Genomic DNA, 72,089 nt, shown 5'->3' with positions numbered 1-72,089 from the left:
CGTACACACCTTGTGGAACATCCTCCCCTCGGGTTTGGGCAGGAATGGTGAAGAGTATGGGATGTCCCTCCCACGATTAGGTTACCAGTCAGTTGAATTTGGCTTAATCCAAAGGGAAATTATCCTGGGTGGGTCTGACATGATCAGGTGAGCCTTTAAAAGAAGTTAAATTCAGAGGGACTTGCTCCTGCTGGCCTGGACGAAGCAAGCTGCCATGTGTGAGAGCATCTACGCTGAGTCCCTGTGACTCGAAACTGAGGGGGGCCCCCAGTTGCTGTGAGTGACCCCCAGCCAACAGCCAGCAAGAACAGAGGGACATGAGTCCTACAACTGCAAGGAAATGAATTCTGCCAACAGCCTGGCTGAGCTTCAAAGAAGACCAGAGCCTCAGATGAGATCACAGCCCACTGATGGACCTTAATTTAGCCTATAAGACCCTGTGCACAGGACCCAGATACCCAACACCAGGACCCCTGGTACATAGACACTGGGAGATATTGAATGGGTGTTGTCTTAAGCCACTAACTTATGGCTGTTAAATTTGTTAGGGAGCAATCAAAGACTAACACAGCATGCAATTAAGTAAAACAGTAGGACACCTATGCCCTTTATAGCTTACAGAGTGTTTCCAAAGCCACTTCTTCCTCATCTCTGCTTACCCAGTGACGGCCCTTCACACGGTGCCTAGAAACTGTTCACAGAATGGATCGTCTCGTGTTGATACTTAAGGCAATGCCGTGGAGCTGATTGGACAGTTTGGATTTTTTTTTTTAATTATTTGCTTTATTATTTTTTTTTAAACTTTATTTATTTATTTATTTATTTATTTATGGCTGTGTTGGGTCTTCGTTTCTGTGCGAGGGCTTTCTCTAGTTGCGGCAAGCGGGGGCCACTCTTCATCGCAGTGCGCGGGCCTCCCACTATCGCGGCCTCTCTTGTTGCGGAGCACAGGCTCCAGACGCGCAGGCTCAGTAGTTGTGGCTCACGGGCCCAGTTGCTCCGCGGCATGTGGGATCCTCCCAGACCAGGGCTCGAACCCATGTCCCCTGCATTGGCAGGCAGATTCTCAACCACTGCACCACCAGGGAAGCCCTGGATTTTTTTAAAATCTCTATTTCACAAGTGGAGACACTGAAGCTCCAATAAACCTCTCTGAGGTCATATAAAGAGTCTGTAGCAGAAGCAGGACTCAAGTTTAGGCCTTCTGAGTCCAAGGTCAGCAATCTGTGTTGTCTATTGCCATCCTGGGACTATCCTCTCCAAGAAAAGGAGGTTGTTTTAAACTTGAGTCCCAGGGGCTTGAGTGTCTACAGATCCCTAGGAAAGGAAAACCAGAGTGGCTGGGGGAAACTGAGTTCCACCGTCCTCGCACAATGTGAGGACAGGGGCGTGGCACTGCGAGGCCGACCCTGATGCAGGCTTGAGTCTGCAGCTGCCCCTCTGCCCGCCCACCCTTCCACGACCCTCGGCTGATCCTGCGTGTGCAGCCTGGCCTTCCTGCCCTCCTGCAGCCCAGGGGGGCTGAGGGCCCAGCCAACCTACTCATCAACAGGCTCACTGTCATTTGTCATTAATGGTGTCCTGTCAAATCTAAGCAACAATTGGGAAAACCAGATTGCAAGAGCGTGCCCTTAATTGCTGGTGTTTCTGCTGGAACATTAGCAGTAAGAAGCCTCTAGAGAGGAGCTGTGAAGGCAAAAGAGAAAAGGTGCAAAAAGGAAAGTGAGAAAGGTACCTTCCCTGGCTGCAGACTTCACAGTGCAGCCGCTTTGTACCAGGCACCATATGCAGCAACCACGCGCAAGGCCCAATAACCTCCTTCCAAATGGTAATAAATCCCCTCGGACCCCAACACACTTGTAATTTACAACTTGGCTAAAATGAACCTCATTTCAAGCTAAGGGTATTCTCAGAGGTGTGGGAGAATGTGGCAGCTTTCCTGCTGACAAAGGAGTTTCTTTTAAATGTCACGCATTCACTTTCATTACTTCCAAATAATTGCCCGAAAAGATCAGCTTCTGGGCAGGGCTGCCCAATTTACATCACTATGAGTCAATTTCATCATCATCAAAGGAGCCCCTGGGATCTGGTTCCAGCCTGGAGCAGGCTGGGCCCTCAGTGGCTGGTCTCCTGGCTGTGCAGGAAAAGGTGCCTCCATCGTTCTCCAGGGACAGCTCCAGGTAAGACGGAATGTTGTCTCCAGGTAGACAAGATGATCTGTCATCGCTGCCACCATCGATTATCATTCTCCTGCATCCCCTGGATCATGTCACTGGCTGCCCAGCCCTGTACGTGCTGCTTGTTATCTGGTCTAACTGAAGAGTGCTCCTGTCCCTCGTGGAAGCTGGTCCTTTGGCCAAGAGAATGGAGGAGCGAGATGATGTAACTCCCTGGAGCTAGACAGGATACTTTCCCTTCCTATTCCCACAGGAATCTATTTTGTGGAAAGCCTGCTTTTGAATCTAACAGTCTTTGCTTCTGGAGCTCGGATTTTGGTTATCGATTGCTGATTAATAAAACCACCCCAAAACTGGGCAGCTTAATTATTTTTTACGATTCTGAGGGTTGGCTGGGCTCAGCTGGGTGGTTCTTCTTCTCCGTGTGATGGTAGCTGGGGTTGCAGTCATCTGGGGCTTGGACCGGGCTGCGGGTACCGGTGGGCTCACTCACATGTCTGGTGCCTTGCCCTGGAAGGTGGGAAGACCGGGCTCCGTATGGCACGTGGACAGCTGGGCCTTTCTCTCTGCCCATCAGGTAGTCACAAGTCCTTTTGCTCTCCACGTGGACTTTCCACGTGGTCCCTCCGTGTGGCTTCTGCAGGGTATCTGGGCTTCCTACATGGCGGCTGAGGACTCATAAAACACAAAAGTGAAAGCTACCAGGACTAACACAAGGTCATTTTGCCACATTCTACTGGCTAAAGTGAGTCATAACGCCGGCTCAGATTAAACATGGGAGGGCAGTGTACACCGGGAGACATGATTCGTTGGGGGCCAACTTTGCAGACTAGCTCTGAACCAGGAAGATGGAAAGGAGAGAGCAGGAAGGTACCTCTCCTTTGTGAAATCCACCCAAATTGACTGCCATGCATTCTAATCTCCCTTAAGGAGTGAAGAGGATAAATATAACAAGTTCCTTAGGGAGTCCCAGCTCTTTGGGATATAAGCATGAAACTGTTTTATTTCTTCCAATCACTGCCTAAAACTGTGATAAGTTTAATCCCTTTCTCTTATTCCTTAATGACATCCTAAGCAGATTCCACAACTTTCTAGTCACGTCCACCAGGAACCAGAAAATAGTCTGGTTCAGCGTCTAAGATGGCATTAGGGAATTCTTTTCTTTAGGTATTGATCATGGTTTTGTGATTATAAAGAAGAATATCCTTAATTTTAAGAGATGTTTAGGGGCGAAGTGTCATGACATTTGCCATTTACTTTGAAATTGATGGGGGGAGATACATACGAAGGCCAACTACTTATTAATAATTAGTGAAACTAAAGGGTGATTAGATGGATGTTCTAATTGTTCAACATTTATGCATGTTTTAAAATTTACATAACAAAAATGTTAAAGAAGAAATCCAGTCCACTTGACAGCTTCAATTTTACATCCAGTTCACTCTTCTCCCCCATCATTGGCACAACTTGAGGCCTTAGGAACTCGAAACCCATCATGTTGGGGAAGGAAGCATCCCTGTGCCTCCCTGGATGTGACTGTAATTCTATCTGTACGCATTTTGTATTGTTCCTCTAGTCAACACTGCTAAGAGTTACTCTTCCCTGTGGGGCACCTGTTGGGATTTTTGGAGGATTCTGCGGGTCCTCCCCGCCACATGGTTCCCTGATGGGTGAGACCCATCTCTGCCTCTCCCTCCTCCACACTGTCCCCTCCACTCCAGACACCATAGTCCACTTCCAAATTTCTCGCTCCTAGGTCCCTTTTTTGAGGAATATCTCTTTCAAGCGAGATGCGGGCAAGATGGCCAGAGCTGGCTCTCCTCCACTGTGCCCCTTTTGTCAAAGAAGACCTTGCAAAGCCCGAGGGACGGGGGGGTCAGGCTGCTGCATGCTGCCCCTTCTCCAAGCCCTGCCGTCTCCAATTCTTTCCTTTGCTCTGAGGCAGGTCCATGAGTCCCCTTGGTAAGACATCCGACCAGGAAATGAGATGCTAATCTTCAGTGTTTATAAGTGGGTCCTCCTCACTCGGTTTGGTGGGGAAAGCGAGGGGGGCAGGGGTGGAAGCTCCCATTCCCTCCCTCTTTCACTGAACGCTGCACTCCCTACAAAGCAGACATCCCGGTGACTCTACCCTTCCCGGCCCCCAGCTCTCTCCTTCTGTGGACTGAGTTTCAGTGGCGGGGAGGGGGTTGATGACTATGTGGGGGTCAATACTGCCCCTTCCTAGGAAGCTCTGGGAGAAGGTTCTAGCTTTCTAGAAACTTCTAGAGCCAATTGTTAGTGGCTCTCTTTAAAATATGGCATTTATTGCCTCCTATCTTCAGCTGTGGACCTTAATCACTGATTCTAAGGCAATGGGAAAATATACTCCACATCCCTTTACAGAGGCATAAATATGGCTAATGTTACTGGGCTTAGAAAACCTGGCTTTTAGACCCAACTCAAGTACCAACTTGCTGTGTAACCTTGGTCAATCACTTAACCTCTCTGGTCCTTAGGGTTGGTTGGTAAGGGCTCACCAACTGTTCCAGTAGGTTTCCAAATGAGTATTACAGACTCCTGGGACTCCCAAGAGGTACTTGAGAATCACTGCAAATCTTTTTTTTTTTTTAACCTTGAGAAAAGAACGTTCCATTATGATCATTTTTTTGAATTTTATTTTATTTTATTTTTTATACAGCAGGTTCTTATTAGTTATCTATTTTATACATATTAGTGTATATATGTCAATCCCAGTCTCCCAATTCATCCCACCACCACCACCCCACCACTTTCCCCCCTTGGTGTCCATACATTTGTTCCCTACATCAGTGTCTCTCTTTCTGCCTTTCAAACTGGTTCATCTGTACCATTTTTCTAGATTCCACATATATGCGTTAATATACAATATTTGTTTCTCTCTTTCTGACTTACTTCACTTTGTATGACAGCCTCTAGGTTCATCCACGTCTCTACAAATGACCCAATTTTGTTCCTTTTTATGGCTTAGTAATATTCCATTGTATATGTGTACCACATCTTCTTTATCCATCCGTCTGTCGATGGATATTAGGTTGCTTCCATGACCTGGCTATTGTAAATAGTGCTGCAATGAACATTGGGGTGCATGTGTCTTTTAGCATCATGGTTTTCTCTGGGTATATGCCCAGTAGTGGGATGGCTGGGTCATATGGTAATTCTATTTTTAGTTTTTTAAGGAACCTCCATACTGTTCTCCATAGTGGCTGTATCCATTTACATTCCCACCAACAGTGCAAGAGGGTACCCTTTCCTCCACACCCTCTCCAGCATTGTTGTTTGCAGATTTTCTGATGATGTTCATTCTAACTGGTGTAAGATGATGTTTTGATTTGCATTTCTCTAATAATTAGTGATGTTGAGCAGCTTTTCATGTGCCTCTTGGCCATCTCTATGTCTTCTTTGGAGAAATGTCTATTTAGGTCTTCTGCCCATTTTTGGATTGGGTTGTTTGTTTTTTTAATACTGAGCTGCATGAGCTGTTTATATATTTTGGAGATTAATCCTTTGTCCATTGATTCATCTGCAAATATTTTCTCCCATTCTGAGGGTTGTCTTTTTGTCTTGTTTATAGTTTCCTTTGCTGTGCAAAAGCTTTGAAGTTTCATTAGGTCCCATTTGTTTATTTTTGTTTTTATTTCCATTACTCTAGGAGGTGGGTCAAAAAAGATTTTGTTGTGATTTATGTCAGAGAGTGTTCTTCCTATGTTTTCCTCTAAGAGTTTTACAGTGTCTGGTCTTACAGTTAGGTCTTTAATCCATTTTGAGTTTATTTTTGTGTATGGTGTTAGGGAGTGTTCTAATTTCATTCTTTTACATGTAGCCGCCCAGTTTTCCCAGCACCACTTATTGTGGAGACTGTCTTTTCTCCATTGTATATCCTTGCCTCCTTTATCACAGATTAGTTGACCATAGGTGCGTGGGTTTATCTCTGGGCTTTTTATCCTGTTCCATTGATCTATATTTCTGTTTTTGTGCCAGTACCATATTGTCTTGATTACTGTAGCTTTGTAGTATAGTTTGAAGTCAGGGAGTATGATTCCTCCAGCTCTGTTTTTTCTCCTCAAGTTTGCTTTGGCTATTCGGGGTCTTTTGTGTCTCCATACAAATTTTAAGATTTTTTTGTTCTAGTTCTATAAAAAATGTCATTGGTAATTTGATGGGGATTGCATTGAATCTGTAGATTGCGTTGAGTAGTATAGTCATTTTCACAATATTGATTCTTCCAATCCAAGAACATGGTATATCTCTCCATCCGTTTGTGTCATCTTTGATTTCTTTCATCAGGGTCTGTTTACTGAGTACAGGTCTTTTGTCTCCCTAGGTAGGTTTATTCCAAGGTATTTTATTCTTTTTGTTGCAATGGTGAATGGGATTGTTTCCTTAATTTCTCTTTCTGATCTTTCCTTATTAGTGTATAGGAATGCAAGAGATTGCTGTGCATTAATTTTGTATCCTGCAACTTTACCAAATTCATTGATTAGCTCTAGTAGCTTTCTGGTGGCATCTTTAGGATTATCTGCAAACAGAGAATCACTGCAAATCTTAACATGAACCTGACCAAACAGCAAAGTGTTGTTTGCTTGGCCAGGGAATTAGTTCTTCACTCTAATCTGTTTCTTACACTGGAGTTCCAGGTTAAGATTTTCATTTCATTTCGAAAAAGAGTTCTGCTCCAAAAAAAATGTTTGCAATGTATTCATCAGTCCAACGGCCTCGTGTGACTGCCATAGAGAGATCAGCTTCTGAGGAATGTTTGATGTGCTGTCAGGACCATTCAACAAACTGCTAGTTCTCTCCCACAGAACCGATGAGAAAACGGTTCCCAGGTTGCGAGCAGAGAGGAATCTTTGAAATGTCATGTCCAGGGGAGAATCACTCCCTGCTTTGGTCTGCTGTGTGTGTGTGTGTGTGTGTGTGTGGGCACGCACACGTACTTCCCCGTCAATCTGCCTATTGTTGTGAGCAGGATTAAATATAAAACCGCGCAGACGTCTCAGGCAGGGTAATCAATCACTTCATCACTGCCACTGCAGATAAAGAGAGCGGCGAGACAGGAGGAAGGATGCAGGAACACATCAGAAAGGGCGATAAACTCCCTGCCGCTGAGTCAGCCTCAGAGCAACAAGCCACACTCCTCGGGTGCTCGTGGGCCTCTGTGTGCAGGAATTGGAGAGGGAGGGAAGTCCCCAGCAAAAATCGAAACTTATACCCAAAGAAGCCCAGGGCTGTTGTCAGACATCTGCTGTGATGGGAAAGACTGGGGGGAGAGGGGCTCTGGAAGATGCTGGGCTGAAAGAAAACCTCATTCTGCACACGCAGGACCCCAAAGAGGTCACTTTACATCTATCTTCTCAACCAACCAATCAACCAACCAACTAACCGCCCGGGAAATTCTGGGATGTCCCCTTACCATTGGAGTAGCAGGGCCTCAGGAGCTGAGAGGGCCCCACTGTTATCGGGCCAGACCACACCTCTGTCCTCCTAGAGGCCGCCGGGGGCCATTTCCGGCAGGAGGGCTGCAATCTGTCAGCTCTGAGTGGCATCAGTGGAGTCCCACTTTTCCATGTCCCGTGTCCTCTGCATAAATGCAATTTCCCCAAATGTCAGGAAGAGAGCATTGCAGATAACACATTGTGTGTTGACCCAGTAAGTGCTGAAATCATAGATCTCATTATTCTGACATGATACAATTTTCTCTTTCTCTCTCCTGGTGCAGGCTGACTTCAATTGTTTTCTAGACTGCAGACCTCAATGCCAAAGGAGCAAAGCCACTGGAGGAAAACAGGCCTCACCTATTTCCTATCTTGAACTGAATGCCAGGTCTCCTTGCGTGAAAAAAAAAATGATCTTAAGGTCAGCTCATGAGAGGACATTAAGGGGTAGATATTTCTGGTGGCTGAAGAGCAAATAGTATTGACCTTGAAAGCAGGGTCGCCCTGTATGATTCCCAACATCCGACCCCCAATCTGGGAGTTGGGGTCAAGGCAACAGCCCTGAACTCCCAGGAACAAGCCTCGATTTGAATTCTAGGTTCCCTACCTTTTATCTGTGTGCCACGCTCAAGTTGTCTATCCTCTTCAGTTTTTGTCTTATCATCTATAAAAATAAAGGATGCCGTAGGATGGATACGAGGAATAAAGAGAGGTTGGTTGCCTCTAAGGTGCCTGGCAAATAATTGGTGCTGAAAACATTCCTCATAGTCAAATCTGAGGTTCTACTTCAAAGATAGAGTCAGTGTGTCATCCCTTCAATCAACAACAAAGAAGTATTTACTGAGCATCCTGACCTTGAAGCCAGAAGACACAGGCTCACTAAATACTTGTTAAATGAATGAATTGCTTCTCACCCATCACTAGGTGACTTTGGACCAGTCACCGAATCTCTCTCACAGTTTCACAGCCTGTAAAATGCAGAGCTGGGCGGAATCATGTTGAGACAGCCTTCCAGTTTTGACACTGCGTTAGTTGAGTGGGTTCATGTGGGGACATAAAGGGATTCAGGTAGAGTTTCAGCTCTCCCAATCCTGAACATCTAGTTAATGAGATTGTCAGATGGGCCTGCATGAAGGTAGCAGATAACTGAAGGCAGTGTGTGAGGAGTGGAGATGAGAGGTGTTACAGGCGCTCAGAAGAGAAAGGAGGGTTGGTAGTCAGAGGAGGTGAGGCCAGGCCTGCACCTTGGAGGAAAGATGGGATCTTTCTGAGCAAGGCGTGATAAAATGCACCGTGCAAGCTGGAATGAGTACGTTCCTTGGAATTTCAGTTAAATTCAAATCAAGGCAGGGGAAGTCAAACCCTAGGATGTGAGGGCCGGATATTGAAAAGAGAACCACGTGGCAAGCTTCCCCCACCTGGTCTGAGCGTGCTTAAGCCTTCAAGCCTTGCATCTCACCAGGATGGCACCTGCAATGCCAGCGAAAGCCTGTAACTGCTGACCTCCTTTCCTGCTTCTTCATCACCTCCCTACAGAGTCTTTCTGAAAGGTCCCTCCCCACATCCAGCTTCCCCTCCAGGCTTCAGGGCAGAGCACCACGAAGCCAGCAACACTGGACAGTCTTCCATCTTCAGTCTTACCCCCTGCTTGGATTGCAAATGCTCTAACCTTCCCATCCAGCTGGGTCCTGCCTTCTCCTTTCTACCATAGAGACAAACAAAGAAAAATATATAAATTGAGTTTTTCTGATGATAAAAAATCATGTTGTTTTGCATTCATCCTAAACTTTGGAAAATATAGACAAGTATAAAGAAGGTAATGATCACCAGTGTTAAATACAGATGATAGATATAGATAGAGAGATAGAGAGATAGACAGATGTTAGATAGATATTCAAAGCTAGATATACAGTTTTACATCTTGTTTGTTTGTTTTCACTTAAGATCTCATTGTGAGAATTTCCCCATGACCTTAGAGCATTATTTGGAAGAATGGTTGTTAGTTACTGCATAATATTTCATTGGATGAATTTAACCATAAATTAACTGTTCCCCTATTGTTGGACATTAAGGTTATTTCTGATTTTGGGCTATTATAAATAATGCTGCAGTGAACATCCTGCACATTAATCTTGGCCTAAAATTATTTTCTAAGGTTAAATTCCTAGATATGGAATTTCTTGGTCAAAGTGTATATGTGACTTAAGGATATTGATACACATTGCATTTCTATCTTTCTGAATGCTCTACAGTTTAATGATGAGCTAATATGATATTGCCAATCATTACAATGTTTCCGAGCTCCTCTAAGGCAAGAACCAATTATCCTCCAGCGCACCTTGCATAAAGGTCAACAGATGAGTGCTGAGTGAAAAAATTAGGACCACCAGAATCCCAGGGAGTCTTCTCCCCACCAGAGGAGTACTCCACGGGGCTCACTTTGATAGCCATCCCAGGAAGCTGAGTTGCCCAAGTACCAAAAAGACCTCATTATCACTTGGTCTTGCCTACAAAGCAATCCTGCACCATAACTTTTAGGTCCCGGTGATTTCATCCCAGCCTAAAGAAGAGCTTTCTAACCGCCTGAGTTGCCCCCAAATAAAACAGGCTTCCCTGAATGGTGACTAGTCGGAACCATGTGTCCAGGATGCTGCTAAAGCAATTCAACGTGAGATGAAATTTAAGGACCATCCAATCCTGAGATCCAGGGATTCCTTTCATTATTGTCAATTCTCGTACCCCGGAGGTGCAGTCACCCACAGCAGGGGATTTCTTGGTGGATGCTGTTACCCGATGGCCATGTAAATCTTTCAGGACGGCTCCAATATTTCATTTCAGTTGTGGCTCTGCTGCAGAAGCAAGTGGTGTGCCCCCCACGTGTTAAATTCCCCCCCAGGGAAGCCTCAGTCCACAGAGGACCAGAGGGCATTGCGTGGAGGGCAGAGAGCAGACCCTTCCCAGCTCGGGGGCCTCTCCCAGGTGGGGTCACAATATGGTCTCAGGATACACAGCATAATCTCATGAGCCCAGACTAAGTAAAGCGAAATGAGGGGATATTATCAATTCATCTAAAAAAACCATTGACTGATGTAAGAGAAATTCAGTATAACTGCTTGGAAGTATCAGTAACCACAGCCTAGTTAATGACCTGCTTGTCTCAAAATTCCTGGGAGCCTGCTTTGAGGCAGGAGTACATCGTACACAGTGTACGACTCTCAGGTAAGTGGGAGTTTGGGATGTGTATCGGGGTTCCTCTTACAAAAAGCTCGTTGTCTTATTTTTTCTAAAAAACAATCTCTTTCTGTTTATTTAAACTCAGGTTTATTTGCACCATCTGGAATCTATAAGCGAAGATCAGCTTTGAAGCTCTCCTCTCTGAATTGTCATAGCCCTAAGTGGAGGTCAGAGTTAATAAGATTTTTCTAAGCCTTTGAAGGAAATGAGCTGTAAGGTTTCCTCACGGTTTCTAGATGCGGCATGGAGGACGAGGACCATGTCCTCTGTCTCGCCAGCATTCCAGACCCTTTACCGAAAGAGAGAGGCAGAGAACGATGCTATTAAAGTGGTGCTTTTATCCCCAACAAGCAGAGAGATGATCAAAAGCAGCGATGCTGCAGCCATCCTTAATCCCGTGAGCAGAGGCATGAGCTGGCAGGGGAATGGTCGGGGTGGGGGTGGGGGGGCGGAATTTGCTGTGTCAATTAATAACAACCTCAGCTGTTCACCCACAGGAAAGGTGAGGACAAAGCACATCTCAAGCTTGGACCATTTCAGGTGACTCTTAGGACTCCTCTGTTTCAGCATCTCCTTGCCTTTGTCCCACCCCCACTCACACCGTATAGAAATGAGTGATGTGCTCTGGATTTTGCTGCAATTTCCTCGAAGTCTAAGCCCCCGGGGACTCCCGATCTTCCTGCCTAAGAGCTCAGCCATCTTCAGATCCACACTAGGAGAGCTACGGCATAAGATTCTTTTCCCCATTTTTCCCACCTTTCATTCCACCCCACCCTCACACACAGGCACCCACAACATGTTCATTAATGAGTGCATTTAATCAAGTTTATGAAGTCTCTTTATTATCAATAACCCTAATCACTCTTAATTGCAGCATCGTTAGTTCGGCCACGCTGAACTGTAGCAGTTAGGCGGAGCGGTAAATGACAACTCCAGAAAAATGACTCACTGCCTGGAAGGCGGGGAGGAAGGAAACTGACAGGAGGCAAGGCAAAGGGAGGAGAGAAAGAGTGAGCAAGCCAGGCTGCGAGGCGGCCTGCTGCTGGGCAGAGCAGCGGGGGTGGGGGGAGATGCCATTAAGAGGTTCCGCCAGGTGTAAAGATGCTGGTGAGCCAGTTTTGCGTATTTCTCAACTTTGGGGAGCTCGGTGTCCGCAGCGTGAGGGAACGTTCTGCTTGACAAAAGTTGCTGTTATGTTAATATCTAGCACCTGCCACCCTTGGGGATCTCCAAGCCCTCCACACGCTCCGTCATGTTCCAAGTCAAATGCTTGGAGGAGGCGACATGAAGCATGCACCTTGTCGTCAGGAAAGCAGCAAGGGGTGGCCCACTGCAATGTCTTTGTCGCGACATTAACTCTCCTGCCTTGACCTGTTTCTTGAAGGCTCTGTGCAGCCAAGGAAACCACGGAGATGCCTCAGGTCAGAAAGAGGTGGCCCGAGGTATGTTCCTTGTGTTGCATTAGCTCGGGACCCAGTCCTCAGAGCTGGTGGATAACCCAATACCCTAAACATTCACGCCCATGACTAACGCTGTTCAGGCCCCAGGGAATTTTTTCTTCATCTCTTGTCCTTCCAAATACAAGGAAGTTGTGTCCAGATGCCACTAAAGTTTGTGGGTTGTGCCACCACGGACATCAGGGACTGACACAGCCTTAGATCTTAGATCACAAAGATGATCTGAGAGTCAGAAGGGCTGGGTAAGGGAGTGAGGAAGGAGTAATTAACCAGCCCCATCCTTTCTCTCAAATGGCGCAAACGCTCCACATTCTTGCATAATGCACTATTGTTTCCCAGTAGAGGCCCAAGTGTACATTTTCTTGATTCTTTTCATTTTCTAACCCATCATTGTTCCAGAGATATTCATGAGGTATCATGGTATTTACAAGAGCTGCCTGTAGCAGTTGAGGAAAGTTTAACATTATTATTTATATTACTTTACATTTATATATCTATATCTAAATTTAAAAGGGTAAAGTGTGATACCAACCCTTCACGTTTCTGAATGGATCTAGTACTGCTCTAAAAATGGGGAAAACCAAGATGTAAGTGATAGCCATGTTTCTGATGAAAGTGATAGACTCTGTAATGTTTTCTGAACCAAGGATAATTTATCATATGTGACCCATTTCAATGTTTGAACAGGACAGGTAAAATTCATGTTCATTTCTGAATCTCTGTATTATTTTTTTAAACACGAAGTTTTTTTTAGAAGTTCTACTTTCAGAAAAAAAAAGAGATGAATATGTGAAGTGATGGACGTATTCATTAATTCAATAGAAGGAACCTTTCACAATGTATATCAAATCATCCCATTCTACACATTATCTTACAATTTTACTTGTTGATTATACTTCAGAGTTGGAAAAAAAGAAGCTGGTATGATAAAAATGGTGTAATTTTTTGCTAAAAGGTTGTCTTTTAGCTCTTGTATTAGGCATTAATCCTAATTACATTGTATATGTATACTTTTGTACTGTTTTGAGTAGCATTGTTAATAATTTACCATATATTAAATTGTGATATTAACAATTCCAGTTGCTACTGCCTCAGCCAAGAAAAATTTCCCCAAATTGAAATTAATAAAAGACTACATAAGAACTACAATGACTCAAGAAAGTGTGTCTGTTTTGGCATTGTCAATACAGCATAAATTGTGTGAAAAATCTCAATTATAACAATATGATTAGTGATTTCAGTGGAATAAGGACAAGAAAAATAAATTTTATGGAATAAACACATAGCTGTTATGATGAAGAATGTCTTTTTTTTAATCACTCACTTAGAAACCACTGGCCCATCAACAGAGCATGGAGAGATGTATGATAATTAAATTCGGTCGTCTTTGCTATTTGCCAAACTTCAGCCAAATAAAACTGCGGTTTTACCCATGTTTGAAGTTATGTTTATCAAGGTGGAAGGATAGAATATTTTTATTTTAACAGTTCACTTGGTTAATTTGTACCTTTTGTATATTGAATTATGTCACCCTCTATTTGTACTCCTGCCCTCAGCCCTGAAAATATTAAGTTCAGGTCACCTCATCCTTGATATTAATTCATCAAGATTTGAATCAGTCGTATGTATTAAAACAAATCCCTAACTGGTAGACCTTTAGGTCAGTTTAAATTCTTTGCTATTATAAATAATATATCAGTTAACATTGCATACAGATCTTTGCAAACTTGTGAGATGATTTCCATAGAATAAATATATAGATGTGTAATTGCTAGGTCAAAGGGAATGCTCATTTTAAATTTGATACACATGGATAAGCTGCCTTTCCAGATGGTTACACCAACCAATTTATACCCTTGCCAACAGCATATGTTTCTGTACATTCTCAAAACATAAATGTTACCATTGTTTCTAAGAGGTGAAAAGTAGGATCTCACAGATTTAATATGAATTTCTTTTCGTAAGTGGAAGAACTTTTCTTACATTTATTGGAAATTTGTATTTCTTTTTCTGTGAATCATCAATTAGCATCATTTTGCTGCTATTTACCTTTTTCATATTGATGTGTAGGAGTTCTTTATATATTGTGATTGCTAAATCTTTGCCTAACTCACATAATATATTTTTCCAGTTTGTTGATTGTCTATTAACTGTGTTAATGATGTCTTTTGATGTGGAAAAGTATACAATTATTGTGTGATCAAATCTGTCAGTGTTTTAAAGGTTTCCAGCCTTAGTGTAATTTTTGAGAAAATCTTTAGAAAGATCTGTGCCCTTACTGAGTTTAAAGAAGAGTTTCCTTGTTTCCTATAGTTTATAATAGTATTTAAATCAAAATTCTTCTAGAATTAAGGTTGATTAATTAATTTATCAATTTCTGTACCAATAAAATATCTTTTAATAGTATAATTTCATAGTATATTTGATAGACAGCAAAGCAAACCCTACCATCATTATTCTCCTCTTTTCCAAAATTTATGAACTATTTCTGTATACAGTCTTCAAGATGAACTTTAGAATCAATTTGTAAACTTCAAAAGTATCCCGCTGAGATTTTGAATGGCATTCTATAAATTAATAGGTAATCTGGGATAAAAGACATATTTATGAGAACGAATATTTCCAGCAGGAATATGGTATGTTTCCCATTTTTTCAGTTACTTTCTTAGCTCATTCAGTAGCATTTCATAATGTTTTTATATAGTTCTTCCATATTTCAAGCTTTTCTTAATTTCCAGCAACTAGTTACATTTGCAAATAGGATTTTTTCCCCATTCTTTGACTCCAGTTGGTTATTCTTAATGCATAAGAAAACTATTGATTTTTGTCTTACACAGCCAATTTACTGAGCTCTCATCTAGTACATTCTTTTTTGATTAACTTAGATTTTCTAGGTTTACAATAATACTGTAATCAATAATGAACTTTTTTGGCTCTTACTTTGCAATATTTATCTCTTATTTACTTTTTTGTAGTATTTCTTTAGCTAAACCTCAACAATAACAACTTAATGACAATAGTATTGGAGAGGCTTGATTTAGCCAGTGCAGCTCTCTTACTGTTTACTCTGATGATTAGTATAGGTTTCTGATACTTTTTTGTGTTAAGAAATTTTCTTCTATCTTTAATATACTAAAATTTTCTAAATAACTGCTTTCAGTTCTGGATATTCAATTATGTAAAATGTAGTTTTAGACCCTGACAAGAGTATCATATCTGTTTTTCTCTTTTAACCTATTTAGGTAGTAATATGTATCATATTAAAAAATTGATAAATTTCCTAATGTTGAAACAAACTTCCATAATTATTCTTAGAATAAAACCTCCTTGGATATGGCATATTCTTCCTTTAATATATTGCTATTTTTTTAGAGTTAAATGGAATTTATTAAGTAAAAATTACAGAAATGATTTAAGGAAGGTAAAAGTAAGTGTGTAATTAGGAATTTGATAAGTAAACAAAAACTAATATCCAAGCTCTTTCTCATTTCTATAAAAAAATTTAAAGTGAGGAAGTCTTTATTTACTATGACTAACAGTGAGAATCATGATTTCAAATCTCTTGTGAATTGCAACAGTATTGCTTTTTTTTGTTTTTTTTTAACATCTTTATTGGAGTATAATTGCTTTACAATGGTGTGTTTGTTTCTGCTGTATAACAAAGTGTATCAGCTATACATATACATATACCCCATATCTCCTCCCTCTTGAACCTCCCTCCCACCCTCCCTATCCCACCCCTCTAGGTGGTCACAAAGCACCGAGCTGATCTCCCTGTGCTATGTGGCTGCTTCCCACTAGCTATCTATTTGACATTTGGTAGTGTATATATGTCCATGCCACTCTCTCACTTCGTCCCAGCTTCCCCATCCCCCTCCCTGTGTCCTCAAGTCCATTCTCTATGTCTGCGTCTTTATTCCTGTCCTGCCCCTAGGTTCTTCACAACCATTTATTTATTTTTTTTTAGATTCCATATATATGTGTTAGCATATGGTATTTGATTCTTTTGTCTCTGTTTTTTCTTTTTTCTTTTGCCCTACCCAGGTACGTGGGGAGTTTCTTGCCTTTTGGGAAGTCTGAGGTCTTCTGCCAGTGTTCAGTAGGTGTTCTGTAGGAGCTGTTTCACATGTAGATGTATTTCTGATGTATTTGTGGGGAGGAAGGTGATCTCCACGTCATACTCCTCCACCATCTTGAAGGTCTCTCTATATTGCTATATTTGACTTAATATTTTTCTCAGGATTTTTATGTCTTTAATCAAGTTAAATTGATCTCTATTTTTCCTTTGAGATACTTTGTCAAGTTTCATTATGAAAATGAAAAATTGAGATTGAAGATATTCCATATTTGTTATGCTCTGGAGAAATGTATGTGATCTGAGTATTCTGTTGTTGTTATTATGGAATTGCCCACAAAACTATCCAGACCTGGTGCCTTTTTGGTGAGCCTCAAAGAGAAGGGGTGATTTGTTGTCTATTTTTTACATATTCTTGAGTCAATTTTGGACATTTTCAGTTTCCCAGGGTGAGGAAAACCATTCCATCTAGATTTTCAGATTTATTGGAATCATGCTGCATATAATATTTCCTTAACATTTTTAATATTTAATTTGAAAACATTTGTGGTTATGCACTGTGGTAGGCTGAATAAAATCTCCCCCAAAAGATATCCATGTCCTAATCCCCAGAAACTGTAAATTTCAACTTGTAAGTCAAAAAGGATTTATAAATGCGATTAAGGTAAGGATCTTGAAATGGGGAGATTAGTGTGGATTAACCGGGTGACTCCAATATGGAATCACGAAAGTCCTTATAAAAGGGGGAGAGGCAGGAAAGTCAAAGAAGGAAGTGGGAGATATGATGACAGAAGCAAGAAGTTAGAGTGATGTGAGGAAGAGGTCATGAGACAAGGAATGCAGATGCCTCCAGAATCTAGAAAAGGCAAGGAAATACTCTTCCTTAGAGCCTCCAAAATATGTCAGCCCTGCCCACACCGTGACAGTGACCGTAGCTCACTGAAACTGACTCAGAACTGTAAGAGAATAAATTTGTGTTCTTTTAAGCCACCAAATTTATGGTTATTTGTTACACTAGCCATAGAAAACTGATACATGAAATCTTTTTCTTGTCAAAGTATAATCTTTTTAATTGGGGGGGTGGTATTTTTAAAGAACCGCCTCTTTTTTTTTTTTTCTTTCTAATTCATTCATTTCTGGTTTTATTTTTGCTGATTCTTACCTCTTACCTTCCTTGGTTTTCTTTATTTTTATTTCTTTTGCTTCTTGAATTCAATTATTACTTTTCACTTTTTCTAATTAATAAAGTCCGTTGAGCATATGAAGCATGCTTTAAAAAGAGATTTTGTCACATTCCATAACTTTTGCTATGCAGGGTTTCAGGCTTATAATAATTTAAAATAACCTGTCATTTCTATTTTGATTCCCTTTCTGCCCATCACAGGTTTTTTTAAGTTGTTTTAGGTTTTGGAGTTTTTTTTTTTTTCCATCTCAAATTTTTAAAGTATTTGTCAAATATTACTCTATTTGTAAGCTCGAATTTTAATGCATCGATCCATCGCAGTCAGAGAATGTGGTTGATAAACCTTCTGCTTCAGCGAAGTTATTACTATAAAATTTCAGCGTGTATAGATGTCTCACTGGCCTTTTGAGAGAATGGGCATCTTGGTTTTGTGGGGAATATGATTCCATATATAACTGAGAAATCACACTTCATTATTATGTTATCTGTATCCTCTATGTTTTTATTTATATCCATGGCAAGGAGTTCTGTCTTTATCCCATACGCATGAGGGTTTCAGGTGGGAGTGACATGATAAAGTTTACATATTTAGAAAGACCACCCCGAGGGTAGGAAGACAGAATGTGGGTTAAGTGACAAGCAGGGGGCACTTAGGAGACAACCCCCCCTCCGAAACGTAGATGGACATGAGGAATACCTGAACTATGCAGTGGAGAGAGAAAGTAAAAACACGAGAGGTCCTTAGAAATCATTTAGCCCAACCCACTCATATTACAGATGAGAAACCCAAGGCCAGCCACAGGATGGAAATAACATACCCAAGGTCACATAGACAATTGGCAACAGAGGAGCTGGGTTCAAATCCAAGCCCCCTTGGGCTCCTTGCACCATGCCATCATTTTGGAGTCCCCAGGAACAACTTCACAATTCTGTACGTTTCCCTTGTCCGTTCTGCAAAGACACCTAACCCTCTTCATTCTCTATTTTGTCATTAACGACCAAACTATTCAAGAAAGTGATCATGCCCTCATCCCAAAGAGTCTATTGGACCCCACCTTGATGAAGCGCTGGTAAGCACTGTTCTGAGAGCCCCAGACACTGCCCCACCCAAGGCACACACACAAATAGCAGTGAACCCAACAGGCACCCACACAGGTCAATGTTACCTTCCAACATCACTGGCCCCACTGAAGTGAATTTGTATCACACCCATGTCAAGATTAAACGCATTTTGGTACACATTAAAAAACAATTGATTTTGAGCATTAGGGATATTAATAAATGTCACATTATTTTTTTTAATAAGATAGAAAAAAACCCTTTTTTTCTTCCTCTTACTATACTGTGCTGAGCACTCTTTCTGCCAGGTTTCATTTCCCTTGAATCTCCTTGTTGTCCTGACCAGTATATGTTTTATTTTTTTTGGAGGGGTAAGGCCTCCTGAACTTTTGTAAGTCTGGATGTACTTCAGAAATATCACCGTGTTCGTTACTGTGTCGGGATTTGGTACCACTGCCCCACCTTGGGAAAATGTGGCAACACTAAGATACCCCTACAGTGGCTGATGCTCCAGAAAGTGATAAAAGACATAAAAATGATTGATAGGCACCTCTCAGATCCACTGCTGCCAGCTCACAGTGGGTACCTAGCTATCTGTGCTGACCCACAGGTGCCTCTGGGTGGACCAGCTATTCACCAGCTCCACTCCTACAGGAGGAAGTGAAGATGTTTAGACCTATTTGCAGTGTCCAGGAGAATGAGGACAAGTGGGAGAGCATCACTGCCTGAGACAGACAGCATCTCTGTGGTGGGATGCAAAGAGGCATGGCCCGCGTCTAGAACATGGCAGGCACGGAGACTGATGCTCTGTCCTGGCTTCTCCTCCATTATTCCCAACTTCCTCCTCTCCCAAGGTCCCCGGGAGGAGAACTGACCCAGCTGAGAACAGGGCAGCAGTATCAGAAAACATAACCCAGGTGACCATTTCAAAGGAATTGGAAAAGGTGACATTTTCCATTATGGCCCAGTGTGCCAGTTAATATTCCCCTTTTCTTAACCACAGGCTCTCCCCTGCCACCTGCAGACTCTGGACTGCACTTCTAATAGGTACTGTGGAGGACTCTCAATGAGAGGGTTTGTCTTGCTGACACATCTTACTTCCACTCTTGTTGGCATGGAGAAGGCTACTTTGTTTACGTCTCATTCCAGCTGGGCCACAGTGGGACCCTATCTGATGAGCTGAAATGGCTAGAAGATTGCTCCCAACTTGGTCAACCACCAGGCAAAGACCTCACTATGCCAACCCTCTCCCATCTCCGCAAGCACACCCTCACCCGCCCCCCCACCCAGGATGCTTATGGTCACCAAGTACCTTGGAGAGGTCCCAGCTGAGTGTGTTCTGTACAAACAACTAAAACCTTGTACCTGGATAAGAGAAGAAAGTAATTACTGTTTGTAATGTTTTCTCCCACAGAAGCTCATTTCTAGGCCTAGGAGCTGGTGACACGGTGGATAGCACGTGTGTGTTGGAATTGAGAAGAGTCTGGGTGTTATTCACTCATCCAACAAGACGTTTATCCAGTGACCACCATGTACCAGGTACCCTTCCAGGTGCTGGCAATCTGTCAGTGAATAGCAGCCCAAATGATGCAAAGTCCCACTCATGTGGGAACCACATTCTACTGGGAACCAATGGTAAACCAATGGCCAATGACATCACCTCTCGGGCGGTGACATTTCTTAATTTATCAAACGGGACTAACAATGACAGCTGCCTGATGGGGTCATTGTGCCCTTTGGTAATGTGCTACACAGATGTTTGTTATCATCATTAATATTTTCACAGCCTAGACCCAAGGAGCGGTATTCTTAAGAGAAGAGGAAAGAAACTGGAATATGATTGTCCTGACTCTCTCTGGCCAAGGAAGTTCAGCACAGCCTCCAATTGGGGCCTTCCCAAGCTCACTTGGGGGCATGATTTCCCTACTGTCCCTATACTCTATCTCCCTTTGTTATTGTGTTTGACACACTGTGCAGGTGTGGACATCATGACAGTCCGTTATCTGAACAGCCTGGAGTGCCCACACCCTTTCTCATCCAACTACCGAGCCCCAGTACCTAGTATAGTGAAGCCATTTCCTAGGTAGTTATGAGCCATCAAATTTAGAGGAATAAATTATGAATAAGTGGGAATAAATGAATAAGGAGTCTCTGAGTACTATTGTTCTATGTGTTGCATACTTACTACACTGTACCCTAAAAGAGCAGTCCATAGATGACATTGTCCTCCAAGCTTGTCATTGCCCCTCAAACCTGCCCATCTCCTCCTACAAATACGATCCAAAAGATGGACGGCCTATCATCTCCTGATATGTTTCCATTGCTCATTGTAAAATGTTGCTACGCTGGGGCAGGTGGACCATCTCTCATGACCTGCACACCTGATGGCTTTGATCAGACCATCTTCCAGGCTGACCTTCTAGAACCAAAAGTCAACAGAGCCCTAGTTTTAGTCACACGGACGGTGCCATGCTAAGCAGGATGTACGTGCGGTCTCTCCCCGTCTCCCAGGTGTCTGCCCCAGGGCTTAGCTCACCTCTCAAGCAAGGACTTTGAAATCAGAGACACCCAGTTCTGAATTCAAGCTCTGCCATCCACCAAGTAAATTTTCCTCCCTGAGTCTCACTCAGTTTCTGCGTTTATAAAATAAAGTTGATGATATTTTGATGTTTATTAGGAATGTTATGAATATTTTTTAAGATTATTAACCGTTCAATTAATAAATTAAACAAGTGTGTCGTAATACGTCACACATTGATGGCTCAATTTTTAAAACCCAAGTCCTCCTTTTTCTCTAAAAAAAAAGAAATTTTTGGATCCTTAAAATAACACTGCCTTTTTAAAATTTCATCACGGGTTTTTGTTTGTTCATTTGTTTTGAAGTATAGTTGATTTACAATGTCATGTTAGTTTCAGGGGTACAGCAAAGTGATTCAGTTATGCATATATACATATATATATTCTTTTTCAGAATCCTTTTCCTTTTAAGTTATTACAAGATATTGAGTAGAGTTCCCTGCGCTATACAGTAGGTCCTCGTTGGTTATCTATTTTATATATAGTAGTGTGTATATGTTAATCCCAAACTCCTAAATTATCCCTCCCCCCCTTCCCCTTTGGTAACCATAAGTTTTTCTATGTCTGTGGGTCTATTTCTGTTTTATACATAAGTTCTTTTGTATCATTTTTTTAGATTCCACATATAAGCGATATCATATGACACTTGTTAGGAATATTGTGAATATTAAAGAGATAATTCATGTGAGGTAAGGAGTCTATTGAATAGCAGGTGCTCAATAAACGGCAATAACGACATTAGCTGAGGGTTACTCTGGGCCAGGTCCGGTTCTCAGGACTCCGCACCTATTCGCTCAGTTAACCCTCCTGACAACTCTATGGGTAGATAATTTAAATGAGTATAAATACAAAATAATAAATATACAAATACAGGCAGACCTGAGTTTTTGTGCTTCGTAGATATTTTGTTTTTTACAAATTGCAGATTTGTGGCAACCCTGCATCGAGCAAGCCTATCGGTACAATTTTCCCAACAGCATTTGCTCACTTTGTGTCTCTGTGTCACATTTGGATAATTCTCAAAATATTTCAAACTTCTACATTATTATTATATGTGTCATGACAGTCCGTGATCAGTGAACTTTGATGTTACCACTTCGACTCACTGAAGGCTCAGAGGATGGGTAGCATTTTTTAGCAATAAAGTAATTTTTAATTAAGGTATGTGCATTGTTTTTTTAAGACATAATGCTATTGCACACTTGAGAGACTATGGTACAGGGGAAATATAACTTTCATTGCACTGGGAAACTAAAAAATATGCATGTGACTTGGTTTATTGCTATATTAGCTTTATTGCCGTAGTCTAGAACTGAACCCGAAATGTCTCTGAGGTCTGCCTGCAATAAATATAATATAAATATAATATGATACCTATATTGATAGATCGAGAAAAAAGAGAAACTAAAGCACAAAGATGCTACATAACCTGCCCCGGGCCACTCAGCTGTAAGTCCTGAGTCAGGATTCATTCTCCATCCCCCTGACTCCAGACCCCCCCTCTCTGATTCCTGATGTTGGTCTACTGACTTATTACACGAGTTCCCTAAAAGTGTTTAATTCCACCTCCCACCCCGGATGCCGCGGGCTGCACGTCCGCATCCGTGTCTTCCCCGGATGAACGGCAGGGCACGTAAAGCCTGGGTCTGTGCTTGGTACAGGAGACCCTCAATGAAGAATCTACCTACCCTTTCTGAGAAGTTGCCAGGCTCTGTGCTGAGGACCAGAGCCTAGGCACTATGGTGAAAGGAACCAAACAGATGGCCTCCCTCTGGGAGGGAAGGCTGGAGAAGGAAATTCAGGCCTTCTGGGCCATGCAAGGCTTCCAGGACTGAGAGAGGCCAGCAAAGCCACTCCGGGACTCGGGAGGTCTGGGCTTCGATTGACATTCTCTTTTAGGGAGGCCAGTGATCCAGATGAGAATTGTTGCTTCCTTGGATGACAGATGGAGCTCAAGAAAATCTCAGCTCGACCCAGGCATAGAGAGGCAAAGAGAAGCAGTGAGAGAGCACCGACTTCACCTCTTCCCCTGCAGAAGCGCTTCCTGTGTGGCTTGGCCAGCTCTTAGTCCATTCTGCTCTGTATCTTTATCTTCTCCTGCATCTGTCCCACCTCCCTGCTAGACGGCAGCTCTGTAGAGGGAGAAGCTAGGTTCTTTTTCCCTTGGGCATCTCATGACACCTGCCTTTGGTGAATGCTGCACATGGACCGTTTGATTTGCCCCATCCATGGAGCAGAGGATTCCACACATGGGGCGCAGAATCTCCGTCAGCATCAAGAACAAAGAGTCAGGGCTTCCCTGGTGGTGCAGTGGTTGAGAGTCTGCCTGCCAATGCAGTGGACACGGGTTCGAGCCCTGGTCTGGGAGGATCCCACATGCCGCGGAGCAACTAGGCCCGTGAGCCACAACTACTGAGCCTGTGCGTCTGGAGCCTGTGCTCCGCAACAAGAGAGGCCGCGATAATGAGAGGCCCGCGCACCGCGATGAAGAGTGGCCCCCACTTGCTGCAACTAGAGAAAGCCCTCGCTCAGAAACGAAGACCCAACACAGCCATAAATGAATGAATGAATGAATAAATAAATAAATAAATATTAAAAAAAAAAAAAAAGTAAAAAAAAAGAACAAAGAGTCAAGGAGGGAATTCACACTTCCGGAAAGAGTGTCGCATACATGTCCTGGCGTGTGGGACACAGCGCCCTCCTTCTCTGCCGAGTCTTACGTCCTGGGCTCCCCCAAAATACGATACTCAGAGCAATGTCTAATGCCTCCCAGCCCACAATGAGGGGGGCTTCTCCCTGTTCTCTGCTCTGCCCTGGAGGAAACACCACCCAGCGTCCCCTGGGAGCTCAGACCTGGTCCTAAAGGGACCATCTCCCTCTGCCAGGGAAAGCGTAAGCCCGACTCGCCAGCTGAGTGCAGCTGTGACTGTTGGTTAAGGGCCTCCCTGCGTGCAATAACCTCTCATTATATTTTAATGTTGTTGTAACTTTATGGCTTAATCAGTATTTGCAATTTGTCAGTAGCCTGGGCTTCCATAAAATTGTTTTCCAGGTACTGAAGCATCCCATCAAGGTTTGTAAAGCAGTGGTTCTTAGTTTATCATGCCTATAAAGTGCCCTGGCAATGTGACAGATATAATAACTTTTTTTATCAAGTGTCTAATTTGAGAGGAAATTAAGCCATACGTTACCCGCAGCTCGCACTGGGGTTGGGAGCTCTTCAGCCTCCGAATCCCTCAGGGGCGCCCCTCTCCCTCATCCCATCTGTCCTCTTCAGCCAAGGACTAGAGTTCATGCTTGCCCCTTGCCCAGAGCCTACAGTCACCCCCACGGAGCTGGGGGCAGGTATCCAGGTGGCCGTGGTGTGACTGTTGTGGGTATCCTTGATGAGACAGTGCTTTCACACCGGGGTTCCAGCAATGGCTGAGAAATTAGTCATCAGAAAGAGAGGGAAAGCCCTGCTAATCTCTCCCCTCTGAGTCTCCCCCCAGGCTGATGCTTCCCAGGCCTAATCCCACCTTGGGGATTTTCAAGTGTTCCTTTCTCTTGGGATGATGTTGAACCGAAGAAGAATTTGGGTCAAGGATTACATTGTGTGCATATATATACCTCCTTGCCCCTCCAGGCCCAAATTATGACTTACCTAAAAACCCCCCAACATCAGCATTCATGTGGTCCAGTCATGTGGATCAAGCTCATTTCCCCTCCAGCCCTACCGTGCACTACCAGAGTGCATGCTGGCCGGACCCGTTCTCATCTGCCCTCCAACACTCAGCTACAAGTACCCTCACCATAACCCCCAGCCTTAGACAGGCATCCTAGGAAAAGAATCTGGACCACGTGACAGTATCATTCATCACCATTCAGCTGGCATTTACCAGGCAATCCCTTCATGGCCAGCAGCATCCTAGGCCCTGAGGGATTCAGAGATAACACAGTCCCTGCCCTCAAGGGTCCCACCTTCTAACATAGGAAATTAACCATCATAGCAAAAGTTAGAGCTGCAAGAGAGCTGTGTGGGGTCCTAGGGGAACACAGAAGGGACCAAAATTGCAGTAGAGCTGTGGACGGCTGTCCTCTGGGAACAGAGAAGGGGGCCACAACCCAGCCTGGCTTGCAGAGAGTAACTCCAGAGAAGGCTTCTCAGTGGTGTCTCTTGACACAGACCCATATACATGAATAAAAGCTAGTTTGGTACCCAAGGATGGAGAAGGGCCATTGATGCAGAAGGATGTACAGGTTTGCAAGCACAGAAACTCAGAGGAGATTGGGAGTCTGGCAAACATGAGAAAGAGCCAGAAAGCTGCTTGGTGGACCAAAGACTGTGGCTGTGGACTGCATCGAGAGGACACCTGGAAAGAGAGGCAAGAGCCAGGTGCATAGCATCTAGTACACCAGGCTAAAGAGTTTGGGGCCAATTCTGCAATTGCAGGGACCCATCAGAGGATTTGAGGCATGAGGGTCACATGACCACAATCAATTTTAGATCACAATTCCATCAAGGTCATGAAAACCTAGATGGAGGTAGAAAGATAAGTCTGCAGTTAGTCTGTAAAAGACGTTTGTCATTTTTTGGCTGCCTAGAATTCAGTACTTCCCTTCACATCCCCCTCACCACCTTCCTACCGGCACCCTGATGTCCCTTTGTGTAGTTCTGGAAGGAGACAGTTCTCTCTTCTGTCACCAAAGGGGCAAGATTTTCCATCTCACCACCACTCGGGAGCTGCCCGGAGCAGGCTTATGACACGCACAGCCAATCCGACACTCCCATCTAGGAACTTTGCGTGTTGAGAGGGTAACAAAACAGCAGACTTCTCACAGACCGTGGCAGATTTATTTTCCCAAAACGGCCACGGTCATATTTCTGATCCCACATGCTCTTCCAGAGCCAGGAGAAGTCTATTCTTTCTCCAGGACAGAAGCAGTGGAAGTAAGGCTGCAAGACTTCAGAGGCAGTGTTATCAGAATTGAAATGGTTTCCATCTGCCTGATTCTCTCACAAGAAGCTTGGCCTTGGAGCCCAGCCACCATGTTGCAAGGAAGCCCAGACCACCCAGAGGAGGCATGGAGAGGTGTTCCGGCCAACAGTCCAGCTAAGGCTCCAGCCAGCAGACAAGTACATGATGGAGCCTCCAGGTGATCCCAGGCCCCAGCCTTCAAGCTGTCCCAGCTGACGCCAAGTAGAAATAGAGACAAGCTGTCCCTCCAAGCTGTGCCCAAGTTGCAGATTCGTGAGCAAAATAAACGTTGCCATTTCAGCCATTAAGCTTTGGGTAGTTTTTTACATGGAACGATGGAACAGTGACCTTGACTGGAGATCGAATTGCCTGATCTCCAGAGATCTCTTAATTCCTGACTATTTCCTTGTCCTAATTTCCTACCTTCCTACCAATGCTGTGTCACCAGATTTCCTTCCAATAGACATTGTGACTGTGTGACACAGCAAGATGATTGGGTGTCTGTTGTTGCAATCACTGCCCCTGACTGATGAGAAGCCTATTGTCATGGTCCAGGAGAGGGATGATGAGGGTCTGAGAACAGATGTGATGGTGGGGAGGGGTTGGAGCCCAGGACACAGAATCCAACAGGACCGGAGGAAGATATGGGAAAGGACGCAGGCAAGGATGCTTCTCAGATTTCTAATTGGGCCACGGGGCAGATGCTCATGCCATTCGGTGAGGAATAGAATTCAAGAGAAAGCAGCTCTCAGGGAACTAAAACATGCAAACGAATTCCAAGTTCAGTTATCAACTTGGCGATTTAGAGACGCCTGCAAGGGACACACATGGAACCATCTACAATACACAGGAGCACAGCCATAGCTTCCTGGCTTTGCCACGTGACTTAAGAGAGACAGTGCTATGGACCAGGATAAAAGTCTCCTAGCGATGCAGGAATCTGAGGCAAGCTAAGCCTTAACACTGTTCAGACTGAATGTTTAACTCTAAAAAGTGCCCTCTGTTGGGTGTGTGCGTGAGTGTGCACATGTGTGTAGGCAGCCCTGTGAGTATTCGTATCTTTTCCAATCAAGACTGAAAGGGAGCAGCGTCTTCTGTTTTTTTCACATGATCCCACCGTGTCTGATGGACCAGCTCAAAAAGTTGATGACTGACTTAACAGAAGCACAAGAATAACCGTGCATTTATGTAAAGTCTTTCTCCAAGGAGCTCTCCGCACTCTGTAGATAATGGACTTATTTATCCTTGGAGCACCTCTGTGAGGCACTTACAGGACAGGGGTGACCAGGCTCATGGAATAAATAATGGCAAGAAGAGCATGAAATTAAGCTAGCCAATAAGTCTGAGGTCCAGGAGGAGATGGGATGGGTCCAAGGTCACCCAGCTAGTTGGGAACTACTCAAACCTTTGTGCCATGATGGCATGACTCATATTTGCCCCGAATGTCCCCTGGGGCTGCTCAGTCCTGTCACCTGTACGGTATGAATGTGGTTGTGAGGAGTTAAGAGGTAAATCCACCAGATGGACTGGTTCGGACTGGCCAGCACTTCCTTTTCCAGCCAAGCATTTTCTTGCCCGCCAACAAGCACAAAATGACTGCTTGAAAACCCAGAGACAAAATCCATCTAAGCAACTGGGAAACTGGCCTGGCCGACTCTGCTTAAAAAAAAAATCCCAACACAAGGAATTACAAATCAATAGATAGGAAGTCATCCCCAGACTCATACACAGAGACTAACACCTGTCCCGTGAAAGCCACAGCAGCACCGGTCATAAAAAGCCCTCTCTTGGCCAGAATGGGTTTGCTTCAGAGGCTCCAGGTGAAAGCAGAAATGGAATAAGGGCTATATACTGTATTTGTTTAAATTTCATGCTGGTGAACGGCTGTGACGCAGGAGACAGGTTTATGGAGAGAGAAATAAAATGTTGACAAATGGCCCTGTAATCAACTGGAACACGCAATAAATCATTAGAATGCCAATAACACTTCCAGGACAAGCTTAGAAAGGTCATTAGCGTGTCACAATATATCTTCCAGCACCAAACAAAGCAAACAGAACATGTTGGGAAGAGGATTATGGGGGAAGCATCTGTCAGTCCTAATTAAGAATTAACTACAGATCGTATCTTGGGAGATGTATAATTTATTGTCCCTCTTTTTCCTCCTTACACACTCCCAAAAAGAAAAATAAATCAATAAAAAGTTTAACCCATTCTAGATCTGAGATGGGGTCAAAGAGGCAGGCTGGAAGTGTAGACCAGAGAAAGCTGAGATCCTGGTGGGGTGGGAAGCAGGGCCAGGGGAGGAGGAAAGGGCTCCTCGCACCAAGGTGGGCGGGGGAGAGAGCTGGAGGGCTCAGAGTCAGCCCACCCGGTGCTTCTCTCTTTCTCACCACCCAGCCCAGCCCAAGACACTCCATTTCACACCATCAGGAATGTTGAGGTTACTTAATACTTTGGCAAGTAGGTCTCGCAAGTGACAAAGGGGCAGCAGGAAGGTTGGAAGTTAAAAAAACAAAAAAGTGTCAAGTCCTTTCTACCTGAATGTACCAGTTATGATTGAGTTTGGCTCCAAGTACAAAAAAAAAAACCCAACTCACAGTGACTTAAACAAAGAAGTGTTTATTTTTCTCAAGTAACAGAAGTCCAGAGGTGGGAGGTGCTGGACTGGTTTTCTGAATGTCTGTCTTATTATCTCTAGGGCGTTGGCTTTTGCCCTGTGTGACTCATGGTCACAAGATGGCTACTGCGGCTCCGGACATCAAGATCATGCTCAAAGAAAAAACAGAGTGGAAAGGATGACACGGGCCTTTGTTATCTCTGTTATCAGGCAAACCAAAGTTTTCCCAGAACCTCCCCCCAGCAAATTTAGGTATTTCTCTCATTGACCAAAATTGTCTTAAAGAGCCACCAAAGAGCCTGGGAGGTAAAATGGACATAGCGTGGGGCTTTGTTTACAAGGAAGGAGAGAGGAACGGGTTTTGTGTCAGCAACTAACAGGGTTTGCCATGCAGTGAAGGGGGATTTGGGGCTGAGGCAGGCACCGCAGAGGAGGGGCCAGTGCTGGGGGGAGGCGGGAGTGCTCGCCTCCTGCTGTTCACAGAAAGGCTCTATGTCCTGTCCCACGAGGAGAAGGTGCTGGTCCTCAAGCTCCACTTCCTGGCTCCGCCCTAAATTCATTGCTACAGCTAATCTGTGCTGTCTTTTCTACCAAGGCTTTGTGCAGCCTTAAAGCAACTCAGGGCACTCAGGGGAGAGTGGGATCAGCCGCCGAAGGCTAGTGGAGGAGACTTCCACTCCGTCACCACAGACCTCGCTCCAAATGGCCCTTTCATCAGGGTAGCTGCCCAGAGGCCCTAGGACATCTTTTATTGTTTACCTGGGTTTTACTTCCCTCCACTCAGCTTCTCTCCTCCCCTCTGTTTGGCTGTGTGTGCATGTGTACATCTGTGTGTACGTGTGTGTACCTTGTGTGCATGTGTGCACCTGTGTGTGCGTGTATCTGTGTGCATGTGTGCACATGTGCAGGCATGTATGTATATGCCTGTGTGCACATGTTTGCGTGTGTGTCTTTGTGCACGTGTGTACCTGTGTGCATGTGTGTGCATGTGTACCTGTGTGCCTCTGTGTGTGCATGCATACATGTGCATGTGTATGCCTGTGTGTGCGCATCTGTGTATCTGTGTGCCTGTGTGTGTGTGTATGAGTACACCGTGTGCAGATATGTGTTGTGTGTGCATGCATATACGTGTGCATGTCTTCCTCTCTCATTGCCCCTCCTCTGCTCCCCTCAGGAGCCAGGCCCCATCCTATCACATGGGTGACGTCCCCAGGCATTTCCGGGGAGGTTTGGCCACACCACCGGCTTTCTCGTTGGGATTTTTACTTTCACCATCATTCACAACATCGCTGTTACTGTTGTTCTCTCCCATTCTTCCTGGCTTTCCTTCTCAGGCCTCTTTTTCTGCTGGAGTTTGCATTTCTCCCTTTATTTTATTTTATTTTTTTCTGCTGACAGAGACAAGAGCTCGTCCTAGTTCACCATTTCAGGATTTGTTGCAAACTTCAAGGTAGGGTTTTATGGCTGTGGATGTCCTGGTTATAGTACGGTTCTTATGGGTCCTAATAAACCCGGCTGCTCTGGGGTCCTCTTAAATTCTGGTGTGAGAGGGAGAGAAAAGGCATCATTCAGTCCTGTTACATGCAGGAATCCTCACCCTTGAAGGCAGAGAATAATGTTTTCTTCTTGGGGGAGCAAAAGCCCATAACTCTTGAATGCTGCCCAGGAACCAGAGGGTAAAGAAAAGTCCTTTTCTCCTTCCCTGTTGCCTGGATGGATGGCGGATGGGAGACAAGGTTGGAGCTAGAGAGATAGGCACAGAGCAAGGATTGAAATGCAGCTCGATATTTTTTGCCTGGAAAAGCCATAATCACATTCTTAAATACAGCTTCTCACAAAACGCTTTCACTTACTTCTCTCACAAGATCCTCATAACAAATCTGAGTGTTATTCCTACTTTGCACATGAGGAACCCAGGGCTAAGGGTGGCAAGTTACTTGTTGGAGGTCATGTAGCTAGTACATGACAAATGGGACTCAAACCCAAGTTGCTATCGTGTCCTCCAAGGTTAATTCCTTTCCACCAAGCTGCCCCTATTGGAGGTCAAGGGTTGCTGGCTGGCCTGGGAGGGTCTATGCTCACCGTCAGGGGCCATCTCCAGAAAATGCTGATGTGAGACAGCCTTGAAGAGGAAAGTGGCTACTGACACGGAAAGTAACTGTCTCTAGCCAGAGCTCTGTGCTTTGGGGGGAAGTCATCTAACTTCTCTGGGCCTCAGCTTTCTACTTTATAAAGCGAAGACCAAACTCACGATGCAAAACCCTAGGATGCCTCAGGGCCTGCTGTGCAAGAGGGGGGTTCCTGCCCCCCTCTTTTTTGTGCTGTATGTTGAGGTCCCGTGTAAAAGGTGATGACGTGCAGGAGAGTCTACTGATAAAAGTTTTTAAAGTTTAAAAACACTTGAATTAGACCTTCTCTAAGACCCCTTTGTCCACGTGGCATCAGCAGTGACAAAATGTCTGCCACTGTGTGCTTGCAGCGGGTGTGGTCACCCCCCACCCCCGTAAGTGCCTGGTGTGTAGTTTGTGCATAAAAATGGCAGCCACAAACTTTTGCCTGAGTTCCCTCATGATGAAGACCCATGAAAGTGTGACCTCTGTGCCTGGTGAGGGGTTTTCTAGCACAGGGTTGGGATGGGGCTGGTGGCCCAGGGGGTGACATTTAACCAGTGGCCACACCATTGGTGCCCAAAGGTTCATGTTCAGATACAGTTTCAAACTTTGTGTTTCCCCTGTCTCCAACGTGGAGGAAGAACATTGGACTAATCTAGCCTGCAGAATGATTTTTTATTTATAAAGTTGTGCAATTTAGAGGGGTATTTTGGGTCACCCTAAGCTCTCCCATACAATGCAGATCTTGCATTAAATGAAAACTATTAGTATTCGGAAATGCTTTAGCATGAGGACGGCTGTGTGACCATGACCTCTGTGTTTATGTAAACGTGTTTTCGTTACCACTGGGCCTGGGGTGGGAAGGGGAACTGGAAGAAGTGAGATCCACTGCTTGTTAACGCTGCCCTTGCAAATGTTCTTTTACGGGAAGCATTTCAGATCTAAGGGGGTCGAGCATTGCATGCCGGTCCTGAATAACTCCCCTTCACAGCATGTACCCCTGGCTCAGGGAGCAGCTGTGTGGCCTTCATCGTCCTCTGTTTGCCTTGTCCTCAGATCATCCTGGGTCCCTTCTGGGCCACCACTCACCTCCCCCATCCCAGGAATAAGCCCAGAGGTTGGCAAATTACAGCCTCAATCCAAATCTGGCCCACGGCCAATTTTTATATGGTCCTGGAGCTAGGAATGGTTTTTGGATTTTCAGAGGATTGGGAAAAAAAATCAAAAGAAGAATCATATTTTTTAACATATAGAAATTCGATGGAACTCAGTTTTCCGTGTCCATTAATAAAGTTTTATTGGGACACAGCCATGCTCATTCATTCATAGATTGTCTAGGGTGCTTGCACATTGCAAAGGCGGTTGAGTAGTTTCAACAGAGACCATCTGACCCCCAAAGCCTGAAATATTTACTATATGGGCCTTTACAGGAAATGGTTGCCACCCCTCAAGCCCAACACTGACCTCTCCCTCCCACTTGGCAGTCACCAACACCTGATGGACTTCTGCAAGCCATTTCTGGAATGTACCCCCTTCTCTCACTGCTAGTTAAAGACTTTGGTGTCTCTCACCAGAACTTCTGCAACAGCCTCCAGAGGGTCTCCCAGCCTCTAGAATTGCAGCCTGGAGCATCTCATCACTGTCTCCACAGTGCAGTAGAATAGACTGGATAAGAGCACAAACTCTGGAGCCAGACCACCTGGCTTTAAAGCCTAGCTCTGTCCTCTTATTATCTGTGTGGACCTGGGCAAGTCATTTAAGCTCGAAGCCTCAGTTTCCTCATCTGTCAAATGGGGATGATAGTAACACCTCCATTTGTACGGTTATCATGAGGATTATTTGCAAAACACTTAAAACAGAGCCCAGAACAATACAAGTATTTGCTATTATCATCCACGGAAAGTTCAAATTGGACCTTATCATTCCTCTTCCTAAGAGGCATCAGTGGCTCTTCATCATTTATCAGCTAGAGTCCAAACTTCTATGCATGGCGTTTAGTCCCTCTGCGATCTGATCTCCACCTACCACCATCTACAAGTATCCGGCCACACCTCTCCCTACTCCCCACCTCCCATGTTCTGCTGTAACAACTTCAATTGCCCGTAGTTCCCCTTGCCCTTTCCTTCTTGTCTCCAGAACTCCCTTTGGAGGCTGTGCTCAGATTTCACTTCCTCCAAGAAGTCTTCTCTGATTGCACCTCCTCTCTGCTCACATCATAACACCCTTGTAGAGCTCCAACACTATGTACTGCATTGAATCAAGTCTATCGATGGGTCTCCACCACACTGAGATAGTGAACTATCTGAGAAAACAGAAGTAATCTAGGAACTAGATGGAAAGAAGGGAGAGTCCATCATCAGAGGATGTAAGAGGAAAGGCTTCCCCTTTAGTGGAGGTTTAGAGACTGGGTTGGACAGTGGCTGACCTTGTTCAGTGCCTGACACATTTAGAGCTCTCCTAATTGTTTGTTGAATGAATAAGTGATCATCTAAATCACTTTAATCCATTCACTCTTCTAGAAAACTGTAGCTTTGTGTGGGTTCAAGCTTCAGCCTTATCTCCCATGCCCAGTACCTTTGAATGAATGATTTCAGACTGAAATATGATTCTGGGTACCATAGAAATCAGGGAGAGAGCCTTGAAGGAGATTCCCCATTCATATCACACACAGTGGCCTGATTCACCCCCTAAAGGTACAACTTAGATCATGTCAATGCCCTGCTCCCAGGCTCACCTCCTGGAAATGGCTTTCAACCTTGTCTCCTATATTTCCCACCCCTGAGACAGCATTGTACAGAAGGACAAGCTCCGCTCCTCTGCCCTGGCTGAGCGAGTTCCAACAGTACCGAGCACCTAGAATGCTTTGACATGTTAGCTGCTATCATCATTGGAACGAGGGCTGAATGCAATCGTTGATGTGAAGACACTCTGCGCTGCAGTGGGAGACTTTCTCCCTTTTTCAGGAATGGTGTTCCCCTGAACCCCCTCGGTGTCCCCCTCCTACTCACTCTTCGGGATCACACAAGTGCTGACCCTTCCAGAACTCTCCACCCTCTCATCCTCTCCCTCAGGGTAGGTTCCCTTCTCACATCTTCTTTGCTTCTTAGAGGGCTTCTCATTTCTATCCTGCATTGTTATCGGCATGTGGTCCCATCTCCGCTGCAGGCAGGATCTCTGTCTCCGCAAGCCCACGGCCCCACCCCGCAGACCTGACCCCTGAGAGGCTCCCACAGGCCGTACGAGTGAGTGCCTGGTCTCTCTCTCCAAATAGGACTCTGACCGAGAGGGGAGATCATTCTTCCCGGTTACTGAGTTATAGCTCCCCTGGGGGGTCAGGACACTGGTTCTGCCTTCCCATAGTCCCCTACATCCACTTCGGAAAATCCATTTTATAGATGGAAAAACTGAGGCTCAGAAAGGTTGGCTTGCTCAAGATCACACAGCTAGTGAGCAGCGGAAGAGGATGCACTTTCTCTTCTCCCCTCCCCTACATGAATTTCATGGTCCTGCAAGGCCACAGGCTAAGGGCAGATGGTTCAATGGCGGCTTTAGGGCGTTCCACCCCAGCCCCGCAGAGCCACTGCCATCAGGAGGTACTTACACAGTTCAGATGAGACAGAAACTCAGCTAATATACTTGAAGACCTCCACATCCTTCTATTTCTTCTTCATTCTCTCCCCCCCCCATCCCTACTTCCTACCCCAGAAGCACTTTTATAAAAGCTGTTTAAGGTGATTTGTGTGTATACACAATGGCTGTCATTACTGTTAAGGGTGTTTGATGGGGTCCCTGTCTCCACTTTACAATCACCGTCTGCCAGGCTTTCTCAGTCTACCTGTGTGTTTACATAGCGCCTATCACGAGCACATCAGCAGCTTCTAACAAACAAGCTGGGGAGCCCAGGAAGAAAAGAAAAAAGTTATTTGTGACTGACACTGTTAATTACCACTTCGTTCGTTACACACAGGCACGCCTTAAACCTGTACACAGCCTCTGCGCACGTGCACGTATCCAACAATATCCTCCCGCATGACAGCATGATATAAACTGTAATCATTATGTAACATGACGGGAGAGGCAGCTGTTCTCACCCACGTGGCAGTAATACCCTCCCATCAGAACAGCTGTAACCAAAACGGGTAAACTCATTTTATTACCTGATGAGGATTTTAGCTGACCATAAGTTTCACGGAGCCAAGAACACAATGTGACTGCCAAACAAAAACAGTGCCGGATCAAATTTTGGATCACAGAAAGTAAAGACTCTCCTGGATTTGGTGACAGGCAGACCACACGGGCTGGATTATGTTGAACCCCCAAGAGGCACGTTAAAACCCTGGAGGGTGTTTCACCCTGGTCCAGACCAGGGTGACCAGGAGGGTGACAAGTCTGGTAACTAGTCATGTGAGACATGAAGAAGGAATGAAGTCTGTTTAATCTGGAGAACAGACTTGTAAAGAAAACTAGGATCACTATCTGAAGACCTGTTCTGGGGCTCCAGATGCCTGGGTTTCTATGGTACAAAAGGAGACAGTAATTGGGACCCTAAGATGACATGTCAGAGGGCAGCGTTAGAAATCAGCTAATCTATAGAATGTCCAGTTGCAGCTTGGGGTGCAATTGAGAACTTAGAGGGTTTAACTCAAGCCCAAAGTGCCCGACCCTCCCAAAGGGTTATGTGAACGCCCAAAGGCTTACCTCTCAGGGTCATCTCTGCCTCTGGGCTCCTGCTTCTGTTAACGCTACCTATTCCCCGTCCACAAAATTTCAGGGATGGAACGAAGCTCTTTCTCAATCCCTACACACACACACACCCCACTCTACAAAGCACATATGGTCCTACTAGACTTCCCAATAGATGCGAGAGGGAGAGAATGGAGGAGGGGTTTATACTGCAGCTCCAGCAACTTCACATGAAACAGTGGGCATCCTTATAAATGTCCTTGGTTCTCCTACCATTCTGGAGCTTCACTGAATCTTGACTCCACCCAGCCAAGCCTTCTCCTCTTCCTGGCTTCTCTCTTTTTGCCCTTCTCTTTCTTCTCCTCTTCTCTTTCCTCCTCCCTTTCGGGAACAAAAGCAGTCCACTCTCCCCACTGTCTCCTTCATCTTTCCTCTTGATGTCTCGGCCTCCAGTGACAGTCATGCTTACAAAGTCACCCACATCCCAAGCTGGCTTGCCAAGATTTTTCCTAAACTTAGATATCTCCTTCCACAAGGGAAGTTCTGGTGCCAGATATTAATAAATCAAACATTTCACCAATCCACTGAGCCCCCCGGGGAAGGAAGTTTCCAAAGACAATTAAATCTGAGAAACTGCGCATACTGGGCATGCCTCTTGGAAAGTAACAATACAAAGTGGATTGTTAAAGCGTCTACAAAGTCCTCCAGGAAAGAAACCTGCTTCACTCTGTGAAACCCAATATTTCCAGAACTTTCTAAGGCAGGGGTTAGTAAGAAGGCCTCTGATATCCCATGGAATATGCCTTGGGACGTGCATGTGGAAGGCCCGTGCCAGCCCGGGGGAAATGAAGTCGGGCCCTGGGAGCACAAGTGTTGGGGAGAGTGAGTCACCTCATTGGGGCAGAAACGCGTGTCCAAGTCTCAATTCACCGGGTGACCTTGGGCCCATCCCATCTCCTCCTGGGGCTCAGACTTATAGGCTAGTTTAGCTTCATGCTGTTCTTGACATTATTTATTCCATGAGTCTGGTCACCCCTCTCCTGTAAGTGCCTCACAGAGGTGCTCCAAGGATAAAGAAGTCCACTATCTGCAGAGTGCAGAGAGATCCTTGGAGAAAGGCTTTACATAAATGCACAGTTATTCTTGTGATTTCGTTAAGTCAGTCATCAACATTTTGAGCTGGTCCAGTTCTCTGCACAGGTTCTGTGGAGTCCGAGGAAAGAAACAAGTGATGCAGCTCCTGCCTGCATCACTCCCATTTGGAGCTTTCAGTCAAGTTTGAGATGGCATGTTTACACACTTCTGTGCTTTTACACACACACACACACACACACACACACACACACCCCAGGTGAGATACTGTTAAGATTCTGTATTTAGGCAAAACAACATTACTGTTTTACTTCTGACAGATTCTATCACCTTTTGTTCTGGTTATGGGATGCTCTTTCTAACACGTCTACACAACCTTGTTTTTCAGAAGAGAAAGCTGAGGCCAGAGAGATGAAATGAATCCTCCGGCATCCCACGGGAACTGTATGGCGGGACTCGGGCCGACTCTGGGACTCACAGCCTGATGCTTTTTCCCAGGCTTGTCCCCAGGTGTCCAGGCTTTTCTTCTTGGAAGGAGAGGGCCTGGCGCTCTTCCCCCCGTGCTTTACCTCCACGCAGAGATCTTGATAACAGTTGGGACTAGCCAGTCACCGATGGTGCTGACTTCACTGCTCCTGAAGATATTTGAGCAGAAGTCAGAACCTGCCCAGGATGCCATGGATGGTGGGGTGTGGACCAGAGGCTTCGTTCACCTCAGTCACTCAATCAACATTTCTTTTTCGTTTTCCACGTGCCATGGGCTGCTCTGTGCTCTACACAGTAATAAACACACTGAACTTTACCCTTTATTCGAACTTACATCCTAGTGGAAAGGACTGGCAATAATCAAATTAAGGATGTGCTTATGACACGTAATAATGAGTACCGCGTAAAAAACTAAGACTTGGGAGAGGATGGATAATTGTAGACCTGGAAGAGGGGGGCTGGGTGTAGTCAGGAGAGCCTCACTGGGAAGGTAACATCTGAAGAAAGACTTGAAGGTTGTGAGGAAGTGAGCTTGTCAATGTGGACATGATGAAGTTTCCAGAGAAAGGCAGCAGCTGGGCTTCCAAAGCTCGGAGCGGCGCTCATGCCTGGTGCATTGAGGAGGCTGGCGTGGCCAATGCAAAGAGTGTGTGGCAGGCATGGTGGGCAGCGAGGTGAGTCACGAGGTAAAGAGGAAGCTGGTGGCATCCAGGCCACAGTACACTGTTGCAAGGAACACTGTTACAAAGCCGATTCCATGACCACGTGAGGAACTCATGATGTTGGGCACGACCGGGTCCTGATTTCTATCATTCTGATAAGAACACTGGCTTAACTTCTGCCCTGACCAGCACATGCCATCCGGGAGCTGGTTAAACCCCTTCCTACTGGGGTAGCACAAAGATGGAAGGAACCAGGAGACACAAAAGCTGAAGTAAGGAGTCGATTTTCTGTTGCCATCTTCTGCAAGATGGCCTAACAATCTAGCAGAGGGAGTTACCTTTTCCCCCAGCTCTCGAGTGTAAAACACTATCTAGTGCTGCCTAAAAGGCACTAGTCCTCGGAAAACACGGCTGCCATTTCTTTTAATTTGGCTGAGCCTCTTACCTTTGTCAATGACCAGACAAGACCAGAATTCAGCTTCCTGTCGGAAGCAGAGCTTGCTACAAGTTTAGGGCACCATATGTCCAAGGGACAAGAGAGGAGTCCTTCAAAGAACCAAGAGTATGAAGGAAGGATCCTGAACCAGAGGAAATGAGGGTACCAAACGAAACAAGCAGCACCCCTCTAATTGTGCGCAAGCAAAACCAACAACAGCTGGATGCGAGGATTGCTGGCCCTGAGTCTCCTAATTCATCCCTGCCAAGGATGGGGCTGGTCCCAGAGTCTGGGCTGCACTTCCCTTCCAGGTGGTCATGAAGTGGTCTAGTGCCCAAGGCGAGGGAAACAAAGGACCAGAGAGTCAGTAGATGCTTGTCACCTCCACAGAGCCATGGCATCTTTTCAGTCTGTTCCCTCCCTGGCTGCCGTCAATTCCACACACATGACCCCCATCCTCCTCCACCAGGCAAAGGTCTGTTTCCCCAAAAGCCTCAAACGTCCAAGAACTCAACATAAGAGTAGATGTGACAGCAGAGGAAGCTGCTGCCCACGTTCTGTGTTTCTACCCACCCCCAACACCCATAATGAAGAAAATTCGGTGTCCTTGGGTGACAGCATGGCGGAGGGGAGCCTTCCACTGGACTGGCGTATGGGCCCCTTGAGGCTGCAGGATGGCAGCGAGCTCAGTGGGGAAATAGGGACGTTGAGGACAAAGTTCTCCTGCTTCACTCGGCAAGGGCTGAGCTTGCCCTTGCTGATCACAGAAACTTAGTCCATCTTTGTCTGAGCAAAGAAACACAAAAGAAACAGGATGCATCTTCATGAGCCATCATTTGCAATCCCCTTCGAATCACTCTCTGCACTCAGGACCACAGCTGGACAGGGACCCAAATCCTCTCCCCACCCCTGGCAGCTCATCTCTGTTGGAGAAGGTGATGCCATCAGTCCCGAGAAGCTTTCTACAGGGACTACACGGAGAGCTGAAACGGACACACCCGTCTGCTCCCCATCTCTTCCCAAACCAGGAAGCTCCACCCCAGGGGGAGGAGCCTGTAACTGGATCAACTACGGGGCTTTCAGAAGAGCTCATGAACTAGGGCTGGGCCCTCTGATACAGCAGCCACTAGCCACACGTGACCATGACCCTTGCAATGAGGCTCATCCAAATGGAGGCCTATGATAAGTGAAAAGCACACAGTGATTCTGACTACTAAGTACAAAGTAAAAAAAGGATGTCAGATATCTTATTACTTTTTTTTTTTTAATAAATTTTATACTTTATTTATTTATCTATTTATTTTTGGCTGTGTTGGGTCTTTGTTTCTGCGCGAGGGCTTTCTCTAGTTGCAGCGAGCGGGGGCCACTCTTCATCGCGGTTCGCGGGCCTCTCACTGTCGTGGCCTCTCTTGTCGCGGAGCACAGGCTCCAGATGCGCAGGCTCAGCAGTTGTGGCTCACGGGCCCAGTTGCTCTGCGGCATGTGGGATCTTCCCAGACCAGTGCTCGAACCCGTGTCTCCTGCCTTGGCAGGCAGATTCTCAACCACTGCGCCACCAGGGAAGCCCTCTTATTACTTTTTATATTGCTTTTTTTATATGGCTTACATTTTAGATATATGGGATTAAATAAAATATATTATTCAAATTAAGTTTCCCTCTTTGTTTTTACTTTTTATAGTGTAGCCACTAAAAAATTTAAAATCATATAAGTGAATTACACCCTATTTTTATTGGACCATCCTGAGCTGGAAGATGAGTAATCACTGATGGCACTGAACAAGGAACACTGGTTCTTTCCAATCTGAGCACCCCATGTATACAAAGTACTGAATGCCACTTGTGCCTCAGTTTATATAGCAGATGCGAGGGTTGAGAACTAAAATACTGCCTGCCATATCAGTAAACAAAGGATGTTGCAGCCATCAAGCCACCACATTACAGCTTCCCGGACTGTGAGCCCTGAGGGAATTCAGGATGGAAACAAAGAATGCCTGCCGTCTAGCAGTCAGCTGCTGCAGCCACCGCGACGGTGAGCCCTAAGGAGACTCAGGATGAGAAAACACAGGATGCTGGCCCCAGAGAGCTGAGGTGCATATCAAAGGAATGATTTCAGTGAGCCCAGACTCTTGCATCTTCCCATACATAGAAGATCGCTAAATTCCTTAACTTGAGATATCTGATTCTTTTATTAACAGTCATCTTTTGATGTTCTGACCACCTGGTTTTGTTGCAAAAACTCCTATATATCCTGGCTCCCCCCACCCCTTCCTCTTTGGAACAGTTTCTCAGAATTGTCTGAGATGTTGTGTCCCAGGCTTAAGTCCTCAGATTTGTCCACCAAATAAAACATAACTCTCAGGTAGTCAGAACATCAAAAGATTACTGTTAATTAAGGGAAACCAGACATGTCAAGTTAATGAATTCAGCACTTTTTTATGTATGGGAAGATGCAAGATTCTGGGCTCATTGAAATCATTCCTCTGATATGCATGTTAATTATCTAGGGCCAGCATCCTTTTCTTTCCCATCCTGAGTCCCTTCAGGGCGCACCGCTGGGGCAGCTGCAGTGGCTGAGGGCTGAGCAGCCAGTTTGTCTCCAGCCTGAGTTCCCTCAAGCTCACCTTTGGGGCGGCTGTAGTGGCTTGATGGCTACAACAGCTTTTGTTTACTGATATGGCAGGCGGCATTTTTTCATCCACAATCAGAACAGGCTGAGTTGCTCAGAACTAGAAGACCCTTGAGGTCTTTTCTGGATATGGTGGGAAAATGTAGGATTTGGGATTGGACAAATCAAGATTCAAATTTCATTTCTGTTTACAAGCTGTATGAACTTGGACAAGAAACTTAACCTCTCTGAGTCATAATTTCTTCATAGGTAAAATAATATAAAGCTTCAGTAAAAATGTCGTTGGAAGTTTTCAAGTGCTTTCACTGTACCTGGCCTATCAATGGTAGCCATGATTGGACTCTGTACCCGTGAAATTTTATATTCTTCATTCTGTTGATTAAATCTATTTTAAATGCACTAGAGGAGCTCGCTGTTTGAAGGAAACCTGCTTGGAATCCCTATCTGATGGAAAGAGTGCTTCCCTAAAAAAAAGAACTGCTCCCAATTTCCTGTCCCAGATTCTTCCATCCATTGGAAAACCCTCCTCTTCTCTCAAATTAGTTTTCAGACAATCCAGATTGTTCCTAACCGGGTTCTCTGGTTTACCCAAAGTGAGGCACAAGTGTACCTAATTCACCATCTAGTGCTACCATGTAAGGTTCCCAATGCAAACTTTTCCTCCATCCCAGATGGCAATTCATAGAAAGAACTCCACCTGGCCTGCCCCCAAGGTCCCCTCAAGGCAGGTAGGGCTGGGGTGGGGCGTAGACCCAAAGGAAAAGAGTGTGTCCCAGTAGGAGGAGGAGGGAAGGATTCCCATGAAGTGGAGAGAGAAAAAGAGTAAGAAAAAATAAACACAGCTTTAATTAAACACAGTGCATCTAAATCAGAGAGATATGCTCAGAGACGAGGAAGGGTGAAATGGAATTGTTAGAAGAAAACAATGTCACCCACCTTCTTAGTCTCATTAACACTGAAATGAACCCCCTGAGGAGGAGAGAAGGAGCCAGCTTCTGCCCAGGGAGAGGGGAGGAGGGGAAGCTTCCTGAGCCTTAAAGAAGCTATGTGCCTGATATATACAATGGAATATTACTCAGCCATAAAAAGAAACGAAATTGAGTTATTTGTAGTGAGGTGGATGGACCTGGAGTCTGTCATACAGAGTGAAGTAAGTCAGAAAGAGAAAAACAAATACCATATGTTAACACATATATATGGGATCTAAAAAAAAATGGTTCTGAAGAACCTAGGGGCAGGACAGGAATAAAGACACAGACTTAGAGAATGGACTTGAGGACACGGGGAGGGGGAAGGGTAAGCTGGGACGAAGTTAGAGAGTGGCATGGACATATATACACTACCAGATGCAAAATAGATAGCTAGTGGGAAGCAGCTGCATAGCACAGGGAGATCAGCTCGGTGCTTTGTGACCACCTAGAGGGGTGGGATAGGGAGGGTGGGAGGGAGATGCAAGAGGGAGGAGATATGGGAATATATGTATATGTATAGCTGATTCACTTTGTTATACAGCAGCAACTAACACACCATTGTAAAGCAATTATACTCCAATAAAGATGTTAAAAAAAAAAGAAGAAGAAGCTATGTGCCTGTGACCTGAGCTGCAAAGACAGGCACCTGCTTCCCCTGAAGACTCTCCCTCTGCCTCTGCATCAGGAGAGAGGATTTCCCTCTGTCCTTCGGTGGCCAAGCAACAGGGCCTGGTAGGGGAGGCATCTGGGATGTGCCAGGATCCTTGCCTGACCCAACGGGCTTTGCCCAGCTCGTCACATCCCTTTCCTCCCTTCTCCTCTCTGCTGTGCCGAACATCCAGGTAAATTCCCAGCATGTGGGAGCCACTGGGATGTGTTGAGTCCACTGGGCTCCCGTCTCTGCAGGTCTTCCTCCCCACACTCAGGAGACTTGATGTTCCCTGGGAGCCCCACCCCACTTCAGGCTCTGTCCCACCTGAGATGCCTGAGATTAATGAAGTTCAAGGACTCAGCTTTGAGTCTCCCTTTGTGTTAATTTGACCTCAGGTCTGATCATTGGATGTCTCCCTTATCTTGGGCAGCTGGACCCACCCTGAACCCCAGTTCCTACATCTGGGCTTCTGTGCCAAGGTCTTAGAAAGCGTCCTGGGTCCCTTTGCTTTACTAGCCACTGCCCTCTGGTGTCCCCCGAACATCAGTCCAGTGGCTGGCTCTTAGCCAGGAGGAATGGCCATCCATCCCTAGCTTCCTCATCCCAATATTTCCCCCCACCTGTTTGGAAACTCATTGCCACGTCTTGCTTTGGTATAATGCCTCACACACTGTAGGGGATGAATAAACATGGGATGAATGAACGGATGATTGGTTGAGTGAACGTAACTGGGGACTTGGGAAAGCTTTGGACTAGACTAGCCTCGTGTACTCTGTGGCCTGCTAATAGTCTCCGGTCTCAGTGTGAAACCTCCTGTGCTAAAGGGCCCAAACCATCCATAGCCATCCAGGAAATGACCAGTCCCACTGTGGATGCTCACGGAAGCACTGGTCTGTTGGCCAAAGTCAAGTTAGGCAGCATCACAGCTGATTCAATCTGCACTGCATTTAGAGCAGGGCTCCCTGAAGCAAAGAAAGAGGGGGTTTTACTGGGCTACCAAAACCAAGACTCTGTTCATCTGTGCCAAACAGAAATTGGGTGACGTAGAAAAAAGTAGCTTTGGGGACTTCCCTGGCAATCCAGTGGATAGGACTCCACACTTCCACTGCAGGAGGCGAGGGTTTGATCCCTGGTCGGGGAACAAAGATCCCACATGCCGTGTGGCTGGGCCAAAAAAAAAAAGAGAAACATTTATTGCTTTGCCAGGCAAAGGAGGTCACAGCAGGCTAGTGCCCTCAAGATGGTGTCGTTCCTGCCGCACCCCCAGAGAGGGTAGTAAGGAGCCTTACAGTGTTCAAGGAGCAGGATGTGATCAGCTCGTGGACAGTTCCGGGATTGGTCGGCATCGAGGTGAAGTCTCAAGCTTCGTTCAACCTTCTGGTTTCAAGCAGTCTAGGGTCTGTGTGCTCGCGGACAGCAGTTTTCATCTGGTGGGTTGGCTTCCTATAAAAACAACTTGGGGGCTTCCCTGGTGGCGCAGTGGTTAAGAATCTGCCTGCCAATGCAGGGGACATGGGTTCGAGCCCTGGTCTGGGAAGATCCCACATGCCGCGGAGCAGCTGGGCCCGTGCGCCACAACTACTGAGCCTGCGCGTCTGGAGCCTGTGCTCCGCAACAAGAGAGGCCGCGGTAGTGAGAGGCCTGGGCACCACGATGAAGAGTGGCCCCCGCTTGCCGCAACTAGAGAAAGCCCTTGCACAGAAACAAAGACCCAACACAGCCATAAATAAATAAATAAACAAAATTTTAAAAAAACAACAACTTAGGAATATGTGTCAGGTCTTTATCTGTATCTTTCAGGGAACTGGGAGTTCAGCGACTCCTCGATGTGGCGGATTTATAGTCTAAATTGTTACCAGTTCCCCAGCCCAACAGCTCTTCTTTATTTCTACATCTTAACATTTCCCAATCATTAACTTTTGAGCCAGCCTTTTACTTCAAAAGACAAGGACACTGGGGCTTGTACACGGTTTCAGTTGTGGAAACCATACCTACCTCCCCATTATTTCCTGTTTAAAAACTTCCACTGAACAACGTCATTGAGCTGGCAGGCAAATTTCTTAACTGTTTCCCAAATAAATGACCATAAATTTGGACACAATGTGAAAGTCCCTGGGACAATGAAGAAAGTCTATAAAGAAAATCTATAAGATAGGGGAGGAGCCTGACCCAGTGAAATCCATGAAAAATAATCACAAAGGGAAAATATTCAAAACAAAGCTTTTATATTGTTTGGTTTTACATACTTAATAAATACCTGCAGAAGTATTCACCTGTATTTTATAGTCTCCTTCCATTTCAATATCACATTTTGGTAACTTTACAGTGTGAAAATGGAAATGTCCAGGAATGAAAATAAAGGTTCAACACTATGATTTTTGAGTGAATACATAGGAATAGAGGGAGGAAGATATAGGGTTTTTTGGGTTTTTTTTTTTAATATATCTACAAATTCTTTGCACAGGTCCCTTCAAGAAGTCAATCTTAATTTTCCTCCCCTTGAGAGTGGGCTGGACATAGCAACTCACTTTTAACAACTAGAATGTGCCAGAATTGATGACGTGTGACTCCCAGGACTGTGTTATAAAAGGTACTGTGGCTTCTTCGTTGCTATCTTGGGTCATTTGTTCTTAGGGAAGCCAGCACCATGTGGTAAGGAAGCTCAAGCACACTTGTGGAGGGGTCCATGTGGCAAACAACTGAGGCCTCCTGCCAACAGCCAGAGAGGACCCGAGGCTGGGTGAGCATCTGAGTCAACTCAGGAAGGACTCCTCCAGCCCCAGTCAAGCCATCACATGACTGTAGCTTCAGCCAATATCTTGACTGCAGCCTCAGGAGAAATTCTGAGCCAAAGCCACCCATATAACCTATTTCTAAATTCCTGTTCCACAGAGACTGTGAGACGATAACCACTAAGCTTTGGGGTGATGTTTTACCAGCAGTAGATAGTTAACATAGAAGATGAGATCCCACAACATTCTAAACAAGATTAGAACCAAAGACCAAGCATTGTGGTGGTTTGTTGACACCAAGCAGTAGCTTCCACTTCTGTTCTCATGAGAAAAGGAAGCTTGACTCTCCTGGGGTTGTTGATCTGGGCCTTCCTATCCCAAGCATTGAACCCACAAGGGACTCTTCCAAAGCCCAGTCAACTTCAGGAAATCACAAGCGCGGGTGAGATACCTACACAAATCTCTTTTCCAATCCCCCAGACGGGATGTTAAAGAGGACCCTGGCCACCAACCCGTTAAAACAGGCTGGTGTTATTACCACCTAAAACTTCCTCAAAACAAACACCCTCTACTTTTGGTAGTCGAGAATGAGACCCATCATCGTAAAGCCTTAAAACATCACATTCTGATGTCATCTTTCTGTCTCCCCAGATTCTCCTATAAGATGAAAACACCTATTCAGTTGAGTGTAAATTATTCTGTATACCCACTCAGGAAGAGGACTACTTCTAACAATCATTAAAGGGAGGAAGTTCTTCTTCTGCTCTATAAATAATTAATATCCCTTTATTTTATTTGTATGGGGGGTGGTTTAGAGGTGAGGGGGGACCTATGATTTCCGTATATTGGATGCTCCTCACGTGAAGTCCAACTGTGTTCCCACCTCCTCTCTCTGCTTTTTTTTTTTAATTCTTTTTTTTTAACCTTTAATATGTGCAGCTAGAGACAAACCTGAAATCAAAGTTTCCAGTACACAGCATATTTTATAAGTCCAATAAATCATTGGTTCAGTGAATGAATAATGTGAAATGTGGTCCTAAATTTAACGATTCTTTTAAAAAAAAGTTCCTACTTGTAATTATTTTAACCTCTTGCAGTCTTTTTGTCATTGTTGCTGTTAGTATTTCCTGAGGGGGGAGTAACTTATAATGTTGTTTAGCTTTGTACTATTGGTGTGTTGGTGACCTCTTTGCTTTTTTTTTTTTTAACATCTTTATTGGAGTATAATTGCTTTACAATGGTGTGTTAGTTTCTGATTTATAGCAAAGTGAATCAGTTATACATATACATATGTTCCCATATCTCTTCCCTCTTGCATCTCCCTCCCTCCCACCCTCCCTATCCCACCCCTCTAGGTGGTCACAAAGCACAGAGCTGATCTCCCTGGGCTATGTGGTTGCTTCCCACTAGCTATCTATTTTACGTTTGGTAGTGTATATATGTCCATGCCACTCTCTCACTTGGTCACATCTTACCCTTCCCCCTCCCCATATCCTCAAGTCCATTCTCTAGTAGGTCTGCGTCTTTATTCCTGTCTTGCCACTAGGTTCTTCATGACCTTTTTTTTTTTTCCCCTTAGATTCCATATATATGTGTTAACATACTGTATTTGTTTTTCTCTTTCTGATTTACTTCGCTCTGTATGACAGACTCTAACTCCGTCCACCTCACTACAAATAACTCCATTTCGTTTCTTTTTATGGCTGAGTAATATTCCATTGTATATATGTGCCACATCTTCTTTATGCACTCATCCAATGATGGACACTTAGGTTGCTTCCATGTCCTGGCTATTGTAAATAGAGCTGCAGTGAACATTTTGGTACATGATTCTTTTTGAATTATGGTTTTCTCAGGGTATATGCCCAGTAGTGGAATTGCTGGGTCGTATGGTAGTTCTATTTTTAGTTTTTAAAGGAACCTCCATACTGCTCTCCATAGCGGCTCTTTGCTTTTGACTCCTCTGATTCCTGGGCATGTGAGAAGCCCCAGCTCTGAGGCTCGCCCCTGATCACGTGGCTTGGGCGGCTTGTATAAGTATGTGCCTGAGCCTCCTCCCACACCCCCAGCAGGCAAAGGAACGTCTTTCCTAGTGAAAATTACCTAGTGAGGCAAAAGGATTATAAATCGCCGTAGGACCAAACTAGATCTACTTACCTGCTTTTTATATATTATCACCAAGATCAACGACATTTGTTCTGCCACCTGGCAGGTATTAAATTCATCTCATTGTGCTCACTTTGTTTGTCCAATGCAAATGCCTAACTATACAGAGGAACGGCTCCTCTGGAGGCCTGAAGAATTCCGAGTCTGCATCAGAGTCTATATATCGCGGTTGGGAGTGCTCAGCCAGCTGCCTGTGTCCTTCCTCCCTAAGCACTGACAGCAGTAAGGGTTTTGGAAGCCCTGTACTTTGAATGCCACGAAATGAAGGGGATATATTTGTAGTGGACGATGGAGAGAGAAAAGGAATTAACGCTGATTAATCACCTACTATGTGGTAGTCATTGTAGATTTAATCCTCACAACAGCTCCACTGGGTGAGTTATTACCTTGCCCACGTTATGGATGAGGAAACTGAGCTTCGGAGAAGTTATTTGCCTCAGACAACATAGCTAGTGAAGTGGTGGAACCAGGATTGAAACCAGGTCTGGAGTCAAAGTCTGAGTGTTTTCATGACACTGTGCTGCCTCCTTCGATGACAGGTAAGAAAGCCTGAGGACCCCTGGGTGGGAGAAAGGAGTGAGCAAGAGTTCATGGGACATTAAGATGTGCTTAGTTTTCAAATAATCAACAGATTTTGGCACCAACTATACAGATGCTTGGTAGATTTTTCCTTAGTGGTTTTTCTCGATTTGTGGATTAACCCAAAGTCCCATAAACAGGAAAAAAAAATTTATTGAGATACAAATGAGAATCACGATGTTGAGAGGTTAGTAGCAGGAGGGAGCGATTCAGCCAGTGTGTAAGCCAAACAACCACCCCCAGCACCCAAATCTCCATGCTGTGTTCTTAATCTGAACACTCACCATGCACACTATAATTCTTTTGAAATAACAAAACTATGTTTCCTTGTGAAGAATAAATGACCATTGAATGAGATCAAAAGATGTTTAAATTGTAACGTATTCTTAAATGAAAGAAAACTCCTTATAGACATGTTCTTAGGAAAACAGTCAGAAATCTAGCACAGACATGCCTTTATACATTGGTGCAAATTGGAGAATCTGAAAACGTCTCGAGACGTATGTTTTCCAAAAGTCTGGATGTGTTATATAGCAAATCCCCACATTGACTGCTAGGGGGATACTCAGAGCGATGAGACATGATTAAAATCTCAACCCCTCAAGATATTACGCATGAAGACTTGAAAGCAACGTGACAACTGGGACAAGACAGCATATGGTGAATTACCTCCAAAGAGGAACACACAATAATTTCTGGACATTCAGGGGGAACAGACCACTCCCCATGGGTTGGAGAGGGCAAGAGGTTCTTGTGTGGAGGAGTCCACGGAGAGTATGACCTTGAAAGAGGAATGAATCAAACTTGGGCACGGATAGGGTTGGAGAGAGAGTAGAGAAAGGCATGCAACACGCATGTCGATGGGGGGTCCTTCCCTGTAGGTATCGGTATATGGGAAACTTTTCAATTAAACAAAAAGCATTTTGAGGGCACGCACTTTATAGAGCCTAGCATAGTGCTGAACATGTAGTAGGTATTCAAAAACTCTTTGGAATTTGTAGTTTTCCGGTCCTGGAACCTGTGTTCTAATATTTGTGTGTATGTTTGTATAGGTGTGTGTGTGTGTCTGTGTGTGTGTGTGTTTGGTGTGTAGACAGGATGTCCCTCTTTCTGGAAAAGCTGACACTTGAGGAAGCAGAATGACTTCCCCGGGTCTCTGGGGCGATGAACAAGTCTGGCTTGGCATTGCAGTTGCCCAGCTGCAATGTAGTTCAAGGTCAGCTCTCCAGCGGATGCTGCAAAGGCCCTTTTCTATTCAAAAGCAAACACCCAAACTAGAGCAACTCACTAAATGCCTCTCAAAGATTTTGACCTTAAAGAATCTGGGGGGGAAAATGATTACAAGAATTAACAAATAGTTCTCAACTCCCAGATCCACAAAGTCGGGAACCTCATGGGCCTGCAGAGATGCTGAAGTGACCTCACCGGTGACTGTTGGCCCAGGCCTTCCAGGTCAAAACCCCAGCACAATGGAAGCAACCAGAGCACCTCTGAGCCTCCCTCCCTTCTGCTGGCTGCAAGGCTACAACTGGACATAACTGAAGGCAGGAAGAGGAGTCTTCCGTCTCTACAGGGAGGCCTGGGAAGGTGGCCATCGGTGGCTTCCAGACCAGATCTCAGCCTCAGCGGATCTTGGAGCCGCCCCTCAAGCCCTCCATCCTGACCGGCGCCCTTTACCTGCTATGGCCCTGGCAAGGCTCCGCGTGTCAGGGATGGATTTCCCTTCCCAGCTGAGACGCTCCAGCTGCGAAATCACCACAATCTGCACCCTAATAGCTCTCTCAAAATAAGTTACACTTTTGACTTGGCGGAATTTGCCGAATGGCTAGTAGGGAAGAAAAATGTAAAGCAGAAAAAGGAGAAAAAAAACAAAGCAACATTATCAGCCAGATTTGATCTCAAGACTGTTTCATTACTGCACTCTGGGTTCAAAGTGGGGGGGGGTGGCGGTGGGAAGCAACACTTCAGGCAGGAAATGTCGATTATTCAGAAATTTAATATAATTATGTGTCTGGATGGCCCACTTTATCAGACAGCGTTTTCTGGGAAGGATGTGAAGGGTGAGACACACCATCCCTCTCCTCACCAGCTCCTTCCCAGCCAGACTCCCCTCCTCCACCTCCAGCTTTTTTTTTTTCCCTCCAGGACACTTCCAATTTCCCAGGTTTTGTGACCACTTACATGTCTTTCCTGAGTGTTTTTATATAGCGTAGGAAATTGGGTAATGAAAGCCGAGTCATACATTTCTGCTTTATGTTTCCAAAGAAGCAAGTGTGACTGTCAGGTTTACAAAAGATTGTTTATGTTCACTGGCGTGAAATGGGGAGCGAGCGTTCGGAGCAGCGAGAGAGAAAGGCTGGCCAGGCCGGGTTGACAGGACTGCATTCATCCTCCGCGCTACAGCAGACAAAGCACGCTCCCTGCCTGACAGGGACCATAAATCACGGGCAGGAGATGCTGTACCTACAGCTTACACCATTCCAGATGACAAACACACAATAATCCACCCAGCACAGCACTTTCTGTCTCCCCTCTCTCCCCCCACCCAGCGCCTGCTCTCTCCTCTTCCTCCATCCCCAGGCTCTCCCCTCCCTCCTCCTTCTCCCTTTCTTTTCCTGGCCCTTCCCTGATGCTTCTCTCTTCTCTTCCTTCTCCCGGTTTCCCATCTCCTTTCCCTCCACTCCTGTCTCCTGTTTCTTCTCTACCTCCTGCCCACATGCTCACGTCCTCTTAGGGGATTTCTTCTTTGTGTGTTTTCTCCAAATCTTCCTCTTCTCTCTCCCTGCCTCTGTCCCTTGCGAATCTCCCTTGTACTCCTCATCTTCATTTCCTGTTATCTTTTTCCTATTTTTTTTCTTGCTCCCTCCTCCCATCCCATCCCCTCTCCTCCCTCTGTCCACTTCATCCCTTCTGGCTCACCCAATCTGCTAAGAAAAATGTCACCTCTACCCTGCAGATCCCCTTGGCAAGGAAACAAAGGGAGAAGAAAGAGGACAATTTCTTCAGGGGTGGGAACCTCAGCATGACGACTACACTAGATCCACTTACAGAGGACAGGAGTGGGGACAGAGGGATTCTGGGCTGGGACCGGATGAGCCAGGCAGGGATTCTGCCTTGGCAGCGAGGGCAACATGACATCTGAGGGGCAGGGCAGAGATGCAGCCGAGCCCCTCAGCAGGGTCAGAGTTGGGGGTCTGCGATTCTGAACACATTCAGGGCACAGCCCCATGTTTATGAGTTTATCCTTCTTCCCCAAACTGAGGAAACTCTTGCCACATTCGACCCTGGGGCAACTCCAGAAGGATGCTTTCCCTGTTGGTACTGGGATGCGTGTATATATTTGCATACGGGACTTTGGTGAATCAAGGGAGGAGATGTCTGCCCCATGTTCATAGCAGCACTATTTACAATAGCTAAGACATGGAAACAACCTAAATGTCTATCGACGGATGAATGGATAAAGAAGATGTGGTACATATATACAATGGAATATTACTCAGCCATTAAAAAGAATGATGCTATTTGCAGCAACATGGATGGACCTAGAGATGATCATACTAAGCGAAGTAAGTCAGAAAGAGAAAGACAAATACCATACGATATCACTTATATATGGAATCTAAAATATGACTTAAATGAACTTATTTACGAAACAGAAACAGACTCACAGACATAGAGAACAGACTTGTGGTTGCCAAGGGGGAGGTGGGGAGGGGGAGGGAAGAATTCAGAGTTTGGGATTAGGAGATGCAAACTATTGTATATAGAATGGATAAACAACAAGGTCCTAATATCCAGGGAAATATATTCAATATCCTGTAATAAACCATAATGGAAAAGAATATGAAAAAGAACGTATATGTGTGTATAAATGAGTCACTTTGCTGTACAGCAGAAATTAACACAACATTGTAAATCAACTATACTTCAATTTAAAAAAAATTTTTTTAAAGGGAGGAGGTGTCTGTGAGAGCTTCCCTCTCTTAGTCATGCCGGGATTTTTAGCTGGAGCCTTGAGATGAAAGACTCAGTCTAAGAGACCACTTACAGCCCCCGTTCCATCTGTTTATAAGGCAGCCCTCTCCGAGAGTGGAGACACTCCTTTTGTCTGAGTAATGGGACCCTTGGGAGTGAAGGGGTAAAGTGAAGAAGAATCACTTTGTTCAAGGTTCCCTAGGTCAGGGTTAGGGGTTTTTTCCATAAGGGGTCACACCCTGCTTCCCAGTCCTAACTTGGCTAACAAGCTCACTTCTTATTTAACTTCACATGAAGCACCGGGATCCTTGCACACAATCAGCAACACACACTGAGGTTGCAATGGTGATGAAAAAACACATCATGGCTTTATCGTGTCTTGCCTCTCTGAATCATTTTCACTTGTTAAGCGAGTGTTATAAAACGCCGAACTACTGTTACTCAGGGAATACTCAATCCAGACTCAGACTTTCCAGGTCCTTGTGAACAATATATCTTCATCTTCTTGGAAATGGAATCCAGAGCAGGCAGCTGGAGCCTCAGAGCCCTGGGACCAAAAGTGACTTGGCCCGAGGTCCAGGGAGGGATGGACAAGAATGTCTTTCAAGCAGTCGGCCGAGCCACGGCTGCAGAAGACTGCAGCTCCAGAGGGAAGGCTGTCCACACAGCAAGACAGGGGCCCTCACTTGTTCTCCTTTTGGGATTTTAATGACCTTGCAGAGCAACAGAAAGAGTCCATCTGACATCAGGTCAACTCAGAGCCGGGAGTAGCTGACAAGCTGATTCTCAGCCATTGCTGACGTGGTCTCTCTGGAATTACTGCCTCTCAGGCCCAGAGATCAACACACGCATCCTTCCATTCAACCTCGAACCTTCTTCCTTCCCCTTTCAAGTCAACGGACCACCTTGTGGGACAACACTCCAGCAGGTGGTAGGGTTCAAAAGTAGTCCTTCCTCCAGAGAGCGGCTGTGTAGCCTACTGTCTAGATCCAGCTGAAAAAAGAAAGGCACATGGAGAAAACTGGGGTGAGCCACCAGGTCCTGGGATAGTTCATGAGGCCTGGAAGTGAAACCAGCAGTCAGGTAAGAAACAGAGAAAGCATGCCCTCTCCTGCGCCCTCCCTCTGCTATAATTTGCTGGGAAGGGGAGAAGGACGCTCTGCTTGGACAACCCTTAAATCAATGCATCCTAATTAATGGAGGATTTAATTCATCAAAGTGACAGCAACTCTATTTACATCATCTCCATCAACAGGGTTTAGGGTTGGCCTATGGGGTTTATTATCTTTCCCTTCCTTGTTCTTTCTCTCTCTGTTTCTCTCTCTCTCTCTCCTTTTCTAATAGGACAATGGCAAGATTTAAGGCAGAGGGTTAATTCCAAGCTGAGACTTGTTCAACCATCTCCCCAAAGTCTTCTTAATAGGCCCCCTCAGCCCTCCAGTTTGGTCTGGAAAATAACACAGGCTTGTTCCAGAAGCAAAGTTGACAGCAGGGTGGCCCAGAGGCCTGGCAGAGGAGAGGAGAGGCCCGTGGGGGTCATGGGTCAGACCGTGGGCCCAGGCCACCCAGAGGGAGAGGGCCCCTCACTTTACGGATGAGGAAACTGAGACTGGGAGAGAGGGAGTGAAATGTCCGAGATTACACCGCTAATCAGAGCCAGACCTCCCAGGACTCAGGCTCTTTCCAGCCCACCACTTGGCGGCCACCTCCACCACACTGCAGTGAGGCGGCCCCAGAAGACCACCCCCTTCCTCTGGGTAGAGGTGTTCCCTTCTCGAATCTTCTCTGATCAGTTTTATTATGATTAGCTCTGCTAATCACCATTACTAAAAATAGTTAACATGTAGGAAATACTATACATGAAGCGCTCGGCTACCTGTTTTATCTACATTAATCTTCCCAGAGTGATAAGGTGGGTGCTGCTTTTTATTCCTATTTTAAGATGAAAACACAGACTCAAAGAGATTAAGCGACTCACCCGAACGGAAGATGACTACCCGCTAAGCCGTTCTTTTAGGCACCAGCTCTAATGCCACTTTTAAATAGAAATTACTCCCAAGGGCACTAAACTAAGCTCTTTACATTTTCGTGGGGATGGATTTAGCTGGAACTCCCAGCCCTGAGCCTTCTGAAGCTAAAGGGGGAAATGAAGACTCATCCACCAGTCTGGTTTTCTCAGGGCTCAGGCTCTGCTCTCCCAGAGTAGATCATGGGGAAAGGGGGAGTTTCCACGCGGCCAGCATTCATGACACAGCCAGGCCGCCATCCCGGGCAGCTGCAGCTGCCTACCAACAACCCCTGCAGTCCACAGAACCTTCTGGAAAATATCTACTTCCATCTCTCTCCTTGCCCCCAGATGGAATTCCACCAGGGTCTGTCCCAGTCTTGAAAGGCCCCTATGTTATAGCTGTCATTAATCGAGCCTATTAGAATGCAAAAAAATGGGGGAAGAAAAATGGATCCTGGCCCTTCCTACTCTGGCCATTTGTCATGTATTGCAGAATCCAAGCGCAAAGAGCAGCCCCTTCTCCAGAAACGAGAAGAGGTGGGGGGTTTGGGGGGACGGAAGACAAAACGGCAGGAGGCTCACAGGTAACAGAGCTGTGCCTTTCTTCCAGGTTGACTTGTGCTCACACCCCATCCGTCAGCACTGGGATGAAAGGGCTATAAAACCAACACAGCACCCGAGACTGTATGAAAATATATATCCTGATGTGTCAGGAGTACCTGGCGTGCCTTTAACCTCAACTTCAGATGAACCAACCCGCCTCGGAGCACATTTATATGCAAAGACGTATAATATGTCCCCCGTATCTAATTATCTGTCAACCTGAGGCAGTTTGTTTTCCAAATCGGCCTCTCGGCTGTGACTTTACGAGGTCATAAAGAAAGTGATGCCACTCGGCGCCGAAACGCGAGGAGCGCCTGGACCAACAAATTATGCTCCTTAATGGAGTCTCTCGGCCTGAGACACGTCGGCAGGAAGAAAGCAGGCACAGCCCTTGCTCTTACTCCCTGCCTTGAGCCGAAGAAAAAGGAAGGGGCACACGTAGCAGGAGGCAGACCCAGGAGGTCCCAGAGCATCGGGGAGCGGGAGCCCGGGAGGGGCATGGGGGAGATGGACCAGAAATGATGTCCTTCTCCTGCTCAGCTGTCCTCTGCTTTGCCTTCTTCCTGTGCAAGGTCCGTCTGCAAAGTTGTCGGCCAAGAAATGAGGTTGAGCAGGGTGTTTCTGCAGCCCCTGTACCACGCCTGGCCGTCTTGTAGTATCCTGCAGCTTGGAACATCCTTAGTGCCTGAGATGCCAAGGATCTGTGGGTCCACAGGGAAGCACTTCAATCCACCTACGTGACAACTCCTGCCTGCACGAACCCAAATATCAAGACTCTGCTTCCACAAGCACGTTGGCTGGAAGGTATTTTGTTCACCGTTGCATCCGGGAGAAGAAGAGGGTGGGTGAGTCTTTTAAACTTCCAAGCAAGAGGAGAAAACTCCTTCTCCCAAAACAGGGAAGGTAGGTGGCAGCAGCAGGAGTGCTATTGTGCTGAATGGCTGGCTGAGGCCATTCCTCTCCTGCCAAGCTCTGCACCACACGTGTGCACACACGCACACGCACGCACGCACGCACGCAGGGAAAGGGCGGGGGGATGGGCCCCTGCACAGTCTTCAGCCCCTATTAGCCCTCCTCTGATCTTCAGCAGATTAATTAGGAAGTTTGTCAGGAACCAGCCGTGACCTCCAGCCGCCCCTCTCTGGGAGTGGTAACGGTGCCAGCGAAATCCAAGCTGCAGGAATTCCTGTACCCACGCTGCTCCTATGATTAATGATAGAAAGGAATAAAAAAAAGGGGTCAGCAGCTGAGTGCAAAGCAAGTTGCTAGACAGGGAGTAATTAAGATACTTGGGTAAATATGATTAATAAGCTGAAACTGGCAGGGTGTGCAGTAAACAAGGGCTAACCAGATGGTGCCCTCTCTTCTGACAAGGCTGGGCACTTGGAAACAGGGGGAAGTGGGAGGCTAAGGAGGGGGTTAGGGCAACTTGAAAGGCACGATTGAAACTTCACTTTCTTTCTCTGACCCCATGTAGAAGGAGAGGTTGGATCCCTGGGGAGGGATTAGGACAGGAAGGGGGGGCTTGGAGACTTCACCCGTCCTCTTATCACGGGCACCAGACAAATTGCTGGGTGTAAAAGGATTCCTGCTCAGACATCAAGGCCCCACTTCTAAAGCGACTCCCGCCTCGTGCACTTGCTTGCTCTCTCTCTCTCTCTCTCCACACCCCCCCTCCCCCCATTTAGCTGCTCACTACAAGATTTAGACAAGACACATAATGCACAGGTTACTGTGACTGTATTCATTTGCTCAGGCTGCTGTAACAAAGTACCACAAGCTGGCTTAAACAGCAAAATTTATTGTGTCCCCATTCTGGAGGCCAGAGTCCAAGATCAAGGTGCCGGCAGGGTTGATTCCTTCTGAGGGCTGGGAGGGAAGATTTGTCCTGTATCCCTCCCCTAGTTTCCAGTGGTTTGCTGGCACTCTCTGGTCCTCCTGGAGTTGTAGACAGATCTCTCCCATCTCTGCCTTCATGTTCATAGGACTTTCTGCATATGCAGAAGTGTGTGTGTGTGTGTGTGGGTGTGGGTGTGTGTCTTCATCCAAATTTCCCCTTTTCAGAAGGACACAGTCATTTGGGGTTAGTGCCCACCCCAATGACTTCATCTTAACTAATTACAACTGCAAAGACCCTCTTTCCAAATAAGGTTGCATTCTGAGGTACTGGGGATTAGGACTTCAACACATGGATTTGCAGGCAAACGATTCAACCCGTAACAGCCACTTATCAGGTTGTGAAGCAAACCAGGAAACAAATGCTTACTCAGAAGGGACCTGAGCCAAGAAAATGTATGCTGTCACAGCACTGTTTAGAAGAGGGACATGGCCTGGACTCCCATTTCTCAGCCCACTGTTTGCTTAAAAATATGCTTCCTTCAAGTCCAAAACAGTGTCTTGGAAAGAACATCTCTCCTGTGTTATGTCAAGAAGACAGTCTAATGCTTCCAGAGATGAAGTTGAGAAAGAGCCATAGGTAGGAGTACCCAGTGACGCTGGTTAACAGGGAACATCTACAGGCCCTAAAAAAGAGAAGACTCAGAGGGTTTGCCATTAAATAGCAGAAAGATGCCAGGACAGCTCCATCTACAGATACGGGCAGCTACAGTACATCCAAGGTAAGAACAAGACACTGTTGGGAAGATGAGAGAAATATAGGATTAGTCTGTAACCTAAAGGAACTTACAGTCTGGATTCCTTGATTAATTTCCTGTGGTGGGTGTAATAAATCACCACAAATATGGTAGCTTAAAACATACATTTATTCTCTCATAATTCTGGAGCTCAGAAGTCCAAAATGGGTATCACCAGGCTGAAATCCAGATGTCAGTAGGGCCGTGCTCCCTCCAGAGGTTCTCAGGAGAATCCATGCCTTGCCTTTTCCAGCTTCTGGTGGCCCTGCCATTTCTTGACTTGTGACCACATCACTCTAATCTTCAAGGCCAGTATCTCCCAATCTACCTCTACTCTGTTTCCACATCTCCTGCTCTATGTGTAAAACCTCATTCTGCCCCCCACCCATTTATAAGAATGCATGTGATTTCACTCAGAACCCACCTGGATAATGCAGGACAGTCTCCCCATCTCAAGATCATTAACTTAATCACATCTGCAAAGCTCCCCCTTTTTTTCCAAATAAGGTCACTATCACAGGCTCAGGGAATAGAAAGTGGATGTCTTTCGGAGGCCATTTTTCAGCCTCCCCCACAAATTCCCATGGGATTTTCTTTTTTAATCACTTTTCTCAGTTGGTCTATGTAGAGCTAGATGGCCTCGTCTCTGCCCCCATCTTGCAGATAAGGAAAGTCAGGCATGTGTGGCAAAGTGTACTTCTCCACAGAAAGTCAAAAATCAGGCTTAGGTGATGACTCCTCAGGTACTTGACCCGGTCCTAGGAACCAGTTCCCTGTCTATATTACAGACCTATTAAAAGCATATTTTTACAGGGGGTATTAGAAACGACTGGATTGCTAACTTCTTATTTTGCCAAATAAGGCTTTTAAACAAGAACCTTCCATTATTTCCACCCATAAAGGGAGCTATCTTAATTCTCATAAACAGAGTAAAAAAGACATATCTGAGAACAAAGCACAGTCCTCCAGAAAAGACTATGGGCAACCTCATATCTGCAATGTCCCCATACTGCACCTGAGGCCCTAACAATTCGTTAAGGACCTGCTGTTGGAAAAACCCCCCTCTGGATCAAGGATCTCCTTTCAGTGGATGACCCAGTGGAACTTCTCCCAAGTGAAAAGCCCACAGAAGTTGACCTCACTGGGACCAAAGGGAGGGAAAGAAAGGAGTCTGGTTGTCACGTTGTTGCCACATCAGAAACATTCCCAAGACCCAGAGACAAGTGGGGCTCCGACCAAATCAGGCTGGACCAGAGGAGGAAGTTCTAGTGGACAAGACGCCCAGCCTACTTGCCAACTGTAGGACAACTGTCTCTTGATTGAGAAGCTCAGCAAACTGCCCCGGAACACACCTTGCACTGTGGTCAGGGTTTCCCTTGGTAAAGGTGCACTTGACACAAAGGAGTATGACATCCCGCCTGGTGAACCACTTCCTGGCCTCTTTTCTTGTCTCACCCTGAAAATAAAGTGAAGTCATGATAGACAGATACTGAACAAGGTCATCACAGAGTAATGTCACGGTAAAGGCTTCAGGTGAGAACCTCACCCAGCCTCCCAGTGAGTCAGTCCCCGACCCTTCCTTGCTTAACACTCCACTCTCAGGTGGGGTGAGAAATTCTGGAGAAATTCTGGGAGAAATTCTGGTGCAACTCCCAAATTTAACCAGTGAGCATGTGTGGGAACAGCTCGGCAGACATCTAATGTATCCCCACGGTGGCGTTGCAGATATGTCCTGCTTCTTTCCCTGGGACTTTAGCCCTCTGCAGGGGGGGATTTTATTTCCAATAGCTCATTCACTCTCCTCTCAATTTCTCATTTGTAACAAGACAGTCAGGATAAAGGAGATGAGATCAGATGCTGTCTGTACCAGATGGGGACCAATGAAACCACACAAAATGCAGGCTCACAGTCTCCTCCAGGGTGGACAGCACAGGGATGCTCTTGTCACCTGGCCATGTAAGACTCTGGGCAAGCTTCTTGCCACAAAGGGCCATGAGAGGGGCAGAGCCCACAGTGGGCAGTGAGGTCGGGATGGTCTGACAGGGCACTCCATTCTTGGATGCAAGAAAATCTAAGCTCCACCAGCTCCACAAAAACAGAAAATTTTAAAAGTAGGAAAATGAGTATGAAAGAAGCAACTCAACAAAAATATGAGCCCCCGATGTGCACCAGGCACTGCACTAGGCATGGGGGGGGTGCAGTCAGGGACAAGGCACAGTTTCGGTCCTCGGGCAGGTCACAGAGGTGGAGGGACACCATGGCAACACACAAATACACTGTAACGGGGGCTGTAATAAATGTGCAGATAGAACGGACCCAGATCAGGAGCTCTGTCTTAGTGGTGTTCCCCCAAAAGCAGACCCTGAGCAAAGATTCAAATACAAGTACGTGATCTGGGGGGACCGAAAAGGGAAAACACTGATGGGGAGTGGGAAAATGAGAGGTATGTTATCAACCAGTTAGTACTGTGGGCAAGTGGAGAACCCCAGGAGTGCTTATCAAATGCAAGCCGCAGAAATGTCCTGCCCAAGGGGTGAGGGAACCCAGGTGTTTATCTACCAACTCCATCAGTTATTGGCAGAGGTTGCTCTGGGGACATAACTCCAGACATTTCCAACCTGCTCTGAACATGGGCAGAGGTGGCAGACAGAGAACGCCTCCGAAAGAGAGTTGGGGGTGCTGGCAGCTGGAAGTCAGGCTGGTGTGTCCAACATGGTAAATGACAAGGGCATGTGGGTGGGGTGCTGAGGGCGGCTGCTGTAGACCCACGAGTTCTAACCCAAAGCAAAAGTCCTGGGAAATTTATAGAGGACAGCTGGCATTTGAGCTGGGCCTTGGAAGGTGGGTAGGGGACCTCTAGGCAGAGAGGGGCAGAGGATCTCAGGGCGGGAGGGCATTCACTCCAAAGGGAGGGAAAAGCATGGACAAGAAAACAGAAACTGAACGTGGTGTAGGTGTCTCGCTGTCTGTGGACGGGAGGTTGAGACAGGCCGCTGGAGAGGTCCCTGGGGAGGCAGAGGGGGCTACCCAGGGAAGGGCTTGTGTCCCTGCCGACAAGCTTGGCATTTCCTGTGACAAATAGGGAGCCATCCATGGCTTTTAAATAAGGGAGTGACTGTGACCAGAGAGCCGTCCATGGCTTTTAGATAAGGGAGTGACTGTGACCCAGACGAAGGCTTACTGAACTTCCTGGTCCCCTGCTGGGCTATCCATGCCATGACTCAACCTCTGATGCCAGGGCCATATATGTTCACTGCAGTGCCCAGTACCTTGGGGAAAGAATCAACGTCAAGCCAAGACTGGTGTGCACGAAGCCAGCATGCGGGCTTGGTAGCACTAATGAAACTAACTCCTCGTAAAACAAGCAGCTGGGAGAAGCGACTCAATGAATGAAAATAAACCAAACTCACCAGAACAATGGCATGGTTCTGTGCATGTGGAACCCGACATTCCTGGGGAACAGTAGGCTCCTGTTTCAAGGTGACCCATAGCTGCCCCCACAGGCGTATCTGCAGGGCCAGGCGGACCAGCAGGCAACTTCTCTGTCCACTGTCACCACCACCTGGACCCTGCAGAGCGGCCAGCAGCATCCGTGTTCTTGGATTCTGACCTGACCTACCTTTGCAGGGGGCAGTAGCACAGGGACAAGAGATTCCCTAGCATTGTTTTGGAAGAGTGTCTCCTGTACTTTTTGGTACATCACGCAAACCACTTGAGTAAAGGCAAGAAAAAAGAATCGAGGACTTCCCAATGCTGAAGTGTGCTTAATCTCATTCACTCCAACCAATCTTTAGGCATCGGTGATGAGCGGCTTCCATTTAATTCTATTCTTTCCATTATAGAGTCAGTTGGCTAAGGGTTTGACTCAGCATAACACTCTCACAATGGCTACCTCAAAGTTTTAAGAGATACTACCAATTTCAACATAGAAAGGAGCAAATGGAGTTGTAGGGGTTGGATCTGGTGCTGAAGGCTTCCTTACCAAGGTACGGTGGTCAGCAGACATCCAGGATGATCCCAATGATCCCCACCTCCTGGGATGCACATCCTTGCAAACTCTCTTCCCCTTGAGTGTGGACTGCACCCAGTGACCTGCTTCCAATGAATAGGACACAGCAAACATGATGGCATTTTACCTCGGAGACGAGCCACACGAAGGCTGTGAGTTGTCTCGCTCATGCCAAGGGGCTGAGTCCTGCCAACAGCCACTTGGTGAGCTTGGGAGTAGATGCACCCCCAGCTGAGCTTTAAGATGCCTGCAGTCCCAGCCAACCTTTGAGCGCAGCCTTATGAGAGACCAAAAAGCAGAGGGCCCAGCTCGGTGATGCTGGGGTTCCTGACCCACAGAAACTGAGAGATGATAAATACGTTTTAAGTTGTTATGGTTTGGGGTTACTTGTTACGCAGCAGTAGATCACTAATACAGGCATCCAAGTGGAAGAGACAATGAAGGAATATACAGACACACTCAGAAAGCTTAATACCAAGAGAAAGTTGAAACTTTTGCTATTGGTGGTATATGTCTTGGGCAAAGATGGACCTTCCCCATAGACAACTTGGTTTCTGCAGAAATGTTAAAGCAGAGGCATTGGACCAGCCCCTCACTCCCAATGTACTCCCACTCCTCGATTTGTTGACTTAGGCTGAAATTCCCCAATTAGTCTTTTCTTTGAAAATACACCAAAACTTGGAGTCAGAAAACACAAAATCAAGTCCCAGATCCTTACTTTATTAATTGTGTGATTTTTACAGGATCATTTACACGTACCTCAAACTATATTTGTGAAACAAAAATATGAATTTTGAACAATTACTTAACTCTCTTATGCCTATATTTTGTTTCACTGTAGGAATAAATAACGCCTGCCTTATATGACGCGTGGAGTTGTTGCGATGATTAAATGAAGCAATGTGGGTGTAAGTGTTTTTAAAACTATAAAGAGCTCTAAGGCGCTCCCGTGTGGGACACATGCTAAATGCTGATTGCACTGCTGTGTTCTAGTATGATGGGCTCTTAGAAGGCTCTTACCTGGAAGTAGCTTTTAGGGAGGGAGATGAAGGGGAGGAAAACAAAAGCAATCGGGGCTGAGGGTTGGTGGACAGAAAGCCTGGAGCCCCATTTTCACAATTTTGAAAGATTTGGTCCCAGAGGAGTGGAAGAGATTGACAGCTGACTTCCGGAAAGACCTTTCTGGGCCTTGCCTTCATGAATTCACAACTCATGTGCTTTTGCTTTTCGTTATCCTTTATTGAGCACCAACAATCTGGCAGGCGCTGTGACCAGCCCTTCAGTTGCACAAACTGATTTAACCTTGCCCACAGCCTGTGAGGGAGATACTGTCCTTATCCCCCTTTCCTGGATGTGGCAACCGAGGCTTGGAGACTCGGCAGGGTCACACCGCAAGTGAGCTGAGATCCAAGTGTGTCAACCTGGAGAGCCAACCGTGTTCTGTATGATGCGCTTTCTTGTGCCCTCTGTCCTGCATCTTCCAGAAGCTATTTTCTCCCTTCTCCTCCTTTGTTTCCATCTTCCTATAAAACTCACTGTGACACTTCACACAAAGAGCCACGTATACAAATCAATTGCAATCAGCTGTATTTCTCTCCTGATGTTAAAAGACTCGTAAAGGAAAACGCACTTGTTTCAAACACACTTTTCTGACACTAAATCAACCCTCCGCTGTTGGTAGAGTTTCTGCACAAATTGAGCGGGGCCCTCCCGAGACCGGGATTTACCAGAATAAATCCCAGGCTTGCAGCGGCTGTCTAGTCGTATTAATAGAAAGAGTTGATCTGGTGGCTGAGTTTTCTGGGGGTCCTGACTTCTAGTTCAGATCAGAAGGACATTTGGCAACTTGCTTGCTGCTGTGTGATGTGGAGGTTGACAGGGACACTATGGGGGGGGTGTGGTCAGAACCCCTTCACACGTCACACCTGCACCCCACGGAAATCTCAACCAGAATTACCATCTTCTGCAGAAACATCCAGGCTTCCTAATACTAAGTTGGGTAGGAATAATGGTTCTCAGGGGATACTCACCAAATCTGTTTGACCCAAACAACTTTGCTTCTTTGATCCGCTGTTAGTCATGCCACAACTTACAGACACTTCATGAGCCCCAGGGCTGCTGATTAACTTGCTCTGAACACACCACAGACTTTCTAATTACCTCGGTTTCTCTTATTTGTGTCAGCCCTCTGCCTGTCTCCTCATTTATTCACTGGGGATACTAATGCCTTCTCTGTTTCGTAGAATAGAAATGAAAGGGTTTGAGGAGTCTCCAGAAACATTTACCCTTTCCTTCCTTCGAACAATGTAATGATGCCCATCACCAATTACAGAGTATGGGAGTTTCCCCCGCACCACCAAGCAAGTCTGAGACACCAGCTGGGTGTCCTAGAATTCAGCTCGATTCTGACATCTGACATAGATCCCACTGGGTAAGGGCTCGTTCCCATAAGGCTGTTTCCCCTACACACATCCACTCCAGACTCCAATTACAAGTCCAGGTTGTCACCTGTGCTTCTGACTGACTGGCAATAAATTGGAGATTCCAACAATCCTCTCCTTGGATTTGATTAATTTGCTAGAGTGGCTCACAGAACTCAGAGAAACAGTTTACTTATTAGATCACCAGTTTGTTAGAAGAGGATATAATTCAGGAACAGCGTGATGGAAGAGATGCAGCGGGCAAGGTATGAGGAAAGGGCTTCCATGCTCTGTCTGGGAGGCACCACTCTTCCAAATCTCCACATGTTCAGCAACCCAGAAGCTCTCCAAATCCACCCTTTTGAATTTTTATAGAGGCTTCATTACATAGGCATGATTCATTAAATCACTGGCCATTGGTGACTGAACTCAATCTCCAGCCCCTCTTCCCTTCCCAGAGGTGGGGAGAGGGGGGTGAAAGTTCCAACCCTCCAATCACATGATTGGTTCCCCTGACAACCAGCCCCCATCCCTAGGTGTTTTCCACAAGTCATCTCATTAACATAACAAAAGACTAATTCTCAAGGTTTTAGGAGCTCTGTGCCAGAAAGACCAAATACTTTTTTTTTAAATAAATTTATTTATTTTATTTATTTTTATTTTTGGCTGCATTGGGTCTTCGTTGCTGCACGTGGGCTTTCTCTAGTTGTGGCGAGCTGGGGCTACTCTTTGTTGTGGCGCACAGGCTTCTCATTGCCGTGGCTTCTCTTGTTGCAGAGCATGGGCTCTAGGCGCACGGGCTTCAGTAGTTGTGGCATGTGGGCTCAGTAGTTGTGGCTCACGGGCTCTAGAGCGCAGGCTCAGTAGTTGTGGCACACGGGCTTAGTTGCTCCGCAGCATGTGGGATCTTCCCGGACCAGGGCTCGAACCTGTATCCCCTGCATTGGCAGGCAGATTCTTAACCACTGCACCACCAGGGAAGCCCTACTTATTTTTTTAACATTTGATAGTTTTATTTTCTTTCTTTTCTTTTGCTTCTTTTTTTTTTTTTTTCTGGCTGCACCACACGGCTTGTGGGATCTTAGTTCCCTAACCAGGGATCAAACCCAGGCCCCAGAAGTAAGAGCACCAAGTCCTAACCATTGGACCACCAGGGAATTCCCACATATTTATTATAACTCACAAGGTCACACTATCCCATTAAAGTCATGGAAATTTTCCTTTTGCCCTTTCTGCCCATCCTAACCAACCTTTCTATCACCAAGCCAGGAGGCAGGGGAGCGAGTGCCATGATCAGATTTGCATTTAGAACACAAGCTGCTGACTAATTTTATTTCCACATGAACATAAACAAGGTAATGGTAGATATAATGCAATCAAAAGGAAGACACTCGATGTGGTTTACATTTTGTGATATACAGCAGTTTTCTGTTTTATTTAAAAATGAAGATGGATGATATCAGCAAGGGAAGAAAACTGTTAGGAAATTCAAAAATTGGCCTATATTTATGTTTATTTATTTTAGCACCTCAACTTTCCAAAGAGAAACAGCCACCAGCGAAAAGGCTTCTTCTGGTTCCCTGTGGAGCTGTGCAGGAGACGTGCTGGGCATTTCTGCGCCCGTCCAGAGGTGCGCATGTAAAAAGTTAGGGGTGGTTCCGTGCAGTGAGTGCGGCATGCCTGAGACCCAGCAACCAAGTATTCGGTTTGGCCTGCAGGGGCTCTGGGAAGGCTTAGCCTTCGGGGAGCAATCTGAGAGACTTTGAGGGTCAGGGGGATTACTGGGCAGAGAAGGTGGAAACAGACATTCAAAGAAGAATTAGCCTGAGCAGAGAGAAATTGTCTGAGGCATGGGGAGGGGTAAGCTGTCACATAGATCGACAGCAGGGACCCCTGACTCTCTCACTGAGGTCCCTGAAGCTTCTCACCAGGGCAGCAAGTGACATGGCCAGAGATGCATTTAGAACGTGAGCTCAGGCAGTGATGTGGAGTGCGATTCCCAGCTCTTCTCGAGCTGCTGGCCGTGGCCTAGCAGAGAACTGCAGCTGAAGAGCCGTCCCGAGGCCAAGTGCAAGGGGGACACGGGCCAGATTCCAAAGAATCTTCAGGATAGAACCTGCGTTCATCGCAGGATAGACCTTACACCTTAATTGCAAGTGTCCCCAAGAACTAAATATTGACTGAGCTTGCATCTTTGTTGGCTCGTAAAAAACGCAAGATTTGTAAAATTCACTGACGCACATGATTAGTCAACATACATCATCTGCTGACTGCTCGGGTGGAGATAGAGGCGTTTCGTTGAAGCAAACAGGAGGAGAATCAACAACGGGCACATAAATAGATCCCTTTTGAATGAATGTCCTGATCTTTCCATGCTTCTAAGCTTATCTGTTTTATCCAGATTTGCCCTCATCCCAGAAAGTTCTGCAACGAAACACAGAAAGTTTTAAAATGCACTCCATCAACCGGTCATTTTGTCCACAGAAAACAAACCAGGAGACCAGACTGATGGGAATTCAGTGATTTTCTTTTTAAATATTTTTTGCTGTTTTGTCATGGCATTGGATAGATAAAAAAAATTATTGCTTTCCTCATCCAAGGAATTAAAGCAAAGAGCCGGTACTGTCTTGAAAAATGTTCACGAACGGTTATGCAGGAGGTACCATGGGTTCCCCTGGGAACCATCAAGGCGCCTAGGACTAGGTGGGAGGGAAAGCAGCCTGAGACTGAGGGCAAAATTGCAACCCATTGGCACTGCACGAATTTTTCCAATATAAAAGCAAATGGAGAATCCGTAAATAAATTGACTATATAAAAGTGTCCCTTTATATTACGGCCTCACCTCTCCAAGGGGGGAAAAAAAAAGAGATTTCTTTTCACGGCCCTCCTATAAAAATATCATTTCTTCTGGGTCATTTTATAGTACCAACTGCAGTCCATATCTACTTGAAATACCTACACAGCCCCCGATCCTGGCCCCCTTACACAAACGATCCAGTAACTAGCATCAGCCCCATTGCAGAAGCAGCTGTCACATAATTACAACTTCTCATCACACGTTGGGGAAACGAGTTGTGGCGTTTGGGAAAGGTCTGCAAAAATAGGTGTCAGACCTTAACTAATAGTGATTGTCCTTCCATTCTACTGTAATTTACATTTAATTCACACATTTCATTTCCATTTAAAATATGATTACAGTGTTTTGAAGCACATCCCAGCTGTCCCCTCGAATTACAGGGAAATGAAAATAACAGGGAACAGCAGGCACCGGGAAGGCTGCTAGAGCCCCGGGGCTGCAGGGTCTCCGGCTCACACCCCTCCTGGGGGCCCGGGGAGAGGGGAACTGAAGACAAATGCGATGCGGGGCGTGGAGAGGAGGACTGGGGAAGAAGAATGGGGGAGAAAGGTGAGCGGATGTGAGGAGTGGGTGACAGGACACAGGGAGTGGAGCAGGGAGGGGTCCACTGACGGGGATGGAGACGGCTCCAGCGCGCCGGCTTTGGAAATGCATTATGTTCTGGCAGAGTGCCCACCTTTTATTTCATTCATTTCAGGTTCATGACCTAATCCTAAATACATGCTGCAGGAAGCAGGTGCCTGTGGACTCCGAGGTCTGGTCTTCTCTGCTCTGGAGGCAGCCGAAGGAGGAGACGAGAGGGGAAGCCCGAGGCGTCAATGCATGGACCTCACACCCTTCACAACCCAGCCCCTCCCGCAGCCATCGTGCACCTGGGCTTCTGCAGCTGTGGGCAGCCTGCGGAAATACTTCCATGGGCTCCAGGTCAGAGGAGCAATTTATAGAAACACGATTCTTTAGGAATCCCAGTGACCAAGCTCCTCCAGGTGTGGCAGAAGACGGGCTGGCCTTACAGAATGAACTCCAGCCAATGGCACCTGGATTCACAGCGAGATTTTGGTGCCCGCTCAGACGCAGAAGGAAAGAGCCCTTGGCTGTTCATAACAATCCCCAGATGCTGCCCCCAAAACATTGGGAAAGGCAATGCACATATCAACAGTCAAAAAACATTGATAGAGTACCTACTGTAGAGTAAGTATCGAGCAGGGCAACAGTGATTTTATCTTTTTAATATTTATTTATTTATTTGGCTGCGCCGGCTCTTACTTGCGGCACGCAGGATCTTTGTTGCCACGTGCGGGATCTTCTGTTAGTTGCGGCACGCGGGATCTTTAGTTGCGGCATGCAGAATCTTTAGTTGCAGCATGTGGGATCTAGTTCTCCGACCAGGGATCAAACCCTGGCCCCCTGCATTGCAAGTGTGGAGTCATAGCCACTGGACCACCAGGGAAGTCCCAACAATAATTTTAAATCTTCACTCTCCTCAAACTTCTCACACCCCACACCTCCCCCTTAATGTACATCCTGTTTTCTAGAAAAAAAAAATAGACACCAGCGGAGAGGAACTCCCTCTGTTCCTATTACTAAAGCATAAAACCTATTTATGCCCTGACGGTCTCCCCCCTCCCTTCCGATACAACAGACTAGCTGCCTGCTCTCCCTGAGGCCAATCCTTGTACTCGGGCTTTGCATATCATACTCTCCCACCTTGTATTTTTTTCATATTCATTTTCCTTATCCCTTCCTTTCTTGTATATTTAACCTCTCTCTTGAACTGGATCATTCCCAGTGGCTTGAAAACATGCACCGATCTTTCAGATTAAAAGGAGAAATGCCCTCAACCCCTCACTTCTATCCAGCTTTAAACCAGTCAATCTCCTGACATTCAAACTTCTCAAAAACATTATCTCTACCGTGGCAGAGGTGGCTTGTTGCCCAAAAAATGTCATTCCCCTCTTCCAATTGTAGAGAGTTAGTGACTGCCCAGACGGAGACTATATTTCCAGCCTCCCTTTCATCTAGGTATGGCCATGCTATTAGTTCTACCAATGAAATAGGAGCTAGAGTTGTGGGTAACTTGTAGGCAAAGGCTTTAAGAAGTAGCTTTCTCCAGGCTGCTTTCTGCTTGACCAGTTAGATGCAGACAGCTGCAACGATGAGGTTTCACTAGGGATGATGCAACCGTAAAAAGGAAGGAGACTGGTTCCCTGCATCATATCATGAGAGAAAGCTACCCAATGACCCGGAACATCCAGAAACACAACTGTTACAAGAGCAATACATTAACTCCTGTTTAGTGAAGGCACTGAAACTTTGATTTTTATTTGTTGCAAAACCTAGTACTGCTTGAACCAATAAACTCACCTACCACCTATCCCTCAGTCCACTGCAATCTAGTTTCCAATCTGCTCCTTGCAAACATATCTCTATAAAGCCACCAATAGTTTCCAGGTTACTAAATTCAATGGGTATTTTTTTAACAGATCTTTATTGGAGTATAATTACTTCACAATACTGTGTTAGTTTCTGTTGCACAACAAAGAGAATCAGCCATATGCATACACATGTCCCCATATCCCTTCCCGCTTGAGCCTCCCCCCCATCCTCCCTATCCCACCCCTCTAGGTCATCGCGAAGCAACGAGCCGATCTCCCTGTGCTATGCTGCTGCTTCCCACCAGCCAACTATTTCACATTCGGTAGTGTGTATATGTTGATCCTACTCTCACTTCGCCCCAGCTTCGCCCTCCTACCCCGTGTCCTCAAGTCCGTTCTCTATGTCTACCTCTTTATTCCTGCCCTGCAACTAGCTTCATCAGTACCTTTTTTTTTTTTTAGATTCCATATATATGCGTTAGCATATGGTATTTGTTTTTCTCTTTCTGACTTACTTCACTCTGTATGACAGACTCTACTTCCATCTACCTCACTACAAATAACTCAATTTTGTTTTTTTTATGGCTGAGTAATATTCCATTGTATATATGTGCCACATGTTTTTTATCCATTCATCTGTCGATGGACATTTAGGTTGGTTCCATGTTCTGGCTATTGTAAATAGTGCTGTAGTGAACATTAGGGTACATGACTCTTTTTGAATTATGGTTTTCTCAGGGTATATGCCCAGCAGTGGGATTGCTGGGTCATATGGTGGTTCTATTTTTAGTTTTTTAAGGAACCTCCATACTGTTTTCCATAGTGGTTGTATCAATTTACATTCCCACCAACAGTGCAGGAGGGTTCCCTTTTCACCACACCCTTTCCAGCACTTACTGTTTCTAGTTCTTTTGATAATGGCCATTCTGACCAGCATGAGGTGATACCTCATTGTAGTTTTGATTTACATTTCTCTAATAATTAGTGATGTTGAGCATCTTTTCATGTGCCTCTTGGTCATCTGTATGTCTTCCTTGGTGAAATGCTTGTTCAGGTCTTCTGCCCATTTTTTAACTGGATTGTTTGTTTTTTTGATATTGAGCTCCATGAGCTGTTTGTATATTTTAGAGATTAATCTATTGTTTCATTTGCAAATATTTTCTCCCATTCTGAGTGTTGTCTTTTTGTCTTGTTTATGGTTTCCTTTGCTGTGCAAAAGATTTAAGTTTATTAAGTCCCACTTGTTTATTTTTGTTTTTATTTCGTTACTCTCGGAGGTGGGTCAAAAAAGATCTTGCTGTGGTTTATGTCAAAGAGTGCTTTTCCTATATTTTCCTCTAAGAGTTTTTTCCTCTAAGTGTTTGCTCTTACATTTAAGTCTTTAATCCATTTGGAGTTTATTTTTGTGTATGGCGTTAGGGAGTGTTCTAATTTCATTCTTTTACATGTAGCTGTCCAGCTTTCCCAGTACCACTTATTGAAGAGGGGGTCTTTTCTCCATTGTATATTCTTGCCTCCTTGGTCATAAATTAGGTGTCCATATGTGCATGGGTTTATCTCTGGGCATTCTCTCCTGTACCATTGATCTATATTTCTGTTTTTGTGCCAGTACCATACTGTCTTGATTACTGTAACTCTGTGGTATAGTTTGAAGTCAGGGAGCCTGATTCCTCCAACTCTGTTTTTCTTTCTCAAGATTGCTTTGGCTATTTGGGGTCTTTTGTTTTTCCATATGAATTGTAAAATTTTTTGTTCTAACTCTGTGAAGAATGCCATTGGTAGTTCGATGGGGATTGCATTGAATCTGTAGATTGCTTTGGGTAGTATAGTCATTTTCACAATATTGATTCTTCCAATCCAAGAACATGGTATATTTCTCCATCTGTTTATGTCATCTTTGATTTCTTTCATCAGTGTTTTATAGTTTTCTGAGTACAAGTCTTTCGTCTCCTTAGGCAGGTTTATTCCTAGATATTTTATTCTTTTTGTTGCAATGGTAAATGGGAGTGTTTCCTTAATTTCTCTTTCTGATTTTTCATTGTTGGTGAATAGGAATGCCAGAGATTTCTGTGCATTAATTTTGTATCCTGCAACCTTACCAAATTCATTGATTAGTTCTAATAGTTTTCTAGTGGCATCTTTAGGATTTTCTATGTATAGTATCATGTCATCAGCAAACAGTGACAGTTTTACTTCTTCTTTTCCAATTTGTATTCCTTTTATTTCTTTTTCTTCTCTGACTGCTGTGGCTAGGACTTCCAAAACTATGTAGAATAAGAGTGGTGAAAGTGGACATCCTTGTCTTGTTCCTGATCTTAGTGGAAATGCTTTCAGTTTTTCACCATTGAGTATGATGCTTGCTATGGGCTTGTCATATATGGCCTTTATTATGTTGAGGTAGGTTCCCTCTATGCACATTTCCTGGAGAGTTTTTATCATAAATGGGTGTTGAATTTTGTCAAAAGCTTTTTCTGCATCTATTGAGACAATCATATGGTTTTTATTCCTTAATTTGTTAATGTGGTGTATCACATTGATTGATTTGTGTATATTGAAGAATCCTTGCATCCCTGGCATAAATCCCACTTGATCATGGTGTATGATCCTTTTAATGTGCTGTTGGATTCAGTTTGCTAGTATTTTGTGAAGGAGCCAGGTAAAAACCTACAAGACCAAATAAATGAAGAGGAAATAGGCAATCTACCTGAAAAAGAATTCAGAGTAATGATAGTAAAGATGATCCAGAATCTCAGAAATAGAATGGAGGCATGGATTGAGAAAATACAGGAAATGTTTAACAAAGATCTAGAAGAAATAAAAAACGAACAAACAGAGATGAACAACACAATAACTGAAATGAAAAATACACTAGAAGGAATCAATAACTGAATAACTGAGGCAGAAGAATGAATAAGTGAGCCAGAAGACAAAATGGTGGAAATAACTGCCCAGGAGCAGAATAAAGAAAAAAGAATGAAAAGAATTGAAGACAATCTCAGAGAGCTCTGGGACAACACTAAATGCACCAACATTCAAACTATAGGGGTCCCAGAAGAAGAAGAGAAAAAGAAAGGGTCTGAGAAAATATTTGAAGAGATTATAGTTGAAAACTTCCCTAACATGGGAAAGGAAATAGTCACCCAAGTCCAGGAAGCACAGAGTCCCATACAGGATAAACCCTAGGAACAACACACCAAGACACTTATTAATTAAACTATC

The sequence above is a fragment of the Balaenoptera borealis genome (genome assembly GCF_965194805.1).
Source record: "Balaenoptera borealis genome assembly, chromosome: 21".
Lineage (NCBI taxonomy): Eukaryota > Metazoa > Chordata > Mammalia > Artiodactyla > Balaenopteridae > Balaenoptera > Balaenoptera borealis.
Note: the sequence above shows the minus strand (reverse complement) of the source record.